Raw genomic sequence first — 72,089 nt, 5'->3', positions numbered from 1 at the left:
ACCCTCCGCCCGCAACTAATCAATTTCATATCCACTATAAAACATTTTGTTGTTATTCAAATACTTGAATACATCAAAATATGGACTAAAGCTGAAATAAACACAAAGATGGAACATTTATTTATTTAAAGTGATGTTTTAAGAGAAAAAGATGATGATATATACGGTTCCCTGAGAGAAATGCCGCAGAATTGGTAAGATACCTTAAATGTATGAACTATAAACTCGACAGCGATTCATGATTACATAATATTCGTGGATCACAGTCAATCCGAGAATAGGTTAAGTCAGCGACCTTCATAAGGTCTACTTCGAGTAGACGCGTCACACATGGCAAGAATACTATAGGAAGTGTGTCTCATTCTGTGGGCCTCGTGTTCCCCCAAATAATTATACCTTCAGATTTTTGACTACTCTCTGATAAGGTCAAAAATAATTCTCATAAAAACAATGGGTTTAGATTTCGTAAGGCACAAGTGTAAGACTGGTGCCCACTACTGAACGAAGTAGTCATTTTTTAACTTTGTAAATGGGAATATTTCTTCTTGCAAATGTTAATCAAGTTCGATTATGAAAAACGGGCCAACGCCCTGCGGCTTCTTCGACGAACTAAACAAGTTATAATTAATTTTTCGTTGAAATTGAGCTTTATAACCGTTTATTTTTGCAAGCCGAAGATTCGAACCCACACAACCACCACTATGTAACATGCCGTTGGTAGGGCGGCTCATCATACATATCGGTTGTGGAGTGGCTTCTCTGTCATCGAACTTTTCTTGTTTCAAATGCAATTTTTGTTTTTACAACAACAATGGGTATTTGCCCATTTTTTTTTCATAACAAACGCATAGCGCTGCTTTTGAAAGCCTTTACACTTGCAAAAATAAACGGTTATTAAGCTCGATTCCTACGAGAAATTAATTAAAAATTAACATTATAAAAAAATTATCTGCGCCCTAAATGGCAAACATTTTCAAATAAATAAAACCAGCTGAGCCAGACTGGGGTTTGAACCTACGTCCTTGAAAAACACATGAACAAGTAAGAAAGTATCACACAGTGCGCCTTAACTAATTTTAAATGAAGGGTGCTTACACCTGGGAAGTTTTTGTGGATTCCGAAACTACAATGTTCATATATGACAAAAAACGAAAAAAATCGCCGGAGGGATTTTCAAATAAATCGCGGTCAAAGTTCTAATTTTAAGGGCTTTATTATGTTTTCACGATTTTGCTCGGAAACCGCAATCCCTATGTAAATGAGATTAGAGCAAGTGTTGTAGCAGTGAAAATTCTCTACAAGATTGACCTTAATGTTATTTTCGTATGTTTTACCATTTTTGAGATATAGAAGTTCAAATTGGGACAGTGCAATGACTGTATCGTCTCCTTATAAAACAATGTTTTCGTTTTTTGATTTTTCTCATTTATGAACATTGTAGTTTCAGAATCCACAAAAACTTTTCAGGTATAAGCGCCTTTCATTTAAAATTAGTTAAGGCGTACCGTGATCAGTCAGCTGTGCTGACGGAGATATACCCTCAGCCACTGACCAAAAACAATAAAACCAAACACAATAATTATGCCGTATATAGGCAGCTAGAACAACCTACTAAAAAAGATTCAAAACGATGCGAGAGGTACCCGAGGTACCCGATGGAGTGGACCGATATAGTCAATATTATAACCTGATGCATGAGTGGATGAAATAATACGATGTGCAAAGTCTGTACCAATTTTAAATACCCTGTGAGAATTATCTTGCGGATTTGCCATTTTTGTTGGCGCCGCCAGGGTTTCATGGAGCTTTTAGGCTAATATCTAATTTTACCGTCGTAAAGGGAGCCGCAAGGACAACCTACTGAAAAAAATTCCAAAACGATCCGAGCGGTGCTCTTAAAATTCACTTTATCCGAATTTTGTGTGGTAGGTATGAGATATTTTAAGCGAATATTTTCGAACTTTTGTGGGGCAGGAAGGAGTGGACGTATAAGCACCACCTTCGAATTTCATCTAACATTCGAAGAAATATTATAATATCCAAAGTGTGGACGAACACAGTATTCTGTTCGAGCTCTCCGGCCATTGTATATGGTGCCAACATTCACGCTGTTTTCTCAAGATGTGTGGACTTGCCCCTGAAAAAAGTATTACTGTCGTAATTGAGGCAGCGAATGCAAGTTGCTTCAACAAAAATCAAAGCGATTTGATAGCAGGTCTTTAAATGAATTTATCCAAAATTTTGTGCGGGAGGTACCCGAAGGAGTGGACAAATATAGTCCATATTCGAACCTGATCTATCTATCTATGGACGAAATCGGTCATTCCCATCAAGATTATCGTGAGCACAATTTTTCCGAACATTTTTGAACTTTCATGGAGGAGGTATCTGAAAGAGTGGACCGATATGGCTTATCTTCGAACTGAAACTAAATTTGCACAAAGTATTACGAAGGCCACATTTTGTACCAAATCGGCAGATCCATTCGAGAGTTATCTTGCGCTCCAACACACAACACACAGTGTCATAGGGGTTTTTTGTACCTTTCAGAATATTTTCTTAGGAAGTATGGACTTTCGCCTGATGAAACTTATACCGTCGTCGTATGGGCGGCAGTGAATACAAGTTGCTACAACAAAAGCTAAAGCGCGTCGAGAGCAGGTCCTAAATTGAACTTTTCCGAAATTTTGTGTGGGAGGTACCCGAAGGAGTCGACCGATTGAGTCCATATTGGAACCACATCTAAGTCTGGTGGAAATTTTACGATGTGCGAAGTATGGACCAAATCGGTTCTTCCTTCAAGAGTTATCGTGCGCACAAATTTTTGCGAACTTTTGTGGGGGAGGTACCGGAAGGAGTGGACTGATATAACCCATCTTCGAACTTAAACCAAATATAGACAAAATATTACGAAAGCCAAATTTTGGACCGAATTGGTTGATCCGTTCGAGAGTTATCGTGCGGTTCAGCCAGACAGACGGACTGACATGGCTAAATCAACTCCAAATTGTCTGAAACACATTTCGTCCAAACACACTTGGGGTCTAAAATCATTATTTCGATGAGGCACATTTTGCCCGTATGAAATTGTATATATACCCTCGTTAGCATAAATACTGAGAGTATAAAAATATTATTTTTAGAAACATGTTCGCTGTATTCGTTGTCCCCATTACGACGGAACAAGTTTTTTTCAGGGGCAAGTCTATAGTTTCCGAGAAAATGACCCGAAAGCTGTAAAACCCCTACGACATCAGTACCTGGAGCGGACGGTAAGTTTCGAATGGATCAGCTGATTCGGTCCAAAGTGTAGCATTCGTAATATTTTGTCCAAACTTGGTTTAAGTTCGAAGGTGAGCCATATCGGTCCACTCCTTCGGGTACCTCCCCCACAAAAGTTTAAAAATGTCACTTAAATTGTAAAGATCTCCTAATATTTTATCAAATGTAGTTTAACTTCCAAAATGGTCCATATCGATCTTCTCTTTAGGGTACCATCACACTGGCTGAGGTTATATCTCTGTCGGCAAAGGCGACTGATACTTTTTTACTTGTTCAGGCTTAATTATTACAATTGTCATTCGATTTACTCGTACTTGGTTGCAAGTTTTATTTTTTGTTGCGGATCTAATAAATCACTACTCGTGAAAATCCATCTACTAAAACGCAAGATACGAGAAATTCAAAGGTAGGAAAATCACCTAAATTTTTTTTGAAAATATGGCGCATTTTATCGAGTATTCTGCGTGCCGTTTCCACTGCAATGAAAAAACTAGTGCAGCATCTTCTTTTATGGAGAAACAGACATTTAAAAACTTCACTGTTAAGGGAGCTATATTCATTTTATCCAAAAAATAGTGTGTGATGCTACATCCAAGGTTCTTGATTGATCGCCTTGAAATAGATGTATGTCGATGTAGATTTTCATGGTGACACTGAAACCGGATGCGGAACAAAATAGTATGCACTTTGTGCAAATAAGCGATGTTTTATAGGTTTTATAATGCTAAGATGCAGCCGATGCTACATCTTGGCATCCAAATTATATTTCGAACAATATATACAACTTAAAAGATATGGTCCTGCTGTACATGAAAATCACATGCCAATGATTTTGATAATTACGCGATTTACACATATTTTAAAAATGCATATACATTAAGACGGTTTATTTAAACCATTTATGAATCCTAATGTTTTATCTCAATAACCCGATAACTATCTTCAATGGGAGACCTTCTGTGTGAATGTAGATAAAGCAAAATCAGCACATTTTCTTAAGAGTTTAAAGAAAAATAAAAGAAGTACTCTATAGATTTTTCCAATATTTTCATATCTAGAATGCATGTAAAAACTATTTTTTTTTAAACCAAAATTTATTTTTTGTTACCCAAATTTGTGTTTATTTTGGCTTTAACATCCAAACTATTATCCCGATCATTATAACTTTGGTCTCATTTGATTCCCCGTGAACAGCGGAGAACGAACATGATTAAATCCCATAAAAAAAGCAAAAATCGCGTTAAATTAGGCTCTCTTCTCTTATTATCCATGGTTGGAATTGTGGTGTAGTGGTTAGCGTGACCGCCTTGTACTCAGAAGGTCTGCGGTTAGGCTGTGGCAAATGCTCTCATTCCCTGAATATTTCAGCCATGAAGAACTTCTCACAAGGGTATAGTAAGACACGCCGTTCGGACTCGGTGATAAAAAAGTAGGTCCCATATAATTGAGCCGATATGTTGTGGGGACATATGTGTCCTATTTTCTTGTACACAAGTTTGGCCGAGTAGAAACAGCAGCATATTTGTTGTCATCTGATTGGTTTTGACAATTCTGCTTGAGTTATTGCCATTTTTTGTATTGTATTGGAAAGCTATTAAAGTAGGTGTTCCAGTAAACAAAAAAAATACATGTGTATGTATAGAGAAAATGGTTCCTAGGCATAGACTTGATATAGAAAAAGACTTCAAAAAATACTTCATATCTACAAATTTGTAAAAATGGTTGTATAAATAGAAGTTATAAAAATCAGCCTTTGTCTTCTAGCCATTTACATTTAAAATATGTCTGATGACCTGGCTTAAACCACTAGCGAAACGATCGTAGTTGGGTGTGTGGTACTTCGCTAGAATTCATTTTTCAATACAAAATTCCTTGGGCCATGTTAGCTCGATTAATTCAATTAATTAATTAAAAACTTTCATAAATAATGACCTTCGTTCTAAAAAGACAATAATAAAAAAACAAGTAAGAAAAGCGTTAAGTTCGGTAGGGCCGATCTTTTTATACCCTCCACCACAAATTTCAGCCATTTCTGCGGATTAATGTGGCCACAACCTTCAAAATACCGAAAATCGGAAGGCATCGTTCTATGGGGGCTATATGATGGCGTGGACATATACCTACAAATAATGAAAGACAAAACCCCCAAATTATAGGATAAGTGGTCTCACCACGAACCCTACATTGATGAATTTATGGCAAAAAAAAAACTATAAATTTTTTTAGTTAAAATCGAAAATTTGACAGTTCACAATATTTTTTAAAAATGGAAAGTTTTTAATTACTTTTCGTTTAATTAGTTCCGTAATTAGTTCCTTAATGACCCCACAAAAACATATGCTTATCGGTTTATACGTTTTCGAGCTACAGTGGTCGCCGCAAACTGCTTTAGTAAAAACGGTGTGCAATATTTTTCAGAAAAAAAATCCGAAAGTAGCCCAAGATCTATCAGATGAAAACAAAATCTTCTGAAAAAAATTGATACATTTCTTGTAAAAATTTCATTAAAATTTTAATTTTTCATGCTCAATAAGTGGCCACAACCCCTTAAACGGCCAACAATCTTCGTTTAGAAAAAGTAGACGATTTTTTAAATTTAATTGACGATTTGATTTGTTTCGGCCGAAAACTGCCGGCAACAGTGTCTTTGACACCTGCTCCACTATATTCTGAAGCATTGCTAGTATTATACCATCAGGTCCCGGTCCATTGAAGTCTTGAAAGACTGGATAGTCTATCTATCAGCTGTTCACCTTCTAGGCAGGACATCATGATGATGTCTGCGCAACCGGGAAAGAGAACCTCTCTTAGTTCACAAAACGTCGCTTCCCCTAATACTACTTATGGATTTGGGACCTGAGATAGAATCCAAAGAACCCCGGCTGTTTCATTTCTCCCTCTATAGACTCACTAAAACAGATTCAAAACTTCCGCTTAGATTTTTTGATTTCACACTCCGGAGGTAGTCTTTGTGGTAATGGTTGCAATGTTATCCATATTTCCTCAGATAGTTGATAAAATATTTTTTCCACAAGTACATCTAGTTCCAAGATGGCAGTTGTTCGATAACTCGTTCGGGTACCTCTCTCACAAATGTTCTCTTAAATTTTTCGTGGGTAAGTATGTACATGCTTCCTGACATAATGAGCCGAAAGCTGCAACAAATGCTACCCTAAAATGGCTGACGATATACAATTTGTTGTATTTGTTTAAATTTTCAATATTTTATTTTGAAGTGATCATTGCATTTTCCTTGTCATTTACTAATAAATCATGGACCTGTCTTGGAACTATCCCATTAACCCTTTTCACACATTTTTATGATGACTTCAAACAAAACAATTACAATGTCATAAAAGATTTTTTTTTTTCAACATAAAAAGCATCCAAGAATTAATAATAAAAATCATCACTTCATCACATTATGGAAATAGTATGCGTGTGCTGGGATAATGTATGGGGAGAGAGAAGTCTCTTTCCACAAAATATCACTGTCACACCATAAAATAATTAGATGGGGGAATAATCATCATTTGTACTTACTTCCCTTTCAAACTACGCCATATCTAGCAGACATTAAAATTTACAAGATATACTCACATGCACAGAATATTCATTCCCTCGCATTGTGTGTTTGTTGTCATATGAAATGTGTGTCTTCTTCAACAAGCAATGTGCTCCTCCAAAACAATACTGCTCCATGGCATTCAATTGAAATAAAACACACTGTTTTGATTTCAATATTACAAAACATAGGAAAGAATTCGTTTGGATATGTTACAACAAAACCAAAAGTCTTATAGAATTAAGATAATGATATTGTTAATTATCATTATTGCTTGAGTATAACTTAGTTTGTAATCGATGTAAACATAATTGTGCAATTATGTGTAAAGATTATTGGCCCTATTGTTTGGATTGTTTAAATTATAAAAATCGATTACTGCAATTTATATCGACAATCTTGCCAATTCATCAACATTTCAATGTCTTAAAATCAATAAATATGGAGAGAGTTCAGAAGTCTATCCAAAGTCAGACAGTGGGCCTATTCGGAATTCTTCTTCTTAAAAAAGATTATTAAAAATGGAACATTGTATCCTCCCTGTACAAAAACCAATAACAGAAGTCGTGAAACTATATGTATAACGAACAGACTCTAATTTTAAAAATATAATTAAATAAAACTTTCGTAAATGACAAAAGAGCCAAAAGAGAGAAGCACCCTTTTCTTACCTTTTCCCACGCAATTTTTCTTGGATAAGACCTCACTTTTCTTTGGATAAGTCAATTTTTAAGCACCTTTTCCTTTGGATAAGTCTCCTTCCAAGAACCCTTTCCATTGGACAAGTCTATTTTCAAGCACCTTTTCCTTTGGATAAGTCTACCTCCAAGAACCCTTTCCATTGAAATGGCCTTAAGAAGCATCCTTTCCATTGGATAAGTCTACCTCCAAGAACCCTTTCCATTGAAATGGCCTTAAGAAGCATCCTTTCCATTGGAAAGTGTCTTAAGAAGCATCCTTTCCATTGGAAAGTGTCTTAAGAAGCACCATTTCCATTGCAAAGGGTTTTAAGAAGCACCCTTGTCATTGGAAAGGGTCTTAAGAAGCACCCTTTCCTTTGGAAAGGGTCTTAAGAAGCACCCTCTGCTTTGGAAAGGGTCTTAAGAAGCACACTTTCCTTTGGAAAGGGGGTTAAGAAGCACAATTTCCTTTGGAAAGGGTCTTAAGAAGTACTCTCCGCTTTGAAAAGGGTCTTAAAAAGCACCCTCTGCTTTGGAAAGGGTCTTAAGAAGCACCCTCTGCTTTGGAAAGGGTATTAAAAAGTACTCTCCACTTTGGAAAAGGGTCTTCAGGAGCACTCTCTGCTTTGGAAAGGGTCTTAAGAAGCACCTTCTGTTCTGAATGGGTCTTAAGAAGCACGCTCTGCTTTGGAAAGGGTCTTAGAAGCACCTTAAGAAGTACTCTCCGCTTTGGAAAGGGTCTTAGAAGCACTCTCTGCTTTGAAAAGGGTCTTAAGAAGCACCATCTGCTTTGGAATGGGTCTTAAGAAGTACCCTCTGCTTTGGAAAGGGTCTTAAGAAGCACCATCTGCTTTGGAAAGGGTCTTAAGATGTACTCTCTGCTTTGAGAAAGGTCTTATGAAGCACCTTCTGTTCTGAATGGGTCTTAAGAAGCACGCTCTGCTTTGTAAAGGGTCTTAAGAAGCACCTTCTGTTTGGAATGGGTCTTAAGAAGTACTCTCCGCTTTGGAAAGGGTCTTACAAGCACTCTCTGCTTTGGAAAGGGTCTTAAGAAGCACCATCTGCTTTGGAATGGGTCTTTAGAAGCACCATCTGCTTTGGAAAGGGTCTTAAGATGTACTCTTTGCTTTGAGAAGGGTCTTAAGACCAAAGGGTCTTAAGAAGCACCCTGTTCTTTGGAAAGGCTCTTAAGAAGCACCCTATGCTTTGGACGAAGCACCCTTTCAACTGGAAAGGGTCTTACGAAGCACCTTTTCAACTGGAAAGGGTCTTAAGAAGCACCTTTTCAACTGGAAAGGGTCTTAAGAAGCACCCTTTCAACTGGAAAGGGTCTTAAGAAGCACCCTTTCAACTGGAAAGGGTCTTAAGGAGCACCCTTTCAACTGGAAAGGGTCTTAAGAAGCACCCTTTCAACTGGAAAGGGACTTAAGAAGCACCCTTTCAACTGGAAAGGGTCTTAAGAAGCACCCTTTCAACTGGAAAGGGTCTTAAGAAGCACCCTTTCAACTAAAAAGGGTTTAAGGAAGCAACCTTTCAACTCGAAAGGGCCTTAAGAAGCACCCTTTCAACTGGAAAAGGTCTTGAGAAGCACCCTTTCAATTGGAAAGGGTCTTACAAAGCACCCTTTCAACTGGAAAGGGTCTTAAGAAGCACCCTTTCAACTGGAAAGGGTCTAAAGAAGCACCCTTTCCACTGGAAAGGGTCTTAAGAAGCACCCTCTCCACTGGAAAGGGTCTTAAGAAGCACCCTTTCCACTGGAAAGGGTCTTAAGAAGCACCCTTTCCACTGGAAAGGGTCTTAAGAAGCACCCTTTCCACTGGAAAGGGTCTTAAGAAGCACCCTTTCCACTGGAAAGGGTCTTAAGAAGCACCCTTTCCACTGGAAAGGGTCTTAAGAAGCACCCTTTCCACTGGAAAGGGTCTTAAGAAGCACCCTTTCCACTGGAAAGGGTCTTAAGAAGCACCCTTTCCACTGGAAAGGGTCTTAAGAAGCACCCTTTCCACTGGAAAGGGTCTTAAGAAGCACCCTTTCCACTGGAAAGGGTCTTAAGAAGCACCCTTTCCACTGGAAAGGGTCTTAAGAAGCACCCTTTCTTAGGAAGGTCCCTTTCCACTGGAAAGGGTCTTAAGAAGCACCCTATCCACTGGAAAGGGTCTTAAGATGCACCCTTTCCACTGAAAAGGGTCTTACGAAACACCCTTTCCACTGGTGTCTTAAGATGCACCCTTTCCACTGAAAAGGGTCTTAAGAAACACCCTTTCCACTGGTGTCTTAAGAAGCACCTTTTCCACTGGAAAGCGTCTTAAGAAGCACCCTCTGCTTTGGAAAGGGTCTTAAGCATCCTCTGGAAAGGGTCTTAAGAAGCACCCTTTCCACTGGAAAGGGTCTTAAGATGCACCCTTTCCACTGGTGTCTTAAGAAGCACCTTTTCCACTGAAAAACGTCTTAAGAAGCACCATTTCCCCTGGAAAGGGTCTTAAGAAGCACCCTTTCCACTGGAAAGGGTCTTAAGAAGTACCCTCTGCGTTGGAAAGGGTCTTAAGAAGCACCCTCTGCGTTGGAAAAGGTCTTATAGAGCACCCTTTCCTTTGGAACGTGTTTAAAAGAGGCACTCTCTGGTTTGTAAAGGGTCTTAAGAAGCCCCGTCTGCTTTACAAAGGGTCTTAAGAAGCTACTTTTCCTTTGGAACGGGTCTAAAAGTGGCACCCTCTGCTTTGGAATGGGTCTAAAACAGGTACCCTCTGTTTTGGAAAGAGTCTTACGAAGCATTTTCTGCTTTGGAAAGGGTCTTAAGAAGCACCCTCTTAAGAAGAACCGTATAAGTGGGTCCCCCTTTTGGAAAGGGTCTTAAGGGGCACCCTATCCGTCGATAATAATCGTGCCACATTACGATCTCTATGTCGTGGAGTTGTCTTATATTTATTCATTTTGAAATCTTCTCTGTGCCCACGAATATCTTGGCATGGTTGGCCGTACCGAAGGCCTTCGATTGGTAAAAAGCTACAATGACTATTTGGTCGCATGGCTTGTTTTTGCTTCCTCGGCCAAGAGGGGTTTTATACAGTGTAGCACACTCCTCTTTGTACGGTTCTGCCATGCTTCTTTCCGGAATTAGAGAGTGATTTAACCGTTGCCCATAGTTTATTTAATCCAGTTTTAATTTGCTACCAGCAATCTAGCCATTTTCTCCGCTCATGCTTAACTAATAGCCTGTGGACATCAGGAGTAAGTTCACAAATTTTTTGATATGTTGGGTTTGTAAGACGTTAATTTGCAATTCCCGTAGCATCTGTTGGGAAATTTTATATAATTTTGGGTATACATAACAGCAGGTATGTAGCGAGCGGTTGCAGAGGTGATGATGTCACAGAAAATTTGCTTAGGTACCCGAAGTTCCGAGAGAATAGACAGCTCTCAGAAGCGATGATTGGTAAATTCTCTGAACACTGACCGATCAGCTTTATATAGTTCACAGAAGTACGGTGGTCAAAAGTTATGAAGTTGGGTGGTCTTTTAAGGGAGACAATGATAGAGGGATGGTCTGAGCCAAGAGAAATGATGTGTTTCCAGGACACATCATTTATAAGACCGGGTGCCGCAAGGGTGATGTCTGGTGAGCTGTGACTATGTTCGCTTATCCTCGTAGGTGCATCTTCGTTCATCGTGCAATATATTGAGGTATCAATTTGATTGGCCATCGCTGTACCCCTCTGGTCATTGCCTAGGACGAATTTTACCATAGTAGCATTCTAATTAATTTAAAATTAACTTACCAAACACTGTGCTTTTTCCCATCCATCCCTTCCCCTCATGTAAGAACTTTTTTCTGAAATGACAGACAATCTGACGTTTGACCAGCTGTAGATGTGTGTTATTTCTTTTTCCTTCTTTGTTTCACTAAAGACATAATGCAGCCATGATGATGATGATCATCATCATCTCCCACCAACCATACCATACTGCTGCCAACTTTCAGATACTTTGAATGAAATTTATCTAGTTCAGTTCGAACATGGAGAACAGGAAAAGAAGATCCATTACTCTGTGTCATATTTGTTTAACCTCAAGATTTTCTGATTTGGAAAATGCCAAGGAAGCCATCCGTACACCACCAGACAGAGAACAGCCTGTAATTTGTTCCGCGGTAATTGGGAGCTGTGGTAAATAGCTTCTAGTTAATTCGTTCAATGGTTCAATCATATGGATGGAGTATTTAAATTATATGCCCCTATCAGCTGGATCATCATCGTCATCATCTGCTTGGGTTGGAGTGGGTGAGTGTTTCCCTAGTTCCTTTTGTTTTCAATGTTTTGTTAATTTGGTAAACTATAAATTACAAACATACATACATTTCTATGTGTTTTTTGAATCTACTCCATTTGAATGCTGGGGAGTGAAATTTGTCAGAGAGGGGGGTGCTGTTTGTTGTACTACCACTAATTGTTGTTTTTAATGTTTTGACAAAATGGAATTTGTAGCATTTCATCAGTACAAGTAAGAGGAGGCATAAATCAATTGTGTGCGTATACTTTTGATTGATTGATGGACGGATAGATGGATGTATAGATGTTTCGAGTTGGGTTGATTGTGCCTTCTTCCTACTTCATTCATTACCAATACAAGTTCACATTTTCCAAAAAGGTGTTGCTTTGTTTGTTTAAATGTTCAGTCATGTAATATGACAGACAAATTAGTGGTAATGTTGTAAATGGATCTACTCTACAACTACTTCCTCACTTCAGGCTGTCACTACAGGTTGTGAGGTGTATTAATATCCCAAATGTCAAATACGCTTCCTTCTGTTATTTGAAAGGTATGATCAATATGTTTAGTATCTTTGGCAGTGTGTCAAAGAATGTTTTGAAACCCAGAACATATACTTCTAGGAGTAATCTTATTTAATCTGTCCGGACTTCAGGGAAGCTCACTTGAGTTCTAACGGATGCGTAAACAGGTTGCAGATTGTGGAGTAATATTTAGCTCAGAATTAAATAAACAGCCGCGGAAATGTGACAAGGTCGGCAAGTGAACGTCCATGTGCCTATGATTCCTGGATCGACGGAGCCAGTCTTTGGCTGCCTTTAAACATCCAATACTACGGTCACCTATGGGAATGATGAAATGTATGGATTTAGGCGTTGGGTTAACAAAAACTCTACCCATAAAAAACGAAGGAATATACGAATCGGCCCACTCAATGTTTACGTTTAAGGACCATGATCTATGTATCAGCACCTAGAATGGCCAAAGTCAGTTAAAGAAGGTACAGTTTGCGTACTGGCAGAATTAATTGGAATGTGTAAGACCAATACCTTCTGGCTTACAGAATATGCGATGGAGGCGTGAGAGAAACATTCAAATATGACAACTGTTTCAGAGCTCCCATAAAACATGTTTGATTGTGGAGTTGTAGTTAAGGCCGACATATGAAACTCTACCGACTACATTTCTAAGGGAACAATTCGTGATCGATAATAGTCGATTGCAGTCTCCCCAACAACAACAAAAGCACCGCCACATGTTGTTGTCCAGCACCCCAGAAATGCATTACTCCTGCAATTCAATTGCCACAGTTTCCGTAACAAAGTCAGCGAAATCGTACGTTTTATGAGTCGGAGAAACATCATGGTCGCGTGATCGAGGAAGCATAGCCACCAACAACGTTTCAACGTTTTGCCAAAGGATCGTAAAAGTAGCGGAGGAGGAGGTCTTCCTATAAAGTATATATTCTTGATCAGGGTAAAATTCTGAGTCGATCTGTGCATGTCCGTCCGTCCGTCTGTGGTAATCACTCTAGCATCCACTAAAATGGAGATAGGACGCTGAAATTTTGAGAAAATTCGTCTTTTGTTCGCATGCAGGTCAAGTTCGATGATGGGCTATATTGGTCCACGTTTTGGTATAGCCCCCATATAACGGTAGCCCCCGATTTACGGTATTTTGACGTTTTTAGCTAAATTTTCAGACCGATTTAGGTATAAATTGACATTTAGGGTTCCTAAATGTCAATAAACATATATAACAAAAGTAGTGGACATAGGTACATGTTTTGGAAGAGCCCCCATATAACGTTACCGCCCGATTTCAGGTATTTTGACGTTTTAAGTCACATTTCTAGACCGTATTAGCTATAATTTGATATTTAGGGTTCTTAAGTGTCAGTAAACTTATATAACAAAACTTGTGGACATAGGTCCACGATTTTGGTATAGCCCCCATATAACGTTACCCCCCGATTTACGGTTTTTTGACGTTTTTAGCTACATTTTCAGACCGATGTTGCTATAATTTGACATTTAGGGTTCTTAAGTGTCAATAAACTTATATAACAAAACTAGTTGACATAGGTCCATGTTTTAGAATAGCCCCCCATTGACGTTACCGCCCGATTTCAGGTATTTTGACGTTTTAAGTCACATTTCTAGACCGAATTAGCTATAATTTGATATTTAGGGTTTTAGTGACCAAAAAACTTATATTCGAAAAAATTATGAACATAGGTACATGTTTTGGTATAGCCCCATATAACGGTACCTCCCGATTTTCGGTATTTAGAGATTTTTACCTACAAGTTTTAACCGAATTAGCTGTAATTTGAATATTTGACATTTGAAGTTCTTAGTGGTCAGCACACCTCTCCACAAAAATTGTCGGAAATTTTGGGAAAGGGCGTCTTTTGTTTGCAGGCAGGTCAAGTTCGATGATTTAGCTATAATTTGACATTTAGGGTTCTTATGTGTCAATAAACTTATATAACAAAAGTTGTGGACATAGGTCCAGGTTTTGGTACAGCCCCCATATAATGGTACCCCCGATTTACGGTTTTTTAACTACATTTTCAGGCCAATGTAGCTATAATTTGACATTTAGGGTTCTTAAGTGTCCATAAACTTATATAACAAAAGTTGTGGACATAGGTCCACGTTTTGGTATAGCCCCCATATAACGGTACCCCCCGATTTACGGTATTTTGATGTTTTTAGCTATATTTTCAGACCGATTAAGCTATCATTTGACACTTAGGGTTCTTAAGTGTCAATGAACTTATATAACAAAAGTTGTGGACATAGGTCCACGGTTTGGTATAGCCCCCATATAACGGTACCCCCCGATTTACGGTTTTTTGACGTTTTTCGCTACATTTTCAGACCGATGTTGCTATAATTTGACATTTAGGGTTCTTAAGTGTCAATAAACTTATATAACAAAACTAGTGGACAAAGGTCCATGTTTTGGAATAGCCCCCATATAACGTTACCGCCCGGTTTTCGGTACTTTGAGATTTTTACCTACAAGTTTTAACCGAATTAGCTGTAATTTGAATATTTGACATTTGAAATTCTTAGTGGTCACCACACCTCTCCACCAAAAATTGTCAAGAAAGGTCGATGTATTGATAAAGCCCCCATATAACGGGACCTCCAGATTTTCAGTAATTTGATGATTTTAGCTACAATATTAAACCGAACTAGCAGTAATTTGACATTTGAAGTTCTTAGTGGTCACACACCTCCCGATTTTCGTATCTTAGCTTTATTTTTTGGACAAACTTTCTGTAATTTGAAATTTAAAAGCCAACAAAAATTCTGCAACGAAAATTGTTTTATTTAAGTTCATATTTTCGTATAGCCCACATACCTCCGAACTAGCTGTTAATGACATTTGAAGTTCCCACGTTATGTACCGATTTTCGGTTTTTTTGAGGATTCTAGCTACAATTTTCAACCGAATTAGGAGTTATTTGACATTAAAGGCTCCCATCAAAAACTATCAACATAGGTCCATGTTTTATTATAACCCTTATATAACGGTACCTTCCAATTTCTAGCCCACCAAAATTTTTCAACATAAATAGGCAGCATAAAAAAGGGCCTCCCGAATGAAGCATTTTATGTACATTATCTGACATTTTAACGTACCCACTTAAAGTTGGGGACAGGAATGAAAACTAATTATTCCATTTTAGTTCAGAATATTTTATGGTGGAGGGTATGAAAAGTTCGGCCCGGCCGAACTTAACGCTTTTTTACTTGTTTAAAGTTCAAAAGTTTTGAGGAGGATGTACTTTAAGGAATGGATCGACATAGTCCAATTTGAAAGTGGATCTTGTTTTGGGATTTATTCTTTTTCATAGATTTTGTGCCCAGGAGTCATTTCAGTTGGTCAGCAGGTATACCGCGTACTATTTTAGTGACATTTTTTAACTTTTGGGGGTGGGGGAAGGTACTGAAAGGTGCGCACCGATAGTGCCAATCTTCAAACTTAAACTTAGTTCGGACTAAATACAACGAAGGCCAAATTTTAAACCGAATCGGCTGATCCGTTCGAGAGTTATCGTACGCATAGTGCCGTAGGGATTTTTATAGCTTTCGGGCTATTTTCTCAGGAAATATGGACTTGCCTCTAAAAAAACTTGCGCTGTCGTGATGGGGGCAGCGAATACAAATTGTTACAAAAAGCGATTCAAAAGCAGGACTTAAACTGCATTTTTCCGAAATTTTGTGTGGGAGGTAACTGAATGAGTTGACATATATAGCCCATATGCAAGCCTGATCTATGTCTCGTGGAAATATTACGATGCACAAAGGATGGACCAAATCCTCGAACATAAACTAAGTTCGGGCAAAATATTACGATGGCCAAATTTTAGATCGAATCGGGAGATCCGTTCGAGAGTTATCGTGCGCTCCAACCCCTACACTTCTGCCATAGGGGATTTTTACAACTTTCTGGCTATTTTCTCAGGAAGTATGGACTTGCTCCAGATAAAAATTGTACCTTCGTAATGTGGGCAGTGAATACAAGTTGCTAAAAATCAAAACGATCCGAGAGCAGGTCCTAAACTGAGCTTTTCCGAAAATTTGTGTGGGAGGCACCCGAATGAGTACGCCGATACAGTCCATATTGGAACCTCATCTATGTCTTGTAGAAATATCACGATGTGCAAAGTATGGACCAACTAGGTTACTCCCTTCAAGAGTTATCGAGCGCACAAATTTTAAGAACGTTTTCGAACTTTTGTGGTTGATGTACGTGAAGGAGTAGACCGATTTGGCCCTTCTTCGAACTTAAACTAAGTTTGGACAAAATATTAGGAAAGCCAAAGTTTGGACCAAATCGGCTCAACCGTTTGAGAGTTATCGTGCGCACCATATTTCGTCCAAACAAACTTGGGTCTAAAACCATTATTTCGATGAGGCACATTTTGCCCGTATGAAAGTGTTAGCATAAATGCTGAGGGTATAAAACCAATCTCGATGCTTCAAACGACACTTATAAGATCGCGACAGACGACGAATCTTGCTTTAAAGCCCGAAACAAAACAAAATCCAACGAATGTTGTTCATGGAAGAGACCTTCAAAGCAAATTGTCGCCTGTTTCTTCTGCAAAACAGACCGTGTGGCGACTATACAGCTTGAGAAAAAGTCTCTTGAGAATTTCGAAACACGAACAAGAGAAGACGAATCGTTTTGCATTATGACAATGCAAGCTCTCACACATCGATTCAAACCAGCGCCTGTTTGACAGAACAAACCGTGGAATTGATGGGTCATGCACCGTACAGCCCTGAGTGGGGATCCAGTGACTTCATTTGATTCCAGCACATCTGGAAACAAAGGCGTGGTTAACGATTTTCGTCGCCAGACGATGCTGTAAAAACATTCAGAAACCATGTTTTGGAGGTGTCTCAATCAAGACACTGTAAACAACAAAACACATCGTCGTATGTCAAACTGTCCTGATTACGCTTAGACTAAAATCTGTCAAACTTTCCATAAAAATGTTAAATGACGTGTGGTGACACTGAGTGTTGCCTAGGCCAGGAGGTTTTCTAGTGCCCCTCGTAACACAACATTATCAATGTGGTCACTTGTTTTATGATGTGGTGACTTCTATGTGCCCTTCTGCATGTCGGCATGCCTAAGCCTGGTTCTGGAAGCTAAATTTGCCTATAGTTGGGCCAAAAATATTCTCCCTTCCAAGTTTTTGCATAAAAATCGCCTAGGATGGCTTTAATGCCAAGAGCAGTGCATCGATCATACGTTTTCTCAAGTCGCTCGTAAAAATATCTTTAGTTTGTTCGTCCTTGTCTTCGGTCGGGCCTGGGCGTAAATAAGGCTAATGTACATGCATTTAACTTTTGTCCTAACTGTCGCTAGTCTTTCATCCACCAGCGACAAACTCTTTTAGTCTTCAAAAAATCGATGGCACTATCGATAGTATCGAATACTTTTTAAACATTTAATTATCGACTTAAAAAACCTGATTTAAAATCTATTGAAATGAATAGAACTTACGCGGCTTTTTGGGTCTGTGGATGTGAGAAAGTAAGTGCGTAGTCGCACATACAAATTTTTCGGAAAAGTAAATTGGACTTTTATTAAATAAATTGTTTTTCTCCTTAACATGTTTGTGAAGTACTTGTGCAAAATCAACAAAAGCATAGACAGTTCCGCCATTTTTATTTCCAAATTAACGATAATATCGATAGCTAGCAGTTTTTTGAAATGAAATACCAAAAAAAATGTCTAATTTTGGGAATATCGATTGTTTGCCAGCACTACTTGCTACTTTTAGGTATTGGTGGAATGGATTTGTACTCGTGAAGAACTTTCACAAGTTCGCGAACTGCACCATCTGAATTTAGAGTTCGCAGATCATGGTCCTTACAACGTTTCCGGGTGTGATTTGTTGTTCTTATACTTTGTGTTTTCATGGTAGTTGGTTTCTTTCTTCTTTCTCATCCGGGCCTTCGACCGGTATCAGCAGAGTTTTGACGTTCACAACATTTTAATGGATGATAGTACGGTATCTAGTTCTAGTCACATTTCCAAACGATAAACTCTCAACGTAGATCTTGTTGTCCTTCCAATCCCGATCCTGTTCGATGTGGCTTTTAAAAATCAATTATTACTTCATTTCATGGATTCCCATTGACTGCGGTAGGTCCAATCGTCGACTAATCTACTCTTAATAATGCGCTAAATCACTTTTATTGAGTATTGGGATGATACTAAATCAAGCGTGATAAAATTATCATTGGTAAATGCTTTATCTATCGTTCATATGAATCACATAACAACTACCACCTCGACAAAAGAGACAGCACTAAGAAATATTTGGAAAAAAATCTTGCAAAAGAATATCTGAGCTCCCTATTAGAATTCAATGATATTTCAAATCTTTGTTGAATTGTCTCAGCTCAATGTAAGTATCTTAAATGAGCTGAGAAACAATTGCAATAAAGAAGATACATTTCAGCCTTCACATAAAAATCACATTGCTTTGTAGAAGGAAGACTCAAAAACGATTTCAATGTAACAAAACCTAATATGTTGTTTATATTAGAGCTTTTTGCAGGGTTAACCTTCTTTATGAGGATTTGTTTGAAATATAAGTAATGGAATTGACATTTAAAACCCAGTCGGTTTGTTAAATCCGGTTATATATAAACGGGGTATAAGGCACAGTTTTGTATTGTTTCAAAATCGGTTGGTTGCACGTACACAAAAAAGAGCAAAACAAACAAAATCCATGGACAATCTACAAAACATTTGAAAAATAAAAAATCCTGCCACCAATGTTGCCAAACATACGGCAATTACAATGGGGTTTGGGTTGTGCGAATTTATCCATACATATTGTAAATATCCTGCGGCTGATAACTTAATCGTTTGCAGCGACAAAAAGGTTTGTGGGTAAGTGAGGGAATCTTTGGTTTTTTGTTTTCGAAACAGAAACAATTTTAAAAAATTTCACCAAGCCTACTGCTTTGAATGGTGGTGGTGGTTGACGGTTTTTGTTTTTGCTACTGTTGCAGTGTGTGGGATTTCCATCAATTGGTTGTTTTCATTGTTTTGGCACAAAATTCCACAATATTCTCCAATACAAAAGGATTTCTTTGCCTATCTCTCTCTAAACCCGCAAAACAAATTGCAATATACTCGGGGCTATTTTGATGCGATGTGAACAACGAACGAATGTATGTAATTTTGTTTTCCCATGAAATTGTGTTAAAAGGTGGATACATTATGCCGGGATCCGCACAGAGTTGCGAATTAAATTTGCTCGCCGCCCATGGTATAGAAAAATCAATTAAATCGTCAGTGTATTTCTTTTTGTTCTCTCTGGGGGTGTCCTGTCAATCATCGAAGATTGACCTTTTTTGGGTCTTTATATTCTCTGACAGATGAAGTGAGAATAAGAAATTATGCAATCAACACCTGTTCAATAAAATCGTGCAGATTTTCTTGTTGTCTGTCTCTGAAGGAAAAATTGTACAGGTTATTTTAAAAATCTGCGAAAAAATTTCATTTTGAACATTTTTCCTATAAGCCGAACTAATAAAATATTTCTATTCGTCTCTATTTCTTACACTTGTTTACACACGGTGCGCCTTAACTAAATTTAAATGAAAGCTGCTTCACCTGGGAAGTTTTTGCGGATTCTGAAATACAATGTTCATAGATGAGAAAAATCAAAAAACAAAAAACAAATCGCCGGAAGGATTTTCAAATAAATCGCCGTCAAAGTTCACATTTTCAGGGTTTTTTTAGGTTTTCACGATTTTGCTTGGAAACCACGAGCCGGATCGTAATGGTACTAGATAAAATGTTGTAGCAGTGAAAATTCTCTACAAGATTGACATTTATGACTTTTTCTTAGGATTTACAATTTCTGTGATATTGAAGTGGGTGACGTAGGGGATGGAAGATACCAAGCAACGATCCTGACCGGTTTTAACATGGCAAAGTCCAGGATTTATCTTGGTCCCTTTTTCATCTCAAGTGGATACTGACCTCCCCGTGGTGTCACCTGGGGAACTGCCTTTAACACACGTTAAAGGTAGTGAGCTAACATGTACCGCGCGTTCACCCATAAGAACGTTAAAAACTTGGGTTTGGGCGTCAGGTTAGTAACCTTCCCCTAGAAAAAACAGCCTACTATGAAAAAACGAAAGAAAAGATCAAACCCCTCTACAGTTGACGAACCCCGCAAACGTTTTAAGGACCATGATCTGCGAATCTGCACCTGGAATGTTCGCACTCTTTATAAAGAAGGTGTAGTCTTCGCATTGGCAGACGTACTTGAAAGTACAAGGCCGATATTATTGGAAATACGATGGATTGGGGAAGGCGTCACAACAACACCTAAAGGTGACGCACTGTATTATAGCTGCCATGACGTAAAGCATGAGTTTGGTTGCGGATTTGTAGTTAGTCGGAGACTAAAACATCTGGTATCCAGCTTCACTCCACTGAATGAAAGACTTGCTGCAATTCGAATAAAAGCTAAATTGTTCAACATTGTTGTGATAGATGGAAGACATTCATCCAAAGGTACGTACCCGTCTAAACGTTGCAAATAAAGCACGAACAGACACAACGCGGAAGTTGGAAATCGATAGGCTGCAAACACAATAGATAGCCACAGCATATTTCACTCAACTATCCCAATTGCTTAACGCGAGCACTCCTTGTCCCGATAACATAACAACACAATGGCAAAATATTGCCCACTCCATGCAAACAGCCGCAAAATCCATACTTGGATTCCAGAGACCTCCGCAAAGGAATTCATGGTATGACCAGGAGTGTCGTGCTGCTACCGAAGAGAAAAATGCGGCGTATAGAGCTACTTTGAAATCAGTAGCAACGCGTAGCGCATGAGAGATATATTGGGAGAAAAAGAGAGAAGAAAAACGTCTTTTCCGCAAGAAAAAGAAAGAGATGGAAAAGTGGGAGTGTGAAAAAAACGAGATGTACAGGAGCCAGAACGAAGTCCGAAAATTCTACCAAAGAGTGAAACATCAAACTGATGGCTTTGGTACAGGCACATCCTCCTGTAGAGACCAGCAAGGTAATCTGGTAACAGATACAGATAGCGTGCTCAGGATATGGAAAGAACATTTCTCCAATAGGCAGGTATCCAATAGTAGCAAAGATGATGATACCACAGATCCAATCCCAGAAGATGGTATAGAATGTATACCGCCCGGCCAAAATTATGTAAAAACAGCAATCAACCGGCTGAAGAATAATAAAGCCGCAGGAGCAGATGGCTTACCAGCCGAGCTGTTTAAAACCGGAGGCGACGCGCTGATAAGGTGTATGCATCAGCTAGTTAGCACCATCTGGCAGGAAGAACGCTTACCCGACAATTGGAACATGAGCATCCTATGTTCCGTCCACAAGAATGGATATATGACTGTATGCTCCAAGTATAGGGGCATAAGTCTTCTCCCTATTGCCTACAAGATAGTGTCAGGGATATTGTGCGAACGACTAAAGCCAATGGTCAACGAAATAATTGGACCATACCAATGTGGCTTTAGACCTGGCAAGTCCACCATTGACCAGATATTTACCCTGCGGCAAATCCTAGAGAAGACCCAAGAAATGCAGATCGACACATATCACCTTTTTGTCGATTATAAAGCAGCATTCGACAGTCCCCTCCGATCAAAGGTATTCCATGCAATGTCTGAATTTGGTATCCCCGCAAAGCTCATCCGCCTTTGTTAGATGACTTTAACTAATACTAGCTCCTCAGTTAAAATTGGAAAGAATCTCTCCGAAGAATTTCGTACCAAAAGAGGTTTCAGACAAGGAGACAGCCTTTCGTGTGACCTATTCAACATTTTGCTGGAAAAGGTTATACGAGATGCAAATGTCAAATGAAATGGCACAATTTACAGCAATAGCCACATGCTACTTGCTTATGCTGATGACATAGACATCATGGGACGATCAGTAAAGGAAGTAACTGATACCTTTAGGAAGGTCGAAGCAGAATCTGCGAAAGTGGGTCTGGCGATAAAACGGCGAAAAGACCAAATTGATGGTGTCGACGCGCAAAGCGTCCATAGAGCTCGTACCAACTGTGGAAGTTGGTACCTAAAATTTTGAGGTAGTTAAAGACTTCGTCTACCTCGGCACTTCCATAAACACAACAAACAACATCAGTTGTGAAATAAGAAAAAGAATTGTATTGGCCAACAAATGCTACTATGGTTTAAGTAAACAATTTAAAAACAAAGCCACATCCCGTCAAACAAAAATATGACTATACAAAACGCTGATACTACCCGTGCTAATGTATGGCTCCGAAGCATGGGTACTTGCGCAAGCGGATAAGGCAGTGCTTGGTGTGTTTGAGAGGAAAATTCTTCGAAAGATCTACGGGCCGATTTGCGTTGACGGTGAATATCGACGTCGTATGAACCACGAGCTGTATCTGCTATACAAAGACATGAATATAGTTAAACGTATCGAGACCCAGCAAAATTTGACGGAAGGGGTTCTTTGCGATGACGTGATTTCATGTCATCTTTTGCATTGGTTCAAAGGAAGTCGTGAAAGATCCGATCTTTTCATTAGGATTTGAACCAATGCAAAGGAAGTCGTGAAAGATCCGATCTTTTCATCAGCATTTGTACCCATTCCATCGATCCAATAGAGATGATGTTTGTGTTTTTATTTACACACCTGTTTATTTTCATTTTGGTATGTTCCAGTACTGCAAAAATCTACTAATTTTTACTATTTTTTCCGATAACATAAAGGAAAAATTTTTATCGTAGTAAAAATAAGTAGATTCTTGCAGTTTCTGGAACAGACCAAAGTTGTTAGAACTGTCGTCGTGATGTTGTCTTACATTTCCTGCATATCAAACAACTAAAAATTCTAAACAATTGGTATTATATAAAGCTCGAAATGTCTGCAATAAAAATGAAGTCCCAACCATCGAGCTAAAAATAGAATTGCACTGCACACATTGCTATTTTAAAAGTTCCCTTGTCTGTCTAAATCTGACATAGAATGAAATCAATTAAATCTCGCTTCTTGGAATTTGAAAAAAAAGTCCGAAACGAAAAGGAACAAGAATCTGAAAATAAAGAAGAAACGACTTTTGGAAAGAAACAATTAAAAATAAATTGATTAAGCATAAATGGTATTTTCCATAAAAAGTCTCTCCTCCCCGTTCGTTACATTTTGTTCTTAGAGATCCCTAAAGGAAGCCGGGTTGTAGATCCCTACATACATATTTTCGTCACTAAACAAAAGAGTATAAATTACCAAAATGTTGTTATAAAATACATAACAAAATTATAAAATAAAAGTAATTTACGAAATAAAAATACTTAAAGGAGTGCATTTGGAGTCCATGTCGAAATCTGAACTGGTGATGGGAAGATAATTGAAAAAACCTTTTGTAAGATGAAGGAATATCAGTTGCGGAGTACGGAGGAAGTAATCTTTTGCGTTGCAGCGGTGGTGATTACATTGCAATTTTGGATGTAAACTTTTTGCTGATAAAATAAATGTTGTTTTTTCATGAATTCGTTTGAATTAATAAAGAGTTTTGTTTTTCATGAAAACCCTATTTCAATACAGCATTTCCATTTTCCAAACAAGACATGGAAATTTCATGCCAAGGGGTTGGTGAAAATGACATGCCAAAGCATTGGTTAAAATGATATGTTAAAGCATGGGTGAAAATGACGTGTCAAAGCATTGGTGAAAATGACATGTCAAATCATTGGTGGAAATGACATGCCAAAGCATTGGTGGAAATGACATGTCAACGCATTGGTTAAAATGACATGCTTAGGATCCAGAAAAGAACGTCATCTTTTGGGGTCCACGCTCATATAAAATTCATCGATGAAGATGCTAAAAAGATGACATGCTAGATCACTTGCACCCATGATTGAATGTCATCTTTGGCATCGAACATTTTGCTGGGGATGCAACGATTGCGTTGGCTAGGCCATATCATAAGAATGAGCGATGATGAACCCGCTAAAAAGGCGTATGAATACATGCCAGATGGCGGTGCACGCAGAATCGGCAGGCCTAAGCTTCGATGGAGCATACAAGTGGATGAAGAAATGAAAAGGCACGGTATTCCAAAAAGTCAAGCGAAAACCAGGAGGAATGGATATCTTTTCATAGTTCGGTCTATGGAACAAATGTTCTGTACTGGGCCAACTATGTAAGTAAGTGATATTGAAGTTCAAATTGGGCCAATGGACTGACTGTATCGCCTCCTTATAAAAAAATATCATGCAATCCGTAGTGTGATTTCGTATTTAAAAGATTGAAAATAAAAGGAGTCATGCATTTTTGAAATAATTTATTGCAATTTCTATAGAAGAAGTGCGATTCTCCAACTATTTTTTTTTGCGTTACCAAAAAAATAACTAAAATTCAATTGCTTACAATTTAGATTTTTAACGATAGTTTTCATTATGTTAGCGATCAAAAAAGGTAGTCGTTAAGTTCTGCCTATAGCAAGAGTGCTGTCAACTTTTATTCAAACTTGTTATACCCTCCACCATAATACGGACGGTATAATTAAATTTGTCACTCCGTTTGTAACACATCAAAATATTCATCGTAGACCCTCTAATGTATATATATTCTTGATCAGGGTAAAATTCTAAGTCGATATAACCATGTCCGTCCGGCTGTTGAAATCAATATGCATCTTGCAATTTTTAAGATAGAGCTTTGTAATTTGGTATAGAAGTTTCTATTACTCCTAGGATGTTTGGTATTGCAAATGGCTGCAATTTGGTACTTAGTCTTCGTTGGGGGTATAAAACTTTCCCCTGCAATTTTGTTGTATGTTCACATAGCCCTCAAAGAACGGTACCTCCCGATTTCCGGTATTTTGAAGGTTGTGTCCTTAATATAGCTTCGAAATTGCTGAAATTTGATATTTAGTTCTCCTTTGAGGTATAAAACTTTCCATATGCAATTTGTCGTCGGTATAGGTCCACGTCTTCATATAGCCCACATAGAATGGTACTTCCCGGTTTTCGGTATTTTGAAGGTTATAGTCACAACAACCCACCGAAATGGCAGAGACTTGGAATTTAGTCTACGTTGGAAGTAAACCCTTTCGGACTGAATTTTGTCGGTATAGGTCCACGTTTCTATAAAGCTCCCATAGAACGGTACCTCCCGATTTTCGTAATTGTGAAAGATGTGACGTCAATATCCCACAAAAATTACTGAAATTTGTTATTTAGTCTTTCTTAGGGTTATAAAATGTTCCAGAAAAGAGTTATCAGTAAATGTCCACGTCTTCCTATAAAATTTGGTATTTAGTCTTCTTTGAGTCTAAAAACTTTACGCCAGAAATTTGTCGGTATAGGTCGACGTTTTGATATAGCCCGAACGGTACCTCCCGAATTTAGCCTAAACGAAAGGAAACTAATTGTTCAATTTTACTTAAATACCACTCGTGGTGGATAACACTGTGCAACATTTTTAAGGTAATCTTGTGCAAACAATTCGAGCTGAGGATTTTTTGAAAGTACAGACCCAAACGACAAGAAACCCTAGTTGGGTTTTGTTGTGTCAGATCCAGCTCGAATTGTATGGCCCCATGAAAACATGGTTAAATATTGAGTTTTTATATATATATCTTTATATCTATATCTATATATATCTATATCTCTGAAACCAATGCGAATCTTCTTCTGACCTCTGAAGCAAATTTGTAGATAAGGACAAGAATGAAATATTTGGAGAAATAATGAACTACATTTACTGCCTCAAATTTCATAATATATGCAATTTTTATACATTTCGCACCGTATCTCCAAAACCGTTAATTTTTTCTGAATATTTTCTTTTGGAATGTAATACACAACTCTTCAGAACATGTCATTGTTGTAAAATGCCTTTATGCCGTTGTTTTCAGTACATTGTTCAACGACGATTTAAGAAATCCGAATTGCGAGAATAAACTGTTGGTGTGAACTGTGTTTGAAATACGTGTTGTAAAAGATATGATACAAAGTACCGCTGAAACAACATGAAGTAAGCATTTTAGAGTTTCAGAATGTTCAAAAGAATTGTTGAGAACTTTATTTGGAAGATTTTTGCAAAATGTTACTTCGTTCAACTCCCAATAGTTTAACCGATACTGACCAGAATTTCAGAAATTATGTAAAATTTTCTATATTTTATAAATTTTGATGGCCTAGATGGAATTTTTCTTATGTGGTTTTTCAAAAGATAAATTCTACTAGTTTAAGGCTACAATATTGCTAAAGACAGCAAGGCTAAATTCCTATTCGATTCTGAGATAAAGGCCTGATAAATGCAAAATAGTGTAGATTTAGCCCGGTTTAGATGAGGCCATAAAATCCGAACTGGATCTGACAGGACAAAACCCTATTAGGGTTTTTGTAGTCTAAATATGTACTTTCAAAAGTGTTGCGTAGTGTAATATAATAAGTTCGGCCCCTCCGAACTTAAAGCCGTTCTTACGTGTTATTTATAATTTTGCGTTTTAATTTTACTGATTTTTGTCAGTAACTCAAAAAATGAGTTAGATAACACTGTGCAAAATTTTTGAGCCAATCGCGTGCAAACAACTTCTGTCCAGAATTTTATGAAAGTAGATGACCAATAGGCAAAAACCATATTTGGGTTTTGTTTTCTTAGATCGGGTTCGGTTTTTATGACCCCCTAAACATGGTTAAATATCGATTTTTTAAAACAAATCGGGGCTGTATCTCTGAAACCAATACGAAACTTGTTTTGACATCTGCAGCAAACTTGTAGATAAGAGCAAGAAGAAAATATTTGGAGGAATAGTGAACTCGAAAAACTGAATTTATTACCTCAAATTTTATAATATATCTAAAAATTCTATAATTTGTGTATATTTCGCAGCGTATCTCCCAAAATGTTAAATTATTCTTAATGTTGCCTTTTGGGAAAATATTCTCTGGAATGTAATACACAACTCTTCAGAACATTATATTGTTGTAAAATGCCTCTATCGCCTTGTTTATAGCAAACTTTTCAACAACAATTTGGTAAATATTTCAATAATTAATTGAAATCTCCAACATGAGAATAAACAGCCTGTATGAACATTGTTTTAAAAATGTTTTGTAAAAGGTATGTTATGAAATACCCCTTAAACAACGTGAAATTACAATTTTAGAGTTTCGGAATGTTCTGAAGAATTGATGGTCATATTATTTGGAACATTTTTAGAATGGCTACTGGTTTCAAATTCCAACGGAATTTCAGAATTTCAGAAATTATGTAAACTTTTCTATATTTTAACGAGTTTCATGCGCTAGATGCAGCTTTTCCTTGTTCATCTTTGGAGGCCCTACGATCAATCGTTACCTTGTGCTGGGTCCCGGGGCATTGCGACATCGAGGGAAATGAAAAGGCGGATGAACTGGCACGTCGAGGATCTGAGTCAAACGACATCGAAATCGATAACTCAATCAGGCCACCCCTGTGTCACTTCATGCGGATCCTAGAACAAACATACAGGGAGAAGGCTGGTCAGATTTGGAATAACGAACCTGGCTGCAAGGTATCAAAGGCAATCTGGCCCAACCTCTCCAAACGGAAGACCACTCCCCTACTCTCTATGAGAAAACCCGACCTAAAACTAATGATTGGAGTTATCACGGGACACTGCAGGATAAGATCAATGACCTGCAAATGGGATAGAGATGACCCCACGGACTACTGCAGATTATGCGAAGACGAAGAAGAAACAGAGACGATTGAGCACTTATTATGCCGTTGTCCAATGCTCAGGACCAGGAGAATTCAAACAATGGGTGAACATACGTTGTCATCTCTGACAACATTCTGCCAAGCCAAGCCGACAACACTGCTTCTTCTCGCCAAGGGTCTGAAGTGGCTTCAACAAGAAACAAACTACAGCATCTTAATACGGCAAACCTCCTTACTCGCTCTCTCTCTCTCTTTACAAATAATCTCTCAATCCGTAGCACTTACTTAATCATTCTCAACTTTCTTCTAACTTACTTAATTATTCCTTTTTCTTACTTCTAAACTCGATATGCTATTATTTCTTTTCTTTTCTCCTACCCTTACTATAGGATGAACACAATGGACCATAAGGTCTCCGAGTGGAGTGGCTGTCCAACACGACAGCTGCGCGTCCTTTAACCTAACCTAACCTAACCTTGTTCATCTGTTTGGCACATAAGTTCTACTACTTTAGGGCTACAATATTGCTGAAGGCTGCAAAGGAAAATTCTTATTAGCTTCGGAGAAAAAGGTCCGATCACTGGAAAAAAGGCTCATTTTAGGTCGGTTTAGATGAGGCCATAAAATCTACATATACCCGATCTAAGAACACAAAACCCAATTAAGTTTTTTATACCCTCAGCATTTATGCTAACGAGGGTATATACACTTTCATACGGGCAAAATGTGCCTCATCGAAATAATGGTTTTAGACTCCAAGTATGTTTGGACGAAATGTGTTTTAGACAATTTGAAGTCGATTGAGCAATGTCCGTCCGTCTGTCTGTCTGTCTGTCTGGCTGGCTGGAGCGCACGATAACTCTCGAGCGGATGAACCGATTCGGTTCAAATTTTGGCTTTCGTAATATTTTGCCCAAACTTAGTTTATCGGTCCACTCCTTCCGGTACCTCCCCCACAAAAGTTCGAAAATGTTCGGAAAATTTGTGCGCACGATAACTCTTGAAGGGAGTAACCGATTTGGTCCATACTTTGCCCATCGTGGAGCGTGTACCAGACTTAGATCAGGTTTTAATATGGACTCCATCGGTCCACTCCGTCGGGTACCTCCCACACAAAAATTTGGAAAAGTGCAGTTTAGGACCATCTCTCGAATCGCTTTGATTTTTGCTTTAGCAACTTGTATTCACTGCCCTCCATACGCCGGTATAAGTTTCATCAGGGGCAAGTCCATACTTCCTGAGAAAATAGCCTGAAAGTTGCAAAAAACCCCTATGACACCGTGTGAGGAGGTTGGAGGGCAAAATAACTCTCGAACAGGTCTGCCGATTCGGTCCAAAGTTTGGCCTTAGTAATATTTTGTCCAAACATAGTTTAAGTTCGAAGATAAGCCATATCGGTCTACTCCTTCAGGTACCTCCCCCACAAAAGTTCAAAAATGTTCGGAAAAATTGTGCGTACGATAACTCTTGAAGAGAGTGGCCGAATTGGACCATACTTTACACATCCTAATATATCTAACAGATATAGATCAGGTTCAAATATGGACTATATTTGTCCACTCCATCCGGTACCTCCCACACAAAATTTCGGATACATGTTCACTTTAAGTCCTTCTTTCGAATCGCTTTGATTTTTGTTGAAGCAACTTGCTTTCGCTGCCTCAATTGCGATGGTAAAAGTTGTTTCAGGGGCAAGTCCATACTTCTTTTCAAACATCCCTGAAGTTGTAAAAAACCCCTATGGTACCATATGTAGTGTCTGGAGATCCATTCATTTTAGAATCTCCTCCGCAAATCTTTTGATCTCTAATCCTAACCAACATTTTTGTCACTTCAAACGCCCAAAATTTTTAAAACTCCCTAAATACATGCGAAATAATTGTTTCAATATACACAGGCTGAGGGTATATCTCTGTCGGCAAAGCCGACTGATACTTTTTTACTTGTTGTAGTCTCAATATGTACTTTCAGAAAATGCCCATTAGAAGTTGTTTGCATTTCCAGTGTTGCACAGTGTAATCTAAAAAATACAAAAACTAACGCCTTACATTTTTTTTTAAAAATTTCTAGATAAAATATCATTAGAATACATTACACACTTCCAAGGGACTCTCTCACTAATCGGAGGCCTAATGAACTAATTCCTTTAGAGGAAAGGAACAGCAAACATCGATTTATAAGGGAACTAAGCTACTCAACACTAGGTTTAAAATACTGTTGCTTATCATAGTCAGCCATCGATGGTTGAAGGGTAGGAAAATCATACGACAGATTCAAATAGTTAATTCCATATTGAATGTATAACTGAGTCAACACTGGCTAGGCAAATAGACGAAATGTGAACCGAAAACTTTGAAAAACTTAATTTTTCTTATTTATACACCAATTGCTATTGCTCAGAATGAAAACGTTAATGAAATAAATAACCATCTAATGCTCAAGATAGGAAAAAATGTTAATGTCCGGATTATCGAGGTACGAAAAATATGAGATGTCCGGATTACCGAGTCTACAATATAAAAACTCCAGTTTCCGGATTACTGCGTTGTCCGGATTATCGAGACTATACCGTATAGCATTTTTTAAAAATATTACATTGGGTAGGTACCCCGGCCCTCTGGTATTTAATAAAATATGTAGCCTGTTTTCTTAGGCAATCCCTGTACATTTCCTGAAATTTTCGGGAAAATCGGTTCAGTAGTTTTTGCAAAAAAAAAAATTGAAAAATTTAAATTCAATTATTATTAATTGAAATTCCATAAAAACTTAAGTTGGGTTATGACGTCATTTGATTTTAATTCATAAAGATATGGCAAAGGGAAGTACCCCCGTCGGAGATACAACAACAATTGTCGTACAAATGAATTTCCCAACCGATATATTCGTAATTATTGCAAACATAGCTTTTTTAAAAATAGGATATAGGGGAAATACCCCGCCCCTTCCGAAATTCAACAAAATGTGAAGCCGGGGGCCATCCCAGTACATTCCCTGACAATTTCTGGAAATCGGTTTAGCAATTCTCGTAGAAAAGATTAAAATTGAAAAAAGTGGGCGGTCAAATTTTCTATGCATAAAAACCTAGGTTGAGTTATGAAGAACATTTCTGATGCAATAATCAACGAGCGACATTTGATTTTTATTTATTAAGATATAACATTTTTAAAGAAATATGCTATAGGGGAAGTACCCCGCCCCTTCAGAAATTCAACAAATATGTAGAATATTTTCACCGGTGGGCACCCTAAAAATTTCAGAAATAATCAGGTCAGTAGTGTTTGTAGAAAAGATAAAATTAAAAAAAATGGCCGTGGTCTTTGAATAAAGAACTAAGTTGGGTTATGATGAACATTTCAAAAAAGAATTATCCAAATCGGTCCAGCAGTTCTCAAGTGATGCCAGTACCAACGAACGACATTTGATTTTTTATTTATAAAGATATAATTTTATTATTGTAAGGTAATTCAGCTTAATCTTAGTTTTGTTGTGATTATATTATTGTAATTATTAAAAAAACTAATTTAATTTATTTTTTACAATATAAAATGAGATTACTTATTTACAAATACCTGCTTTCTAAAGTGGCGTCAGTAAATTGAAAACTAATAGTTTCACATTTAACTGGAGGTAATTTAACAAAATCATTTAAAAATTGCTTAGGAACATTTTCACAAAATTGAATCAATTTCTGTTGTAAATATTCAGGTTGCTTCTTAGAGAAGTACAAGGGGATGTAAAAGGACAGCCGAAATTATAATTGCTAGTGTTCTTAATTTTTTTCGGGTCTTTTACAACTCACTACAATTTATAGCGATTGAAGTCGAAAGCGCACCTGATCTCTTCCTATCACAGAACAATTGTCTGTTTGTTACAAATATGAACAATAAAATGGGACCTTCAATAATCAAGTAAATATAAAAGGCAGTCGTTATTGAAATATTTTTATAATATACAGGCCACAGCAGCAGCATAATCCAGGGTAGAACAATTAAATAGAAAATATACAACAATATTGGAAAACTGAAAAATAAATAGAAATAAAAATTTTTAAAATGTCATTAAAACTTCTTTTAATAATGTTTAATTTACCGTTTTTTGAGGAAAGGTTTTCTCTTGACAGCTATGAATATTGTTTGAGGACGAAATCGATAAACGAAATAGACGAACACAAATGCGGCAGCAATTAACATAATGACAATCGGTATTTGTGAAGTCAAAGTGTCCAGGGGAATTCGATCTAAACATGTGCATGACAGAATTATAATAAAAAATAGGGAAATAAAATAAACAAAAACTTTATACAGTCGAACTCCACTACAACAAATAACTTCCTATGATGAAATGTTTTATAAAGCACAAATAATAATTCGCATACAAAATAACATCTTTATAACGTAGTGTCTCTATTAAGTAGTCATAAAGAAGTTTGACTGTATTGTAAACCATTACCTTTGAGATACCATGACGATAAGCCGACAGCAATTGTCCCAATACACACATAACTGAAAGCGAGCAAAAATCTATTTTTGCCAAAAATATCTAAAGTTTTTGCTGCAACTTGCAGACCAATTTTGTAACCCATAAAGAGGAGGCACATGCGTGATGCAATATAGAAAATCCATACATATAAGACTGGAGGAAACGAAAATATAAAAACGTAATTAACACAAAAAGAAGTCCATGTATATCTTACCCATTTCTGTGCATCTAAAACGAAGTGCCATCATTGCTAATATATGGGCCACCATCCATGATATCAAATAACAAAGTAAAAGTTTCCAACATAACTTTTGTCGTAGATCCTTGTTCGAACCATTTAATATAGCCGCCAATATCGAACATAATGTTGAAAATCCAATAGCTATTGGAATTTGTAATAACGGAATTATTGACTGGAGAATATTTCAGAATATGCTACTATTTTCTTACCATAAATATATGAATTATAAATAAAATTATAACACTGATCTATCAGAGAACAATCCACCGTTGCAATGATATATTTCTTCAGTTGTTTGTGGTAGTAGGGTGTATAGCAATGTTCCAAATCATTCTAAAACAAAAAGAGTTGTAACAATATGAAATTAGATATAGAAGTCGTCGGTTAGAGATCATTTTTAAGTTTCATTTTTATGTTAACTGAATATTTCCATAAATTCCATAATGGGTGACGTAGGGGATGGAAGATACCAAGCAACGGTCCTGACCGGTTTTAACATGGCAAAGCCCAGGATTTATCTTGGTCCCTCTTTCATCCCAAGTGGACACTGACCTCCCCGTGGTGTCACCTGGGGAACTGCCTTTAACACCCGTTAAAGGTAGTGAGCTAACATGTGCCGCGCGTTCACCCATAAGAACGTTAAAAACTTGGGTTTGGGCGTCGGGTTAGTAACCCTCCCCTAGAAACAACAGCCTACTATGAAAAAACGAAAGAAAAGAAAAATAAACCCCTCTAAAGTTGACGAACCCCGCAAACGTTTTAAGGACCATGATCTGCGAATCTGCACCTAGATTGTTCTCACTCTTTATAGAGAAGGGCAGTCTTCGCATTGGCAGACGTACTTGAAAAGTACAAGACCGATATTACTGCCATACAGGAAGTACGATGGATTGGGAAAGGCGTCACAACAACACCTAAAGGTGAGGCACTGTATTATAGCTGCCATGACGTAAAGCATGACTTTGGTTGTGGATTCGTAGTTAGTCGGAGACTAAAACATCTGGTATCCAGCTTCACCCCAGTGAATGAAAGACTTGCTGCAATTCGAATAAAAGCTAAATTTTTCAACATCAGCTTTATTTGCGCTTATGCTCCCACTGAAGAAAAGGACGAACAGACCAAAGATATATTTTACGAGTGCTTAGAAGAAACATATGACCGTTGCCCTGCCCATGACATTAAAATCATTCTAGGCGATTTTAATGCCAAAATTGGGAAGGAGAATATCTTTGGCCCAACAGTCGGGAAATTCAGTCTCCACAGTGAAACATCTGACAATGGTATGAGGCTGATAGACTTTGCAGCTGCAAAAAACATGGTAGTTAGCAGTACCAGATTTAATCATCTCGATATTCATAAGGGCACCTGGCTGTCTCCAGATCAGAAAACAAGAAACCAACTTGATCATGTTGTGATAGATGGAAGACATTCATCGAGCATGTTGGATGTACGATCGTTCCGAGTGGCAAACATTGATTCGGACCACTACCTTGTTGCAGCAAAGTTACGCACCCGTTTAAACGTAGCAAACAAAGTACGAACAGACACAACACGAAAGTTAGACATCGGTAAGCTGCAATCACAACAGATAGCCACAGTATATTCCACTCAACTAGCCCAATTGCTTAACGCGAGCACTCCTTGTCCCGATAACATAACAACACAATGGCAAAATATTGCCCACTCCATGCAAACAGCCGCAAAATCCATACTTGGATTTCAGAGACCTCCACAAAGGAATTCATGGTATGACCAGGAGTGTCGTGCTGCTACCGAAGATAAAAATGCGGCATATAGAGCTACTTTACAATCCGTAGCAACGCGTAGCGCACGAGAGAGATACAGGGAGAAAAGGAGAGAGGAGAAACGTCTTTTCCGCAGGAAAAAGAGAGAGATGGAAAAGCGGGAGGGTGAAAAAATCGAGATGTACAGGAGCCAGAATGAAGTCCAAAAATTCTACCAAAGAGTCAAGCATTAAACTGATGGCTTTGGTACAGGCACATCCTCCTGTAGAGACCAGCAAGGTAATTTGGTAACTGATACAGATAGTGTACTCAGAATATGGAAAGAACATTTTTCAAATCTGTTGGTATCCAATAGCAGCGAAGACGACGAAGATACCACAGTCCCAATCCCAGAAGATGGTATTGAATGTGTACCGCCCAGCCAAGATGAGGTAAAGACAGCAATAAATCGGCTTAAGAATAATAAGGCAGCAGGGGCCGATGGCTTACCAGCCGAGCTGTTCAAAACAGGAGGCGACAAGCTGATAAGGTGTATTCATCAGCTAGTTAGCACTGTCTGGCAGGAAGAACGAGTACCCGACGATTGGAACCTGAGTATCCTGTGCCCCGTCCACAAGAAGGGAGATAAGACTGTATGCTCTAACTATAGGGGCATAAGTCTACTCCCTATTGCCTACAAGATCGTGTCAGGGATATTGTGCGAACGACTAAAGCCTATGGTCAACGAGATAATTGGACCATACCAATGCGGCTTTAGACCTGGCAAGTCCACCATTGACCAGATATTTACCCTGCGGCAAATCCTGGAGAAGACCCAAGAGATGCAGATCGACACCTACCTCCTTTTTGTCGATTATAAAGCAGCCTTCGACAGCCCGCTGCGTTCAAAGTATTCCAAGCCATGTCTGAATTTGGTATTCCCGCAAAGCTCATCCGGCTTTGTAAAATGACTTTAACTGACACGAGGTCCTCAGTTAAAATAGGAAAGAACCTCTCCGAAGAGTTTGGTTCCAAAAGAGGTTTCAGACAAAGAGACAGCCTTTCGTGTGACCTCTTCAACATCCTGCTAGAAAAGGTTATACGAGAGGCAAACGTCAAAAGAAGTGGCACAATCTACACCAATGGCCACATGTTACTTGCTTATGCTGATGATATAGACATCATGGGCCGATCAGTAAAAGAAGTAACTGATACCTTTATAAAGGTCGAAGGAGAATCTGCTAAAGTGGGTCCGGCGGGAAGACTATGTTGATGGTGTCGACGCCGATGCGTCCATAGAGATCGTGCCAACTGTTGACGTTGGTTCCTATAATTTTGAGGTAGTAAAAGACTTCGTCTACCTCGACACCTCCGTAAACACAACAAACGACATCAGATGTGAAATAAAAAGAAGAATTGTACTGGCCAACAGATGCTACTTTGGCTTAAGTAAGCAGTTTAAAAACCACATCTCGTCAAACAAAAATAACAGTCTACAAAACACTGATACTACCCGTGCTGATGTATGGCTCCGAAGCCTGGGTACTTGCGCAAGCAGACATGGCAGTGCTTGGTGTGTTTGAGAGAAAATTTCTTCGAAAGATCTATGGAACAATCTGCGCTGACGGTGAATATCGACATCGCATGAACCACGAGCTGTATCTGCTGTACAACGACATCAATATAGTTAAACGTATCAAGATGCAGCGATTGCGTTGGCTAGGCCATATCATAAGAATGAGCGATGATGAACCCGCTAAAAGGGCGTATGAAAACATGCCACATGGCGGTGCACGCAGAATTGGCAGGCCAAGGAATAGATGGCGCAAACAAGTGGATGATGAGATGAAAAGGCGCGGTATTCCAGAGTGCAAAGCAACAAAAAGAGAGGAATGGAGATCTCTTCTTAGTTCGGCCTATAGAACAAATGTTCTGTAATGGGCCAGCTAAGTAAGTAAGTGACCAAAATAAAACTGTCAAATCAACAAAGCCGACAACTTTTATCTAAAGTTTAATTTCGTAGCCGAATTCCCAAACAGAAATAGCCTATCAGGAACTTTTGCATATAATCACCAATGCTGTACACCTTGATCGGTTCACATTTCGGCTATATACTAGGGTGATTACTTTTTTACAACCTCATATCCCTGTATCATATTTTGATGAGCTTTTATTCCCAGCAAAATAAATTGGAAGTAGTGCAATGTGGACCGTTCATTCGTCACATTTTAACCCCATTTGGATGCAATCCAAAGAATCACATCCATTCGTTACATTTTAACAACATCCGGATGCAGTTCAACGAAGTCGTGAAAAAGGCACTCCCATTCCTCGCAATATAACAGCATCCGGATGCAGTCCAAACGGAGTCGTGAAAAAGGCACTCCATTCGCTACATTTTATTAGCAGTTGTTAGAGATCCCTACAAGTACATAAATCAGTTTGTACATCTCTACAGGCAGCGGCATACATTTTCCAAAAAGAGATATGCGTGTTAACATTTCCAAATATTTGTTAATATAAAATAAAAAATAGAAGGGTTTGCGTTTTTTTGTTTGGGATGACGACTTCTATTTTGTTTTTCAAAATAGTAAGGCTTCTCGATCAGAGTGTTTCTTTGCGCACGTATCTATTTGAGCTAGCAATTGACACTTGGGTATAAAAAGTTTCTTGTTGAAAAACAAGAAATAAGGGAACTGATGAAGATCTGTGGCGAGATCTGAAACTATAGTATTCCCTGCCTTACCCCTTGGTAAACACCGCCAATTTTTTCCCACTAATAAATTAAAGTGGGTGACGTAGGGGATGGAAGATACCAAGGAACGGTCCTGACCGGTTTTAACATGGCAAAGCCCAGGATTTATCTTGGTCCCTCTTTCATCCCAAGTGGACACTGACCTCCCCGTGGTGTCACCTGGGGAACTGCCTTTAACACCCGTTAAAGGTAGTGAGCTAACATGTGCCGCGCGTTCACCCATAAGAACGTTAAAAACTTGGGTTTGGGCGTCGGGTTAGTAACCCTCCCCTAGAAAAAACAGCCTACTATGAAAAAACGAAGGAAAAGAAAAACAAACCCCTCTAAAGTTGACGAACCCCGCAAACGTTTTAAGGACCATGATCTGCGAATCTGCACCTGGAATGTTCGCACTCTTTATAGAGAAGGTGCAGTCTTCGCATTGGCAGACGTACTTGAAAAGTACAAGACCGATATTACTGCCATACAGGAAATACGATGGATTGGGAAAGGCGTCACAACAACACCTAAAGGTGACGCACTGTATTATAGCTGCCATGACGTAAAGCATGTGTTTGGTTGTGGATTCGTAGTTAGTCGGAGACTAAAACACCTTGTATCCAGCTTCACTCCAGTGAATGAAAGACTTGCTGCAATTCGAATAAAAGCTAAATTCTTCAACATCAGCTTTATTTGCGTTCATGCTCCCACTGAAGAAAAGGACGAACAGACCAAAGATATATTTTACGAGTGCTTAGAAGAAACATATGACCGTTGCCCTGCCCATGACATTAAAATCATTCTAGGCGATTTTAATACCAAAGTTGGAAAGGAGAATATCTTTGGCCCAACAGTCGGGAAATTCAGTCTCCACAGTGAAACATCTGACAATGGTATGAGACTGATAGACTTTGCAGCTGCAAAAAACATGGTAGTTAGCAGTACCAGATTTAATCATCTCGATATTCATAAGGGCACCTGGCTGTCTCCAGATCAGAAAACAAGAAACCAAATTGATCATGTTGTGATAGATGGAAGACATTCATCGAGCGTGTTGGATGTACGATCGTTCCGAGGCGCAAACATTGATTCGGACCACTACCTTGTTGCAGCAAAGGTACGCACCCGCTTAAACGTAGCAAACAAAGTACGAGCAGACACAACACGAAAGTTAGACATCGGTAAGCTGCAATCACAACAGATAGCCACAGCATATTCCACTCAACTAGCCCAACTGCTTAATCAAAGCCCTCCTCATCCCGATAACATATCAGCGCAATGGCAAAGCATTGCCCACTCCATGCAAACAGCCGCAAAATCCATACTTGGATACCAGAGACCTCCACCAAGGAATCCATGGTATGATGAGGAGTGTCGTGCTGCCACCGAAGAGAAAAATGCGGCATATAAGGCTACTTTACAATCCGTAGCAACGCGTAGCGCACGAGAGAGATACAGGGAGAAAAGGAGAGAGGAGAAACGTCTTTTCCGCAGGAAAAAGAGAGAGATGGAAAAGCGGGAGTGTGAAAAAATCGAGATGTACAGGAGCCAGAATGAAGTCCGAAAATTCTACCAAAGAGTCAAGCATCAAACTGATGGCTTTGGTACAGGCACATCCTCCTGTAGAGACCAGCAAGGTAATTTGGTAACTGATACAGATAGTATACTCAGGATATGGAAAGAACATTTTTCAAATCTGTTGGTATCCAATAGCAGCGAAGAAGACGAAGATACCACAGTCCCAATCCCAGAAGATGGTATTGAATGTATACTGCCCAGCCAAGATGAGGTAAAGACAGCAATAAATCGGCTGAAGAATAATAAGGCAGCAGGGGCCGATGGCTTACCAGCCGAGCTGTTCAAAACCGGAGGCGACACGCTGATAAGGTGTATTCATCAGCTAGTTAGCACCATCTGGCAGGAAGAACGAGTACCCGACGATTGGAACCTGAGTATCCTGTGCCCCGTCCACAAGAAGGGAGATAAGACTGTATGCTCTAACTATAGGGGCATAAGTCTACTCCCTATTGCCTACAAGATCGTGTCAGGGATATTGTGCGAACGACTAAAGCCAATGGTCAACGAGATTATTGGACCATACCAATGCGGCTTTAGACCTGGCAAGTCCACCATTGACCAGATATTTACCCTGCGGCAAATCCTGGAGAAGACCCAAGAGATGCAGATCGACACCTACCACCTTTTTGTCGATTATAAAGCAGCCTTCGACAGTCCGCTGCGCTCAAAGGTATTCCAAGCCATGTCTGAATTTGGTATTCCCGCAAAGCTCATCCGGCTTTGTAAAATGACTTTAACTGACACGAGGTCCTCAGTTAAAATAGGAAAGAACCTCTCCGAAGAGTTTGGTACCAAAAGAGGTTTCAGACAAGGAGACAGCCTTTCGTGTGACCTCTTCAACATCCTGCTAGAAAAGGTTATACGAGAGGCAAACGTCAAAAGAAGTGGCACAATCTACACCAATAGTCACATGTTACTTGCTTATGCTGATGATATAGACATCATGGGTCGATCAGTAAAAGAAGTAACTGATACCTTTATAAAGGTCGAAGGAGAATCTGCTAAAGTGGGTCTGGCGGTAAACGGTGAGAAGACCAAGTTGATGGTGTCGACGCGCAATGCGTCCATTGAGCTCGGACCGACTGTGGAAGTTGGTTCCTATAATATTGAGGTAGTAAAAGACTTCGTCTACCTCGGCACCTCCGTCAACACAACAAACGACATCAGTTGTGAAATAAAAAGAAGAATTGTATTGGCCAACAGATGCTACTTTGGATTAAGTAAGCAGTTTAAAAACAAAGCCACATCTCGTCAAACAAAAATAACGCTCTACAAAACACTGATACTACCCGTGCTGATGTATGGCTCCGAAGCCTGGGTACTTGCGCAAGCAGACATGGCAGTGCTTGGTGTGTTTGAGAGAAAAATTCTTCGAAAGATCTACGGACCAATCTGCGTTGACGGTGAATATCGACGTCGCATGAACCACGAGCTGTATCTGCTATACAACGACATCAATATTGTTAAACGTATCGAGATGCAGCGATTGCGTTGGCTAGGCCATATCATAAGAATGAGCGATGATGAACCCGCTAAAAAGGCGTATGAATACATGCCACATGGCGGTGCACGCAGAATTGGCAGGCCAAGGAATAGATGGCGCAAACAAGTGGATGTTGAGATGAAAAGGCGCGGTATTCCAGAGAGCAAAGCAACAAATAGAGAGGAATGGAAATCTCTTCTTAGTTCGGCCTATAGAACAAATGTTCTGTAATGGGCCAGCTAAGTAAGTAAGTAATAAATTAAAGTTGTTTTAATAAAATATTAAAACAACGACTATGGGATTAAGCCTGACTATTTTGAAAAACAAAATAAAATAAAAAATATTTAATTTGCGAACATTTTTTCGGTAACTCAAGAGAAGAAAATTTCCCAATGGAGTGCTGTTGGAGTACATGTGGAAATCTTAACTGGTGATGGGAAGACAATATCAAACCCATTTAGCAGATGAAGCAAGAACAGTTCAGCTTGGATTAAATGGAAAGCGGAGGAAACACGCATGGTTGCGATTGAATTCAATGGAGAATTTTCATAATTTTGCAACACTGTCAGTTCGTTTTGAAAAACATTACTCTCTGTAATAGAGGGTAATAAATGAATTTGAGCCAATGGGGGAATACTCCACTCAGGCAATCAAATGAGATTGAATCATCAACAATAAACAAAACAAACAAAAAACAGCGGAGGCACGCGCAAATGGAACTTTGTTAAAAAACAAAATTCCAATAACAACCTCACAGGCAACTGTGGTGATGTTATTTTCAACTCACAGAATTCGACGAATTCTTAGTTGATACGTGCTGACATGTTGCAGAATATTTTGGTGTTTCTTTGGAAAAGCCGAAAAGTGAGTGTGATTCTCATTCATATGGGAATACTAGACACTTAAAGAGTTCGGTTTTTCTCTAAAAAGGCATCATTTCAAAAACTGAGAAGCCAATTGATAATTCCCTTCGCGGGGATGAAATCATGATATTGGTAGCGATCAGTAAAATTTTGCAACACTGTCAGTTCGTTTTGAAAAACATTACTTTCTGTAATAGAGGGTAATAAATGAAGTTGAGCCAATGGGGGAATACTCCACTCAAGCAATCAATTTGTGTTAATGTAATAAAGTTATCAATATTTTTGTTTTACACAAATAATAAATGCATTTTATTTGTTCTGGGATATTTTTTAATGGCTTGCACACATTCCACAGAATGCCTGTATCAAAACACGTGCTTTGGACTGCATCCTATTCTACCCCAAAGGGTCAGTTAAAATGCAGTGCAATGGAGTGCCTCTTTCCGCTCATGTAAAAAAATGTGTGAAAATGCATAATTTGATGCACTTCCAAATCACTTGTACATATGATTTAACTGCCTCTTTGGAGGCAACGTTTTTGCTGGTTTTAAGATTAAACAAATTTTAATTATATTTTTGGATTAATTCTCTTTCGAGTTGAGCTGTTTAGACCTAAGAGATACATTGAAAAATTAAGAGTCTACCGAAATCCCACGCATCCAACCATTATGCTGCGTTTCACGGGTGGTTAGGCCGATCTTCAGGCATATTATGATGCTGTTTTTGTGGCAGACGAAGGCAAAGTTTGGTAACTAGCATATATGTATATAACACTTCATTAGATAAATGTATATGCGAAATTATTATCCTCAAAACTTTTCATATAGTCCTGCTTGGTAATCCCATTTTCAATGTTCACAAATACTATGGTAAGTTTTATTCCTACGTCATTAGTAATTGCTCTTCTATATCAGAAGATTTTTTTGATCATCAATTATTGTCTACTAATGTTTTGACAAGTTGATGGAGTATTGTTTGATATACATATGGTGATTTCTGAGTGAAATCGGAAACTTATTTTAAAGGTTTGTCGGTATATGTCAACGCCTTCCTATAGCCCCCATAGAACTGTAAATCCCGATTTTTGATATTTTTGTGGTTGTGGCCTCAATATCCCACAGAAATGGCAGACATTTGGTTTTGAGTCTTCGTTGGAAGTATAAAACTTTCCACCTGAAATTCGTCGGTATATGTTCCCATCACGGATTTTTAATATGTTAAAAGTTTTAGCCGGGTACAAAAAAATTCCTTGGAAAAAATCAGACAGACTTAACGTCGTCCTTACTTGTCGATTTTGATATTGCTGTAATAAGCAATATCAACAAATTAGTTATGTGTTTCTCATTGAGGCTCATCGAACGCATAATATTTGGTTTTGTTTGCAAGTGAAGTTGTTCGAGTTTATGTAGTGCAACTAAAATTCTCAATCAGGGAGTTTCTTTGAACAGGTATCTATCTATTCGAGCAAACAATTGACACTTGGGTATATATATATTTTTTGTTAAAAAACAAAAAGACAAGAGAATCAGTGCCGAGATCCGAAACTGTAGTCTTCTCTGCTTTACTCTTTGGTAAACATCGCAATTTTTTTCCACTAATAAATTAAAGTTGTTTTAATAAAATATTAAAATAACGACTATTTTTTCAGGAAAATATTAATAATAGCCACACCAAAAATTTGGACTATAACTATACATGCTTGTCTTGCTTCAGATAAGTGCGAATGAAATTTTTATATTTTGATCATTTATGTCTGATTGCCTTGTTATTTTAATTATATTGAAGTTTATATATAGTAACATTGGGCGCCTTCGCCACGTTTTTGTTCAACATGTTCTCATATCGACACCGTTAAAATTTTTTCAAATATTATATTTGGTAAAAATAATAACATATCTTGACCATACGTTTTGACATATAAATGGTTATAATTTTATTTTTAAAATATTATTTTTGAGAATTTACAAAATGTCAAAAAAGTGGCGAAGCCTCTCCACCCATGGGGCAGCTTCGCCATCGATACGGAACATTTTCCAACGGACTCTAAAACTGCAATTTACCAACTTCTTCCTTAAATATTAACATTATGCGAAAAAGGAACATGCTTTCTATGGAATAATCAAAAATGATTCTACGGCCATGTTTATATTATAGCCTTTTGCAGGGGTAACCTTCTTAATGAGGATTTATTTGGAGAAATGTCAACTTTTTTTCCAAAGCGAATATCTGTACATCTACAATGGATATATCAAAAGCAAAACCTGCTAATGAAAGTAGAAAATATCACCTTTGTAACGACGTAAAGTAGGTTGTCGTAGGTGATCAAACAACGAAGATATCACAATAGTCGCAAATACAACCCAACTTTTCAATTTTGCGATTTTAATCATAATGACGAATATCACAGATTTGGATGGGGACTTTCCAAAAGCAAAGCCTGGGTATGAAAGTAGAAAATCCCATCTTTACAATGATACAAAGTAGGTTGGCGTAGGTGGCCAAGTAACGGAGATATAGCAATCGTCGGTAATGCATCCCATTTTCCGATTTTTTTGTAATCACGCTACAGGTCGGAATTTTGATCGGATCGTCACGAAATTCTGGGGGCTAATGGGCGAACCACATAGGAAAAAGCCTACTGAGTTCGATGATGGTCGGATATTATTAAGCGTCGGAATGGGCAAAAACCTATTTGGAGAAAAGGTCAACGTTGTATTTTAAAGTCAATATCTCTGTTTCTTTAAAATGTATATCAAGAGAAAAACATGGCACAGAAAGTAGAAAATATCATCTTTACAACGATGTAAAGTAGGTTGCCGTAGGTGGTCAAACAATAGAGATATCGCAATAGTCGGTAATTTTCTGATTTTTTTGTAATTACGCTACATGTCGCAATTTCGATCGGATCGTCACGGGAGTTGATGTGGGTCCCACAGACGAAGAAGCTTATTAAGTTTAGTGATGGTTGGGTAATGTTCAGGAGTCGGAATAAGCAAAAAGCTTATGTGGAGAAAAGTCAACGTTTTTTTCTTATGTGAATATCTCCGCTTCCGGTAGGAGTATTCCAATAGGAAAGGAAGAAGAAAAGTTCTCCTTTATATGGATGTAAAGTATGTTGGCGTAAGTGGGCAAACAACCGAGATATCGCAAAAGTCAGTAATATATCCAATTTTTCAAATTTTTTGTAATCACGCTACAGGTTGGAATTTTGATCGGATAGTCACGAAATTTTGGGGGTTGATGGTAGCTCCATAGAAGAAAAAGCCTATTGATTTTGGTGATAGTCGGATAATATTTAGGGGTCGGAATGGGGAAAAACGTATTTGGAGACAAATTCAAAGTTTTATTCTTTGTGAACACATCAGCTTCTAGTAGGGGTATTCCAACGGTAAAGCCTTTTAATGGAAGAATAAAATATTACCTTAACATTGGAGTAAAGTAGTTGGCGAAGGTGGCCAAACAATGGAGATACCACAATAGTGGGTAATACATCCAATTCTTCCATTTTTTTGCAATTGCGTTACAGGTCGCAATTTTGATCGGATGGTCACGAAATTTTGGTTGCTTATGGGGGTCCCAGAGAGAAAAAGGGAATATTATGTTTGGTGGTAGTCGGATTATATTCTCTAAAAGAAATGTTTACCAGTGAAAAGCTTATGCACAGGGGTAGTGGTGTATGGTAGCACATGGTCTGCCCCGTCCCGACTATAGCCTTTGCTCACTTGTTTTTTGATAAAATGTTTTTTTTTTTCATTTCATAGAATTTTTTCAAAACAAATTTCTTTCAAAGTGGTTTATGCGGAACATTTTTTTATAATAAAATGGAATGAACATTGTTTTAGGCATTAATAGGCAAAAGTTCATTCATTCTCACTACAGGAAATCATTTTTGTGAAAAAATTTCAAAAAGTCATAACCCTACTAAACACCAATCCGTAATCCAATGCATACATTTGCTCCATACCTGTTTTTTGTCTTTGCTCGATAAAGCGAAATCGCGTTTTTTTCAGAACTCTCTGACAATTAAGCTCTGGACCTCTAACAAATGGTACTAGATGGAGCCGATGTTGTATTTCATATAACTTTGTGAGAAGATGGAAAACATCTAGTAAACATTGATTCAACCTGGTATTTTAAAAAATTTCCAGGAATATCCCGGATTCCCGGGAATGTCGATTTTGTGATTTCCTGTTTCCCAAGAATGATAAAAAACAGGGAAAACCCATAATCCTAATAAATACCCAAAACGTCTCGACATATTGGGGGAAAGGATACCGCCGGTATTCGATTTGTTTATAGATTTTTCAATTCGCCCAGACGATTGATACTTCTTTACTTGTTTCAACTTTATTATTGCTTATTTTACCCACATTCTGAGCGGCATTCAAAAAATACAGTCCATTTCTAGCCAACTCACTCTTATTTGTACAATGGCTATATCTCTCTGTAGAAAACAAGTAAAAAGTATCAGTCATCTTTGCCGACCGAGATATACCCTTAGCCTGTGTATATTGAAACCATTTTTTCCCAAAAACGAATGTATTTAGGGGGTTTTAAAAATGTTGGATGTATGAACCGACAAAAATATTGATTAGGATTAAAGATCAAAAGTTTTGAGAAGGAGATACTTAAAGGAATGGATCGACATTGACCATTATGGAAGTGGATCTCCAGCCACTACATATGGAGCCATAAGGGGTTTTTGCACCCTTCTGGCTGATTGCTCAAGAAGTATGGACTTGCCCCTGAAAAAAAAATTACCATCGTAATTGAGGCAGCGAATGCAAGTTGCTTCAACAAAAATCAAAGTGATTCGATTGCAGGTCTTAAAGTGAACTTATCCGAAATTTTGTGTGGGAGGTACCGGATGAAGTGGACGAATATAGTCCACATTTGTACCTGATATATATCTGGTAGATATATTAGGATGTGTAATGTATGGACCAATTCGGCCACTCCCTTCAAGAACGGTAACTCTTGAACGAACAATTTTTCCGAATATTTTTGAACTTTTGTGGGGGAGGTACCTAAAGGAGTGGACCGATACGGCTTATCTTCAAACTTTAACTATGTTTGGACAAAATACTACTAAGGCCAAATTTTGGACCGAATCGGCAGATCCGTTCGAGAGTTATCTTGCGCTCCAACCACCTCACACGGTGTCATAGGGTTTTTTTGCAACTTTCAGGTGATTTTCTCAGGAAGTCTGGACTTGCCCCTGATGAAACTCGTACCGTCGTATGGAGGGCAGTGAATACAAGTTGCTAATACAAAAATCAAAGCGATGCGAGAGATGGCCCCAAACTGAACTTTTCCGAAATTTTGTGTGGGAGGTACCCGAAGGAGTGGACCGATTGAGTCCATATTGGAACCTCATCTAAGTCTTGTAGACATTTCACGATTTGCAAAGTATGGACCAAATCGGTTACTGCCTTCAAGAGTTATCGTACGTGCAAAATTTCCGAACATTTTCGAACTTTTGTGGGGGAGGTACCTGAAGGAGTGGAACGATATAACCCATCTTCGAACTTAAACTAAGTTTGGACAAAATATTACAAAGCCAAATTTTGTATCGAATCGGTTGATAAGTTCGAGAGTTATCGTGCGCTCCAGCCAGCCAGACAGACAGACGGACGGACGGGCATTGCTCAATCGACTCCAAATTGTCTGAAACACATTTCATCCAAACATACTTGGGGTCTAAAACCATTATTTTGATGAGGCACATTTTGCTCGTATGAAAGTGTATATGGCGAATAACAAAATTCCTTTACAATTCCATTTGAAAAAAATTAAAATTTTTTTTACGAGCACATCTACGATTTTTGGTACAGAGGTAAAGGAAAAAAATCCGGTTTCAAATCTGCTCGCGTTCACGAAATTGGCCAATGCGCGCAAAAGTTATAGCGGTTTTTATTCTCATATAAAGAAAAAATATTTAAAAATATCTTTTTTGTTGTTATGAGAAAATGTATGCATAAATCGTTAACAGCAGTCCATATCTATTCGTAGATGTTTAAATAGTTATTAAATTTATTATTATTTTCGCGGAAAGTCAACAAATAATAAAAAAATTTTTAAGTAAATCCAAATTATCCTGTCCCAGAATCCGTACAAACCCTCAAAAAATAAATTAAAGAATATATGCGGAATCTAGACAATGCGTAGAAAAATATGATACCAAATTTATAGAGATTGGGTACATAAATTGCATATTATAGCAACAACAAAAGAGAAAAACTTATTGTTGGAAAATATTGTTGCAAATATTTTTTTGGTTTGATTCTAAAAATTAGAACAAAATATTTGGGAGTTCTCCAACTATTTTGCTAAAATCCCATAGAATAATGAATGTATACAGTTAAAACTTCATCAAAACATATGGTTTACCATCGCGAGAGTTTAACTGATTACTGTGATAACTTATAAGGGTAGGAAATTAAGAGTAATATTGAAATTACAATCATTCAATTAATATTATAATTAAAAAGCCTGTTATTCGTGTGGAGTTATTTTTTTCCTTTTCTCTCCCATCGGACGCCTCCCCAGGTGGTGGATAGGGGAACGCTCATCAGATATGGCGGGTACCGCAAAAATAAAATATGCGGGGCGAACCAAAAGAAAAAAGAAAAAAAGGCAGCGTCTGATCAACAGTTGGCGGCGGCAAACAGCGTCTGAACTCCAGGAGGAGCGGCTGAATATGTAGAAGGAAAACTATAAACCCTCCAGATGGCAAGGGGAACCCGCTGAAGTACCTCTCTCCCTAAAAACTATACAATTATCAATTATGAATGATGAAATAAATACACGGCCCTTAGTCTCCGGCAACACAAGGGTGCTAAGAATCCCCGGAGGTAAAAAACAACATTTAAGAATTGCTACATGGAATGTAAGGAGTCTCTATGAAGCAGGAAAACTAGCCAACACTATTATGGAAATGAACAGATTAAACATCGATATACTCGGAATAAGTGAGACCTGGTGGCCACAAAGCGGCGAATTTAGCTCCCAAAACATGAAAATATACTTTTCTGGCAACTCCAGCGAAAATCACAGAAACGGTGTCGGGATTATAGTAAAAAGTAACATAGCGCAATGCGTAAAGGGTTCTATCTTCAAATCGGATCGGACTATGCTACTTAAAATTAAATGTAAACCAATTGACATGAACATAATCCAAGTATACGCACCTACTGCGGACAAAGGTAATCATGAAATTGAAGCTTTTTACGAGGAAATTGAAGACTTACTAAGAATGACAAAGAGGCACGAAATTACAATAATTCAAGGCGATTTTAACGCTAAAATAGGAGCAGAAAAGTGCCAAGGCGTAACAGGAAACTATGGCCTAGGCGAAAGAAATGACAGGGGTGATAGACTAATTCAGTTCTGTCAAGAACATAAAATGATGGTAACAAACACAATGTTCTGCCTTCCCCCAAGACGACTATACACATGGAAATCGCCACAGGATAGAAGGGACAATATTGTGAGAAACCAAATAGATTTTATATTAATTAATGCCAGATTCGGATCCTCGGTTAAGAAATGCTCAACATATCCAGGCGCTGATGTTCCTTCAGATCACAATCTTCTGATGATGCAGTTGCGCACAAAAATTGTTGCAAATAGAAAAAAGAATATCCGTCGTAAACTCAATGTGGCAAAACTTGAAAATACCACCTTGAAAGCAAATCTTCGAGATAATATAAATCGAGAACTAAGAAATATAAATACTGAAAACATTGACGACTTGTGGAACGCACTAAGGACAACGCTCAAACCCCTAGCAGATAATGCCCTCGGATACGGCAAAAAATCTACACTGAAGGAATGGATGACACAGGATATTCTCAACATGATGGAAGAGAGACGAAACCATAAAAACAAGAACTTTGAACTGTATTGGGAACTAAACAGGGAAATCCAAGTCGCTATACGCATGGCAAAAATCAATCATATAAATAAGCAATGTCAGGAGATTGAACGATTGAAAAGCCTTCACGACGACTTTAATCTCCATAAAAAGTTAAAAGAAATGGCTGGTGTATACCGCAAAACTCATTCAAAAGTACTATATAATGATAATAATGATCCTGTGTTTGATACAGAAGAAAAGAAGACTATTTGGAGAGATTATATAAAACAAATTTTTACAGATGAAAATCGAACAACTCTTGAACAACGGACTCAACAATCTCTTACAGGAAATCCCATCAGTCGAAGAGAAGTTGAAACAGCAATAAATACTCTGAGAGATAGGAAAGCTTGTGGCCCTGACGAGATTCCCTCGGAAATCCTTAAATTAATAGATGACGAAAACATCGCACTTTTAACAAAATTATTTAACCATGTATATGATACAGGTCGATACCCACAAGACTGGTTAAAATCTACATTTATTACCATTCCGAAAAAATGCAACGCAAAATATTGTAACGAACACAGACTTATAAGTCTCATGAGCCATGCCCTAAAAATTTTTCTACGGATAATTCACTCTAGAATATACTCAAAGTGCGAAAAAGCCATGGGAACATCTCAGTTTGGATTTAAGGAAGGTATGGGAACCCGAGAAGCACTTTTTTCTATACAAACATTGGTCCAGAAATGTAAAAACGCACAAAAAGACGTATTTCTATGCTTCATAGATTACGAAAAAGCTTTTGATACAGTGTTACACGATAAGTTGATTGACATCCTCATCTCCATTGGCCTAGACCAGAAAGAAGTGCATTGTATCAAAAGTCTATATTGGCATCAAAGTGCACAAATAGAAGTGGACGGGGAAATGACAGATAGAATTGACATATCTAAGGGAGTGAGACAAGGGTGCATATTGTCACCTTTGCTATTCAATATCTACTCAGAAAAAATTTTTCATGAATCCATAAACAAAATCCCAATCGGCATTCATATAAACGGAACATTTCTGAACAACATAAGATATGCTGATGATACAACCTTACTGGCGCATAGCATATCTGGACTCCAGAACCTTGTGAATAAACTCGCAATACACAGCGAAAAATACGGTCTGAAAATTAACATCCGCAAAACCAAATTCATGGTTATAAGCAAGAAGAATGAACACAATAATACAACATTAAAAATTCACAATACCTATGTTGACAGAGTTAAAAGTTTCAAATACCTGGGAGTTACAATAACTGAACAGTGGCAGTCCTCGCAAGAAATAAGATGCAGAATTGAACAGGCCAGAGAAGCATTTTCAAAATATAAGAGAGTACTTACGAGTCATGACATTAATCTTGAAACAAAGATTCGTTTTATCAAAACATATGTCTGGTCAGTGTTATTATATGCAACGGAAGTATGGACAATTAAAAGTGCTGATATAAGAAGACTGGAAGCTTTTGAGATATGGATTTATAGGAGAGTACTCAAAATTCCCTGGACAGCCCATATGACAAATACCGATGTACTAAGAAGGATGCACTGCGAAAGAGAACTTATCTCAGTAATAAAAAGACGAAAGACTGCATACCTGGGGCATATAATGCGAAATCAAAAATATAAATTGCTACAAAATATAATCCACATAAAGATAGAAGGAAGACCTGTTAGAGGAAGAAAGGAGACAACATGGATGGATAATATTACAGAATGGACGGGCATCCGAGATACTACAACCCTATTATCAAAGGCTAGAGATAGAAATGCGTTTGCAGACATACTAAGCAATCTTTAAACAAATATTGTATATATACGTATTTATTAAAACAAATCTATTTATAATTGTATTGGTCGCTAACATTCGGAAAACGAATTGGCAAATAAAGAAGATTCGCGAATTAGTTAAAGTCGGTTGATGCGCATCCGTTTTTGGATACAGCGAATCAATCTCTGTCAAAATTTATGCATATTTCGATGTTTCACTCTGGGGCCATTGTGTGCCACCAGTTGCATCATACACTGCAAAAAACCTTAAAGTTGGTAAAAGTCGCGCAATGTGCATACGATTTTGATGCGCATCCGGTTTCGTCAGCGCCTATCAAAAATACGTCCAAATATACCAATTTTAATTAGATTCTTCAAGAACCGCGGATGTGCCTCCACATTCTATTTTTGGTAAAAAACCCATATTACACGCGAATCTCTGTAATTTATGACACGCGTTTTCGCAAATATTATAATCGCGTATAAAGGATTCCATTTACGTAAAAAAATTTCAAGAAAATCGCGGTTTAGTACGCGGATTTGTCGAAATAATTTTTTGCTGCTTTTCCTATTTTCAGGGTATCTATATCCGCGGTTTTAGTGGATGGATTCGATCGCGGAAGGTCTCATTAGATCCGTCGCGTAAAAAAACTAATTTCACGCGGGGTACAAAGGAAATTGAATGGCACTTGTAAATTTTAAACGCAAAAAATAGGTTTTTTAAAAAAAATCACGCATCAAATATTGGCCTTTAGACTCCAATAACTAGGATGCTGTAAGGAGCACACTCATGAGATATGCATTAAACGACGTACAATCACGAGTTTTATAATCCTAATGTGAGTTTTGAATATTATCTTGTTGCGCGTCCGAATTATTAAAACAATTCAAAAAACCCCGAAATTCCGGCTTCAAAATGTCAGCATTAATTTTAGGTGGATGCAGTGGATATATCGAAAAATGATACACTAGTATCATATTGCCCATGAAGTATTCTTTGAGTCTTTCTTTGGGCATATATCTATAAAATGTAAGGTAAAGCCTAAAATCGGAAGGGAGCATAAAAAAACTTGTTGGCTTCAACCCATTTTTACCTATTTTTCTACATTGATGCCAACACAGCTTCCACGTAAATTAATTTTAATGGTCGACCTTATGGGATTCCTCCTAAAACACTTCAGTTTAAAGAATGTATATCATACTATATAGAATATGTTAACAGTTCGCGAATTCTGAAAGGGTGAAACTCGGATTCATCGATTGTAAAAAATTTTTGTTTTTCGCCATATACCCTCGTTAGCATAAATGCTGAGGGTATAAAAATTGAAGTAAGAATACAACTTCAAATATTTTCACCTTAATTTGTGATTCCTTAGTTTCAATATGTTTACTATCCAGTTTCATATATCAGCAAAAATGTCTAAAACCGTCTTTTCCATTTCAAAAAAATCAAAAAAAAATTTTGATACTACATCTATGATTTTTGGTACATAGATTAAGAAAAAAATCGTCATTCCAAATCTGTTTTCGTTACAAACTTTGATTGTTGCGCGCAAAAGATATGACCGTTTTAATTATGCTAATTAGAAAAAATTCTAAAAAAATCGCGGCTTAATATAGTATGCTGTTATATCCAATTGTCGTTAACTGAATTCGCACCCTTTGAGAATATGCAAAAAAAAATTCAAAAAGTTTCAATGGATTCGCGAAAAATTAAATTTATTAAATAATTTCACGTATTTACAAACATATTTTTGAAACAATAGCGCTTATACTTACAAAAAAATATATAAAAAAATTATAGCAGCATCCAGACATTGTGAGGAATAAAATGAAACCTAAGTCGTGAAGTTTGGAGCTATAGTATTCGTGTTATTTGCAAAAATACAATGAAAATGTGACGAAAAAAATAAAAATTATGTTATATAGGAAATGTTGAAGAAAAAATGATTGAGTTCTTCGTCATTTTCGTCCAAATTTCACGCAATAATGAAGATATTCCGTTGCAACAACTTTTTCACTTATAGTTTTCCTATTGGCGAATATTTTTAGAACATTATATTAAATCACAAGGAATTCCAATTGTGGCATAACATTAAAATAATGTTATATTGAATATTACAACATTTGAAACGCATATAAACCGCGTAATAGTGAAAATGACATGATGCGCATCCGATTTTCCAAAACAGCGAATCAATCCCTCTTATTTGATATACACTTTGTGAAATTCCATTTGACGACCACGATGTAGCATCAGTTGCATGTTAGGGTGCAAAAAACAGTAAAATGCCCATAATTTCCACGAAGTACATTCGCATTTTATGCGCATCCGATTTCAATGATCACCATTAAAAAATACATCATCCTATGTCATTTCAATGCGATCCATCAAGAACCGTGGATGTAGCATCGCACTCAGTTTTTAGAAAAAATCTATTATATCTCCGGATTCGCGAACGTTTTTTAATATCTGTTTTCGCACATTTTAAATATGCGTTTCGCTCTATTTATCTAAGTAGGAATCACACATCTAAAACGCGTCTAAATACACGATATTTTCAAAAATATTTTTTGCATATTTTCGAAATTTGAGGGGTATCATATCCGCCGATCTAGTAGATGGATTTAGACGCGCAAAGGCTTGTTAGATTCAGAACGTAAAAAAACTAAATTCACGCCGGTTTCCTCTGAAATCGAAAGGCATTTGTAAGTTTTGAATTCAAAAAACTGTTTTTTTAAAAAAAAATACGCACAAAAATTTCGACTTTAAGCTGAGATTGTTGTGAACCTTTGAAGGCTACGCGCCCTAGTTATACATCAAAAAATGCGTAATCGCGAGTACTACAATCTCATAATCAGTTTTTAAACGAGTACAGTTGCGCGTTCCGATTAGAGCAAAAATTCAAAAAACCCAATTTTTCAGTCTTCAAAATGTCAGCATCCGTTTGAGATTGATGCGGTGGTTATATTAAAAAATCATACATTAGAAACTTCATCTCTGAAGTGTATTCTTTAACTTCTTCTTTGAACATTATACTCTACATTGTATTGTAAAGCCACTAATTGAAAACTGACTTAAAAAAACTCGTTTCCTTCAACGATTTTTTTCTATTTTTTACATTAATATGACCACAGCTTCCGCTCAAATTATAATTTTAAGAAATCCATCGGTGAATCGTGCTAAAACAGTTTATTTTACCTAAATGCGTTCAAAAGTTATGGTATATTACAACAATTCGCGAGATACAATACCCCATACCTCAGTTTCAACAGAAGTAAATTTTCTACAAAAAGGCCGATATACATAAATTAGATATTGGGGGTTTACTAATGAAAATCGAATTCTGAATCACTGTGTGGCTTTGAATCCACTTGATTATTTAAAATTTATTAATTTCATATTTCGACACACACTAATGTTCACACATGAGAAACGAATATCACAAAAAAATTAATGTATGAATTCAAACATTTAAAGCCTGTTTATGTATGTGGATAAGAAAATGAATACGTAGGAAACACTAACAAACTTCGGTGTGTTTTTCAAATTTGTTGTTTCTTTTGAAGAAAAAGCAAAGGACATAATATTTCCAACATTAAAGTTTGAGTGTGTTTCACATTTTCGTTTTGAAATACATAAACAGGCTGTTAATTTTTGTAGTAATATGCACAATGATAAATTAACCGCACTTATCAAAGCATAGAAATAGAACTCATCGAATCCAAAATAGAAGCATTTATCCCATATATGGCAAAATATATTTTTTTTATTTTGAGGTTTGAGATTTTTTTTCTACGCGAAACCAGTTGCTGTGACTAACAAAGCAAGTCCAAGCGAATGCGAGCACATATTTGAAAGGTTTACAATTCCATTCAAAATAACATATTATTGTGTAAAACGAAACCAATAACACCTCAAGTCTTGTGCCCATCAAATATATTAACATATAATTGTAAATTACACAGTGCTACAAAATACATATTTTTAACGCTGGGCACGTAAAACTTACAAGTTTACAACTGTGATTTCACTTTAAGGTAAAATGTAACATTACAATCCAAATTAGATTTCGAACTTCCGCTAAGGCGCAGACTTACAAGTGTAATGTACATGCATAGGTATGTATGTGCATATGTACATACGTCAATCAGTCACACTTAGTAAGTGTTTCTGTCAGTCTTCAAAAATCCATATTCAGTGTATATGCAGATGTATTGAAAACGAAAATGAACTTTTTAGTCGCATAATTTAATATTGAATTAAATAATTTTTAACAATTGGCATAAGGCGGCACAGCTCAAAAGATATTTAAAATAACAGTAAACAAGTAAAAAACATTAATTTCGGACGGTTCGAAATTCAAAACCATCCTCCATAAAATATTCTGAACTAAAATGGAATAATTGGTTTCCTGTTAGGTGCAAAAATTGTTCGACCAAATTAGGTCAAAAAATGTCTTCAATCTGTTGGTACCTATATATGGGGGATATACCAAAACTAGGTCCATGTTCTGGTATATCCCGATTTTTGGGACATCTGAAAACCTCAAGTGTCAAATTACAGCTAGTTTGGTGAAAATGTAAATTTTCAACTAGTTCGGTAAAAAATGTACCTAAAATTCTCAAAATAACGAAAATCGGAGGTACCGTTATATGGGATCTATACCAAAGCATGCACCAAAATTGTCAACATAGTTTTGGTGGAGACTTTTCGTGACCGCTGAAAATCTCAATAGTCAAATTAAAGCAAGTTCGATTAAAAAATTATAGCAAAAAACCTCATCATACCGAAACTCGAGGGTACTGGTATATGGGGGCTATACCAAACCATGGGCCTATGTCAACGTTTTTTTGGTGAAGAAATTCCGTGACAACCGTAAACCCCAAGTGTCAAATTACAGGTAGTTTGGTTAAAAATTGAAGCTAAAAGCGGAGGTACCGTTATATGGGAGCTATTCCAAAACATGGACCTAAATTGGCGATTTTTGGTGGAGAAGTTTCGGGACCACTGAGAACTTCAAATGTCAAATTACAGCCAGTTTGGTCAAAAAATTTTGTTAAAATCCTCAAAATACCTTAAATAGTGAGATAATGTTATACGGAGGCTATACCGCAACGTGGACCTATTTTGCTCATTTTTAGTGGAGAAGTTTTTTGCTTATTGGGAACATCAAATGTCAAATTTCAGCTAATTCGGTCAGAAAATGTATCTAAAAGCCTTAAAATTTAGTTCTAATCCTCAAAAAACCTTAAATCGGGGGGGCTATACCATAACGTTATATGGGGGCTATACCATAACGTGGAATTATCTCCACCATTTTTGGTGCATACGTTTTTTGACCTCTTGAAACTCCAAATTCCAAACTAGAGCCAATTTGGGTGGAAAATTTAGCTAAAATCCTTAATAATACCTTAAATCGGGAGGTACCATTATATGGGGCTTTACCCAAACGTGGACCTATCTTGGCAATTTTTAGTGAAGAAGGTGTTTGGTCATTTATAGGTTCGCAATGTCAAATTTCAGCTAGCTCGCTCAAAAATGTAGCTATGATACTCAACATACCTTAAATCGGGTGGTACCGTTATATGGGGGCTATAGCAAAACTTTGACCCATATTGCCCATCTTCGAACTTGAGAAAAGACACTGGGGTACAAAACTTTAGCGTACAACAGATCAAGATTATATATACTTTATATGGTCGCAAATGATTAGTTCATGTGTTACAAAAAGAAAAACAAACATACTCGTAATATATCCTCCATAATATGGTGTCCCGTCTGATGGGCTCGTGGATCTAGATCAGCACCTAGGGCATAGAGATTTTGACAGAGTTTCTCGCTTATATTTTTGGACCTTTCTCTCTCCAAATATCATGAAGATTTCTGCTAGGTTATCCACTGGTGTCATGAGGAGGTACCCTGTTGAAGCCCTCAAGGCCACATTCTGGCAGGTGATATACCACCACGTTGACGCCACACAGCTTACCACATAAACATGCCAACGAACGTTACATTCAAAATCATCGTCAATATGTTCAGAGGGAACCTCATTTTAGCCGTTCAGGTGGTGAACAGTATGCCAGTAGATTTAACAGTGGATATTTTCATATTCTTCAGATGGATAAACTGCACTAAGTCAGCTACGTGCTTTAACCTATCACTTATGACATCGACGATAGAACCGATGCCATGAGCGCACAATTATCCGCATCTATTATGATCTCCATGCCATTTGGAGGGTGCGGAATTTTAGATGGTAGAAGTAAAACAGTTCACAACTTAGGTAACTCCCAGGTTCACTCTACTGGTCTTCGACTTGGATTATTGAGGCCACAACTTTCAAAATACCGAAAATCGGAAGGTACAGTTCTATGGGGTCTATATGAAGACATGGATCTATGCGGAGAAATCTTAGGAGTTAAGTTTTATACCCCCAACGAAGACTAAATACCAAATTTCCGCCATTTCGGTGGAATATTGAGACCACAACCTTCAAAATACCGAAAATCGGGAGGCATATGAAGGCGTAGACCTACACCGACAAATTTCAAGTTGAAAGTTTTAAACGCTCAACGAGGACTAAATACCAAATTTCAGCCATTTCGGTGTGATAATGAGGCTATAACCTTCAGAATTCTGAAAATCGGGAGGTACCGTTCTATGGGGTGTATATGAAGGCGCAGACCTAAGCGGACAAATTTCAGGTTGAATGTTTTATACCCCCAACGAAGACAAGTTTCTAAATTTCAGCCATTTTGGTGTATTATTGAGGCCACAACCTTCAAAATACCGAAAATCGGGAGGTACCGTTCTATGGGTGCTATATGAAGACGTGGACCTATTTAGACAAATTTCTAGTGGAAAGTTTTATACCGCAAACGAAGACAAGTTTCCAAATTTCAGCCATTTCGGTGAATTATAGAGGCCATAACCTTCAAAATACCGAAAATCGGGAGGTACGGTTCTGTGGGGGCTATATGAAGGCGTGGACCTATACCGACAAATTTCAGATCGAATGTTTTATACCCCCAACGAAGATAATGCACCAAATTTCAGCCATTTCGGTGGAATATTGAGGCCACAACCTTCAAAATACCGAAAATCGAGAAGTACCGTTCTATGGGGGCTATATGAAGACGTGGACCTATATAGACAATTTTCTAATGGAAAGTTTTATACAGCAAACGAAGACAAGTTTCCAAATTTCAGCCATTTCGGCGGATTATTGAGGCCACAACCTTCAAACTACCGAAAATCGGGAGGTACCGTTCTATGGGGGTATATGAAGACGTGGACCTATATAGACAAATTTCTAATGGAAAGTTTTATACAGCAAACGAAGACAAGTTTCCAAATTTCAGCCATTTCGGTGGACTATTCAGGCCACAACATTCAGAATACCGAAAATCGGGAGGTACGGTTCTATGGGGGCTATATGAAGGCGTGGACCTATACCGACAAATTTCAGGTTGAATGTTTTGTACCCCCAACGAAGATAATGCACCAAATTTCAGCCATTTCGGTGGATTATTGAGGCCACAACCTTCAAAATACCAAAAATCAGGAGGTACCGTTCTATGGGGGCTATATGAAGACGTGGACAAATTTCAGGTGTAAAGTTTTATACTCCCGAAAACTAAAATACCTAATTTCAGCCATTTATGTGTGATAATGAGGCCACAATCTTCGAAACACCGAAAATCGGGAGTTGCCGTTCTATGGGGACTATATGAAGACGTGGACCTATGAGGACAAATTTCAGGTGTAAAGTTTAATACCCCCAACGAAGACTTAATTCCTAATTTCAGCCATTTATGTGGGATAATGAGGCCACAACATTCAAATAAACCAAAAATCGGGAGTTACCGCTCTATAGGGGCTATATGAAGACGTGAACCTGAGCGGACAAATTTCAGGTGTAAAGTTTTTACTCTCAAAGAAAACTTAAATACCTAATTTCAGCCATTTATGTGGGATAATGACCCTAAAGCCTTCAAAATACCGAAAATTCGGAGGTACGGTTCTATGGGGGCTACATTAAGACGTGGGCCTATACCGACAAATATAAGGTGGACGGTTTTATGCCCCCTACAAAGACTAAATACATAATTTAAGCCATTTATGTGGGATATTGAGGTCAAAACCTCCAAAATACCGAAAATCGGGAAGTACCGTTCTATACGAGTTTTGTGAAGACGTGGAACTATACCGTACGGTTCAATTGGGGCTATATGAAGGCGTGGACCTTTACCGACAAATTTCAGGTTGAATGTTTTATATCCCCAACGAAGATAAAGCACCAAATTTCAGTCATTTAGGTGGGACAAATTTAAGGTAGACATTTTTATACCCCCAACGAACACTAGGTACCAAATGTCAGCCATTTCGGTGTGATAATGAGGCTAAAACCTTCAAAATACCGTAAATCGGGAGGTACCGATCTATGGGTGCTATATGAAGACGTGGAACTATGAGGACAAATTTCAGGTGTAAAGTCATATACCCTCAACGAAGACCTAATACCCAATTTCAGCCATTTAGGTGGGATATTGAAGCCACAACCTTCAAAATACCGAAAATCGGGAGGTACGGTTCTTGGGGGCTACATGAAGAAATGGACCTATACCGACAAATTTAAGGTGGACGGTTTAATACCCCCAACGAAGACTAAATACCAAATTTAAGCTATGTCGGTGTGATAATGAGGCTCAAACCTTCTAAATACCGTCATATGGGGCCTATATCAAAACGAGGACCGATGTAGCCCATTGTCAATACCGAACATCCTAGGAGGAATTGAAACTTCTATACAAAATTACAAAAAAAAGTGGGCTTGGTCAATGTTTCTTTCCGTAAAAAACTAAGTTGTGCTATGCATACATACATACATATGTTCCCACAACATCCCCGAAGGGACAAGGCAGACTGGGCTATGAAGAACATTAAAAAAAAAATACCCAAACCAAGCCATTCTAGTGCTGCCATTACCAACAAACCACATTTGATATTAAGTTTAAATAAAATCTTATATATAAGGGGATGTGATAAAAATAACTTTCCCCCCCAAACCATTTTGAAATTATTTTGAAGACGTATTTTTAATTATTTTGAGCGTGAATTTTTCTTTTGTCTAATCACCTTATATGTAAAATTTCATATAACCTTAAACAAAAAACTCATCAAAATATGTTACAGGGAAACGAGGTTGTATAAATGTCATAACCCTGGTATACACGAGCTCGTCTTCATTACAAAAAATATATTCGAACAGAACGTGATTGCCCTAATGTACAACGTAAACAAACTTCAATTTTTGTAGAATAGTGTATCAAATGTTTACATATTCAATATTGTTGTTGTATTTTCTTACTTACGCTGTATTCGAAAAATCGATAGAAAAATGGTTTGCCGCATGGTACCATCTCTACTTTGGAATTTAGATCACGTAAAATATTCACTTTTGTCTCATTGCCATCTGACCAAAAATTCGATACCTCCCAGCCGCTGGGGGTAAAATCATTGGAGAGCGATTGACACTGATGTATTGCCGCATTGTATAGTTCTGTGTTTGGGCAACATAAACGAATCGATAGCCGCTCTCCATTAGCTTGCGCTTCATCGATTTTACAAACTAGCATCAACGACATAAAGACTAACAACAATGCCACAGCCACAGTGGAACTCATTTTTTATCCAGCTTGTTAGTTGTTAATTAGTTTCGGGGTTTTAACACATTTTATTTAATCACTTGGAAACTGCGATGGGTTCGGATTCTCTACTTAGCGTCACTCCACACTCAGCCAACGTTTTGTTTACACTAAAAGTTTGGATTTTGATAAACTACAAAACAAATCTAAAATTCTGTAACGAAAAAAAAAAACGATAACCACTGTCAACCACAACCAAAAGCGGAGTGTTCATATTTGGAGTTTATGGGTTTGTGTGTTTGTTGGGGAGTGCGTCTCTGCTTGGGTATGTTTTATCTTTAAAATATAATAAAACTTAAGCGTTTTATTTTTACACTTTGCCACAAACGAATACAAATATTAGGGTGAGTCACAAAAACAAAACAAAAACAAAGAATATTCAAATTGAATAAATGCAAGAAGTAGGGAAAACGGGTAACGATGACATTGCAATAGGCATACATGTAAAGTGTCCGGATTAAAATTTTCCAATCTGTATATATAAAAGAGCAGTGAGGTGAGGTATTCACTGACTGACTGACTGACTGATTCATCACCGTCCAGACGAAACCGCTGAAGCTAGAAAGTTGAAATTTTGGGTGTAGGTTGCTGTTGGTGTGTAGGGGTGAGATAAGGCTGGGTTTTTTAGAAATTCGACCCAGAAGTGTACGAAAAGTACTAAAAGGTACTAAATATGGTACCCTTTGTATTAGGCAAACGGTACGAGCTAGAATTCCAAAATTTGGAATGAGTGTAACTGATGGAGATCTAGAAAATGTACCAAAGGGTTTTTGGAAATTCGAACTACAAGGGTACGAAAAGTACTAAATGGTTCTAAATTTAGTACAATTTGGATTTGTGTGAACGGATAGAGCTGGAATCCTACAATTTGAAATTAGGGTCAATTGTGGAGAGTAACAAAGAAAGATTTTTAGAAATTCGAACTATAAGTGCACGAAAAGTACTAAATGGTACTAAATTTAGTACAATTTGGATTTGGGTCAACGGATAGAGCTGGAGTCCTGAAATTTGGAATGAGAATCACTGATGAAGAGTAAAAATGAAAGGTTTTTGGAATTCGAACTATAAGTGTACGAAAAAAAAGGTACTAAATTTAGTACAATTTTGGTTTGAGTGAACGAATAGAGCTGGAATCCTGAAATTTGGAATGAAGGTCACTGATGGAGAGTAAAAAAGAAAGGTTTTTGGAAATTCGAATTAAAAGTATAGGAAAGGTACTAAATGGTACTAAATATAGTACAATGTGGATTTGGGTGAACGGATAGAGCTGGAATACAAAAATTTGGAATGAGGGTCACTGATGAAGAGTAACAATGAAAGGTTTTTGGAAATTTGAACTATAAGGGTACGAAAAGTACTAAATGGTACTAAATTTAGTACAATTTTGATTTGGGTGAACGGATTGAGCTGGAATCCTGAAATTTAAACATAGGGTCACTGATGGAGAGTAACAAAGAAAGGTTTTTAGAAATTCGAACTATAAGTGCACGAAAAGTACTAAATGGTACTAAATTTAGTACATTTTGGATTTGGCTGAGCGGATTGAGGTGGAATCCTGAAATTTGTAATAAGGGTCACTGATGGAGAGTAACAATGAAAGGTTTTTTGAATTAGAACTATAAGTGTACGAAAAGTAATAAATGGTACTAAATTTAGTACAATTTGGGTTTGGGTGAACGAATGGAGCTGGAATCCTGAAATTTGGAATTAAGGTCATTGAGGGAGAGTAAAAAAGAAAGGTTTTTGGAAATTCGAATTAAAAGTATAGGTAAAGTACTAAATGGTACTAAATATAGTACAATTTGGATTTGGGTGAACGGATAGAGCTGGAATACAAACATTTGGAATGAGGGTCACTGATGAAGAGTAACAAAGAAAGGTTTTTAGAAATTCGAACTATAAGTGCACGAAAAGTACTAAATTTAGTACAATTTGGGTGAACGGATTGAGCTAGAATCCTGAAATTTGTAATGAGGGTCACTGATGGAGAGTAACAAAGAAAGATTTTTAGAAATTCGAACTATAAGTGCACGAAAAGTACTAAATGGTACTAAATTTAGTACAATTTGGATTTGGGTGAACGGATAGAGCTGGTGTCCTGAAATTTGGAATGAGAATCACTGATGAAGAGTAAAAATGAAAGGTTTTTGGAATTCGAACTATAAGGGTGCGAAAAGTACTAAATGGTACTAAATTTAGTACAATTTTGATTTGGGTGAACGGATTGAGCTGGAATACAGACATTTGGAATGAGGGTCACTGATGAAGAGTAACAATGAAAGGTTTTTTGTAAATTCGAACTATAAGGGTACAAAAAGTACTAAATGGTACTAAATTTAGTGCAATTTGGATTTGGGTGAACGGATAGAGCTGGAATCCTGAAATTTGAACATAGGGTCACTGGTGGAGAGTAACAATGAAAGGTTTTTGGAATTAGAACTATAAGTGTACGAAAAATAATAAATGGTACTAAATTTAGTACAATTTGGGTTTGGGTGAACGAATAGAGCTGGAATCCTGAAATTTGGAATTAAGGTCATTGATGGAGAGTAAAAACGAAAGGTTTTTGGAAATTCGAATTAAAAGTATAGGAAAAGTACTAAATGGTACTAAATATAGTACAATTTGGATTTGGGTGAACGGATTGAGCTGGAATACAGACATTTGGAATGAGGGTCACTGATGAAGAGTAACAATGAAAGGTTTTTGTAAATTCGAACTATAAGGGTACAAAAAGTACTAAATGGTACTAAATGGTACTAAATTTAGTACAATTTGGATTTGGGTGAACGGATAGAGCTGGAATCCTGAAATTTAAACATAGGGTCACTGGTGTAGAGTAACAAAGAAAGGTTTTTGGAAATTCGAACTATAAGTGCACGAAAAGTTCTAAATGGTACTAAATTTAGTACAATTTTGATTTGGGTGAACGGATTGAGCTAGAATCCTGAAATTTGTAATGAGGGTCACTGATGGAGAGTAACAAAGAAAGATTTTTAGAAATTCGAACTATAAGTGCACGAAAAGTACTAAATGGTACTAAATTTAGTACAATTTGGATTTGGGTGAACGGATAGAGCTGGTGTCCTGAAATTTGGAATGAGAATCACTGATGAAGAGTAAAAATGAAAGGTTTTTGGAATTCGAACTATAAGTGTACGAAAAGTACTAAATGGTACTAAATTTAGTACAATTTAGATTTGGGTGAACGGATTGAGCTGGAATACAGACATTTGGAATGAGGGTCACTGATGAAGAGTAACAATGAAAGGTTTTTTGTAAATTCGAACTATAAGGGTACAAAAAGTACTAAATGGTACTAAATTTAGTGCAATTTGGATTTGGGTGAACGGATAGAGCTGGAATCCTGAAATTTGAACATAGGGTCACTGGTGGAGAGTAACAAAGAAAGGTTTTTGGAAATTCGAACTATAAGTGCACGAAAAGTTCTAAATGGTACTAAATTTAGTAGAATTTTGATTTGGGTGAACGGATTGAGCTAGAATCCTGAAATTTGTAATGAGGGTCACTGATGGAGAGTAACAAAGAACGGTTTTTAGAAATTCGAACTATAAGTGCACGAAAAGTACTAAATGGTACTAAATTTAGTACAATTTGGATTTGGCTGAACGGATTGAGCTGGAATCCTGAAATTTGTAATAAGGGTCACTGATGGAGAGTAACAATGAAAGGTTTTTGGAATTAGAACTATAAGTGTACGAAAAGTAATAAATGGTACTAAATTTAGTACAATTTGGGTTTGGGTGAACGAATAGAGCTGGAATCCTGAAATTTGGAATTAAGGTCATTGATGGAGAGTAAAAACGAAAGGTTTTTGGAAATTCGAATTAAAAGTATAGGAAAAGTACTAAATGGTACTAAATATAGTACAATTTGGATTTGGGTGAACGGATTGGGCTGGAATACAGACATTTGGAATGAGGGTCACTGATGAAGAGTAACAATGAAAGGTTTTTGGAAATTTGAACTATAAGGGTACGAAAAGTACTAAATGGTACTAAATTTAGTACAATTTTGATTTGGGTGAACGGATTGAGCTGGAATACAGACATTTGGAATGAGGGTCACTGATGAAGAGTAACAATGAAAGGTTTTTGTAAATGGTACTAAATTTAGTACAATTTGGATTTGGGTGAACGGATAGAGCTGGAATCCTGAAATTTAAACATAGGGTCACTGGTGGAGAGTAACAAAGAAAGGTTTTTGGAAATTCGAACTATAAGTGCACGAAAAGTTCTAAATGGTACTAAATTTAGTACAATTTTGATTTGGGTGAACGAATTGAGCTAGAATCCTGAAATTTGTAATGAGGGTCACTGATGGAGAGTAACAAAGAAAGATTTTTAGAAATTCGAACTATAAGTGCACGAAAAGTACTAAATGGTACTAAATTTAGTACAATTTGGATTTGGGTGAACGGATAGATCTGGAGTCTTGAAATTTGGAATGAGAATCACTGATAAAGAGTAAAAATGAAAGGTTTTTGGTATTCGAACTATGTGTACGAAAAATAAATGGTACTAAATTTAGTACAATTTTGGTTTGGGTGAACGAATAGAGCTGGAATCCTGAAATTTGGAATGAAGGTCACTGATGGAGAGTAACAATGAAAGGTTTTTGGAAATTTGAACTATAAGGGTACGAATAGTACTAAATGGTACTAAATTTAGTACAATTTTGATTTGGGTGAACGGATTGAGCTGGAATACAGACATTTGGAATGAGGGTCACTGATGAAGAGTAACAATGAAAGGTTTTTGTAAATTCGAACTATAAGTGCACGAAAAGTACTAAATGGTACTAAATTTAGTACAATTTGGATTTGGCTGAACGCATTGAGCTGGAATCCTGAAATTTGTAATAAGGGTCACTGATGGAGAGTAACAATGAAAGGTTTTTCGAATTAGAACTATAAGTGTACGAAAAGTAATAATAATAAATAATAATAAAAGTAATAAATTTAGTACAATTTTGATTTGGGAGAACGGATTTAGCTGGAATACAGACATTTGGAATGAGGGTCACTGATGAAGAGTAACAATGAAAGGTTTTTGTAAATTCGAACTATAAGGCTACATAAAGTTCTAAATGGTACTAAATTTAGTACAATTTGGAGTTGGGTGAACGGATAGAGCTGGAATCCTGAAACTTGAAAATAGGGTCACTGGTGGAGAGTAACAAAGAAAGGTTTTTGGAAATTCGAACTATAAGTGCACGAAAAGTTCTAAATGGTACTAAATTTGGTACAATTTTGATTTGGGTGAACGGATTGAGCTAGAATCCTGAAATTTGTAATGAGGGTCACTGATGGAGAGTAACAAAGAAAGATTTTTAGAAATTCGAACTATAAGTGCACGAAAAGTACTAAATGGTACTAAATTTAGTACAATTTGGATTTGGGTGAACGGATAGAGCTGGAGTCCTGAAATTTGGAATGAGAATCACTGATGAAGAGTAAAAATGAAAGGTTTTTGGAATTCGAACTATAAGTGTACGAAAAATAAATGGTACTAAATTTAGTACAATTTTGGTTTGGGTGAACGAATAGAGCTGGAATCCTAAAATTTGGAATGAAGGTCACTGATGGAGAGTAAAAAAGAAAGGTTTTTGGAAATTGGAATTAAACGTATACAAAAAGTACTAAATATAGTACAATTTGGATATGGGTTAACGAATAGGGCCAGAATCCTGAAATTTGAAATGGGGGTCACTGATGAAGAGTGAAAAAGATGTACCAAAGGTAGATAAGTCCTAAATGGTAGTGAGTTTAGTATGATTTGGATTTGGATTTGAAGAGCTGGAACCCTGAAATTTGGAATTATGATTACTGTTGGAATATAGAATTGAGATATGGAGGAAGCTTTGGACAATCGTGAAAATGTGCGCGAAGCAGTACTAAATGCTACGGAATTCGCTACAAATTGTATATCCAACAGATTACTGTTGGAGTGTAGGATTGAGGTAGTTTTGGAAATTCGTACTTATGGACAAGTGCTAAATGGAACTGCATTGGCTATAAATTGGATTTAGGTGAACGGATAGAGCTGAGATATGAAAGTACATTTTGGAAAATCGTGTACGAAAAGTGCTAAATGGTACAAAATTTGGTACCTTTTGGTATTTGCTATGTGGTATAGAATTTTGTACAATTTGTGATTTTGTAAAGGGTAGAACTGGAATTTTGAAATTCGGTATTAGATTAGCAATTGGTGTTTAGAGTGGAGGTAGGGAGGAGGTTTTGAAAATTCGTACTTATTTATACTACAGTACTAAATAGTACTATAATGGGTTTCAGGAGAACAGCTATAGCTGGAAAATTGAATTGGGGTTAGGATATATTTTTAAATAAGGAAGTAATTTTTGAAACGTTTACCGAAAAGTTGGGTAATATGTTGGTACCAAAACCATTTTGGCATTGTGTAAACAGTGAAGGTACTAAATTTGGTGTTGGGTGTAATTACAAAGCTGGGATTATATAATTTGGAAATACGCTATTTGTGCAAAAAATACAAAATGGAAAAATATTTGTTATGAAGATCGCTCTAAAATTTGACACAAAGTTCTGAGTTTCAAAATTGTAATGAATACTGTTCCATTGATTTGATGTTAACGCCAAAGCGTTCCTAAATAATGTACTGAAATTAAGTAGTCAAACGTGAAGTATCTTTTCAAAAATGTTTTTCGTTCTGACCGCTTTGGTATGTTAATTTGAAAACGTGGTCCAATGCGACAATTTTGTTAACTAGAAGTTATTTACCCCCTGATAATAAAAAGAGCCTAAATTTAAATGCCTCCAAAAAAATTTCGGTTATATACGGTTGTACATCAAGTACAATTTTTTGTAAAAAAGTTTTTCTAACCTTTCATGCCAAAAATTCCGAATTTCGCTTGGAAAATGTGCAGAAGATCTTCAAAATAAACGTTGATTGCAGTGGACATTTCTTAAATTAAATTTTTATATCCTCTGAGTATTCAAGGTCCACATTTAAAGAAAATTGGACAATATAGATTTGTTCTTCTTTTAAAATACACTAAGTCGAGAGGTACCGTTATATGGGGATATACGAAAACGTGGATTTTTATGGTCATTTTGAATGCCGAAAATTTAACGGACCTATTCGGGTTCTGGGCGAAACCGCTAAAGCTAGAACCTTGCATTGTAAATGTGCGTGATTGTTGTTGTGAAGGGGTGAGATTAAGTTTAGCGTTTGGAACGGTACGAAAAGTACTAAAAGGTACTAAATATGGTACAATTTATATTTGCCGAACCGGTAGAGCTAGAATTCTGAAATTTGGAATGAGAGTCACTGATAGAATGAAGGATAGATGTACCAAACGGTTTTAAGAAACTCGAACTATAAGTGTACGAAAAGTACTCAAATGTACTCAAACGAAAAGTACTCAAATGTATTAAATTTAGTACCATTCGGTATTATGTGAACGGATAGAGCTAAAAGTTTGAAATTTGGAATGAAAATCAAGGTTTAGAAGTAGGGTTGATATAAGGAGGTGGTTTTGGAAATGTGTACAAAAAGTACTAAATGGTACTAAATTTGGTACAGTTAGGATTTGGTTGAATAGATAAAGCAGACATTTGGAATTAGGGTTACTGTTGAAGTGTAGGATAGAGATATGCGAGGGGTTTTGGAAATTCGTACTTATGTTCACGAAAAGTACTAAACGGTACTAAATTTGGTGCAGTAGGGATTTGGGTGTTTGGATAGAGCTGGAAACCTGAAATTTGGAATTAGCGTTACTGTTGGAGTGTATGATTGAGGTAGTTTCGTTCTTATTGGTACGAAAAGTACTAAATGGTACTAAAGTTGAAACATTTTGGATTTGGGTGATGGAGCAGAGCTAGAATCCTAAAATTTGGAATTAAGATTACTGTTGAAGTGTAGGATTGAGGTAGTTTTGGAAATGCGTACTTATGTGTACGAAAAGTACAAAATGGTACTAAATTTGGTACAGTTGGGAATTGGGTGATTGGATAGAGTTGGAAACCTGAAATTTGGAATTTGGGTTACTGTTGAAGTGTAGGACTGATGTAGTTTTGGAAATTCATGATTATTGATACGAAAAGTACTAAATTGTACTAAATTTGGTACATTTTGGATTTGGGTGAAGGAGTAGAGCTAGAATCCTAAAATTTGGAATTAAGATTACTGTTGAAGTGTAGGATTGAGGTAGTTTTGGAAATGCGTACTTATGTGTACGAAAAGTACTAAATGGTACTAAATTTAATACAGTTGGGATTTGGGTAATTGGATAGAGCTGGAAACCTGAAATTTGGAATTAGGGTTACTGTTGTAGTGTAGGATTGAGAACTGGGGGTGGATTTGGAAATTCGTACTTATGTGTACGAAAAGTACAAAATGGTACTAAATTTGGTACATTTTGGATTTGGGTGAAGGATAGAGCTGGAAACCTGAAATTTGGAATTAGGGTTACTGTTGGAGTGTAAGATTGAGATATGGATTTAGTTTTGTAAATTCGTACTTATGTCTTCGAAAGGTACTAAATGGTACTAAATTTGGTACATTTGGAATTTGGGTGAACGAGTAGAGCTAGAAACCTAAAATTTGGAATTAAGATTACTGTTGAAGTGTAGGATTGAGGTAGTTTTGGAAATTCGTACTTATAGGTTCGGAAAGTTCTAAATTGGGTACAATTTAAATTTGGGTGATCGGATAGAGCTGGAATCCTGAAATGTGGAATGGAGATTAATGTTGAAGTGTAGGATTGAGGACTGGGGGCGGTTTTGGAAATTCGTACTTATGTGTACGAAAAGTACTAAATGGTACTAAATTTTGTACAATTTGGATTTGGGAGAACGAATAGAGCTGGAATCCTGAAATTCGGCACAATAGATAGATAGATAGATAGATAGATAGATAGATAGATAGATAGATAGATAGATAGATAGATAGATAGATAGATAGATAGATAGATAGATAGATAGATAGATAAATAGATAAATTGGGATAGAGGTAGAATCCTGAAATGTGGAATTAAGATTACTGCTGAAATGTAGGATAAAGGAAGTTTTTAGTAGGGAAAGTACTAAATTTGGTACAATTTGGATTTGAGCGAACGGATATAACTAGACTTCTGATATTTTGAAGTAAGATTAATGTTGGACTGAGGGAGTTGTGGAAATTCGTACTTATGGTTACGGATAATACTAAATTTGGAATAAAGATTACTGTTGGACTCTATGATTGAGGTGGTTTTGGAATTTCGTTCTAATAGGTACGAAAAGTATTAAATTTAGTACATTTTGGATTTGGATTTAATATTACGAGTATTGTCGAAGTCTATGATTCCGGCAGTTTAGGAAAATCGCACTTACGGGTACGAAAAGTACTAAATGGTACTAAGTTTGGTACAATTTGGATTTGCATGAACGGATTTCGGAATTACAATTGGAGTGTAGGATTGAGGAAATTTTTGAAGTTAGTACTTATGGGTACGAAAAGTACTAAATGGTATCAAATTTAGTACAATTTGGAATGTGATTACTGTTGGCCTGTAGGATTGAAGAAGTTTTGAAAGTTTGTACTTATGGGTACGAAAATTACTAAATGGTACTAAATTTGGTACAATTTGAATTTGGTTGAACGGATAGAGCTGGAATCCTGAAATTTGGAGTTAGGATTACTGTTAAGTTGAAGGTTTGTGGTAGTTTTGGAAAATCGTACTTATGTGTACGAAGAGTATTAAATGGTACTAAGTTTTGTACTAAGTTTGGGTGCCACCGTGGTGCAATGGTATGCACACCCGCCTTGCACACATAAGGTCGTGGGTTCGATTCCCCGGCCAGGCAACATCAAAACACTTTTCAACGGTGGCAAAATACCCCTCAGTAATGTTGGCGACATTTCCTGAGTATTTCAGCCATGTAAAACTTCTCTACAAAAGTGGTGTCTTAGACACGCCGTTCGGACTCGGCGATAAACTGTAGGTCCCATATCATTGAGCTAATATGAATCGGGGTGCACTCATTGATATGAGAGAAGTCTCCCTTGTCCCTATGGGATGTTGTGGAACAATTATATTATATATTTAAGTTTTGTACAATTTTGTATTGGACAAACGGATACAGGTGAAATCTTGAGATTTGGTATTAAGATTACTGTTATTATTTTGTATTAATGTCAGTGTAGGGTTGAGATATGTGGTTGTCGAAATACATACTATAAAAAAATAATAAGTAGTACACAAAATTAATAAGTAGTACACAATTTGTTGTTGGGTGTAGGGACCGAGCTGGAATGTTCATTTTTTGGAGTTAGGGTGAGTATTGGTGTGTAACGTTGGTATATGGACGTGTTTTAAGAAATGCGTACCATAAATTTACTAAAAGTACTAAAGCGGTGCAAAAGTTGTATCGGGTTTAGGAGCAGAGCTGAAATGAAAATGAAAATTCTGAAATATGTTTTTAGAGTCACTGTTGGTATGTGGGTTTATGATATGGAGATGGCTTTGAAAATGCATAAAGTACTAAATGGTGCAGAATTTGGTATAATTTGTTATTGTGTAAAGGGGTTAGCAGGAATTTTTGTAATTTTGTGAGGAGGTTTCGGAAATTCGTACTTATATACATATGTATTCATATGTAAAGTACTATAATTGGGTTTGAGGGAATTGAGAATCGCGGTTGGTATATATGGTTTATGGATATATCCAGGTGTACGAAAAGTACTAAATTTGGTAAATTTTTTCTATTAAAGAGTAATAGTCGTAATGAAGCTAACGCAGACTGAAAGGAGGCAGAGCAAATGTTTTGGTTCTTGATAAACCATGAATGAAGAGGTAAATTGACTGCAGAATTTTAAGATATGTGAAGGTGATTTTGGCTATTTAAGAAACGTGTAGTTTTAAGTAGATATTAGCCTTTTACAAGTAAGCGAACGTTTCTTTTTCTGCTTCAAAATATGTCGAGTTTAATAAAGGTACATTACAAACCAAGTGACACGGTTGCCAGCGTCTTAGCGTTCTAAGCCACCATCAACTTGTCAAAGATTCCGATGACAAATATTGATGATCAAAATCTTCTGATACAGAAGGACAAATACAAATAAAGGTGAGAAAAGCTGTTTTAGTATTTGTACTAAAGCATTGAAAATAGGATTACCAGCCAAGTCGGACTATATATGTACATATATATAATTCGAATATACAATTTTCGAATGACTTGTGGTATAAATGCTAGTTTCCAAGCTTAGCCTTCGTCTACCCACTAAAATAAAATTCTGATGTGCTGTTGATCGGTATAACCACCCGTGAAACGTAGCATAATGGTTGAATGTGGGGGGCTTTGGTGGATTCCTAATTTTTCAATGTACCTCTTAGATGAACCCTCGCAGTTGGTGCATAAACAATTTTGGCCCAAAAGCTGTACAAAAAGGGTGTCAGGAGTACTCCAAACGCTCGATAGAAATGTGTCAAAAAATTGCTTTTTTCAAAAAATCTTTTTGCTCATTTTTCGCAAATTTTCGTGATTTTTTAGGTTTTATCCTTTTCTGTCATGAGA

At 37.2% G+C, this 72,089-nt stretch overlaps 1 protein-coding gene across 1 annotated transcript; it reads right to left on the bottom strand.

Moving 5' to 3' along the window:
• Positions 1-31,455: 31,455 nt before the first annotated feature.
• Positions 31,456-60,644, bottom strand: LOC141402273 (uncharacterized). Its single transcript, XM_073983176.1, has 6 exons — positions 60,200-60,644; positions 32,968-33,091; positions 32,732-32,899; positions 32,488-32,670; positions 32,128-32,275; positions 31,456-32,058 (listed from the first exon to the last, which is right to left on the bottom strand). The coding sequence occupies exons 1-6, from the start codon at positions 60,509-60,511 to the stop codon at positions 31,827-31,829; spliced, it is 1,167 nt and encodes a 388-aa protein (XP_073839277.1). The 5' UTR covers positions 60,512-60,644; the 3' UTR covers positions 31,456-31,826.
• Positions 60,645-72,089: the final 11,445 nt, after the last annotated feature.

The sequence above is a fragment of the Musca autumnalis genome, unplaced genomic scaffold (genome assembly GCF_047663935.1).
Source record: "Musca autumnalis isolate F117 unplaced genomic scaffold, ASM4766393v1 scaffold_4, whole genome shotgun sequence".
Lineage (NCBI taxonomy): Eukaryota > Metazoa > Arthropoda > Insecta > Diptera > Muscidae > Musca > Musca autumnalis.
The sequence above is the reverse complement of the archived record's forward strand: the minus strand, read 5'-3'. Positions and strand labels throughout refer to the sequence as shown.

What these genes read in the sequence shown, in the direction of transcription:
- LOC141402273 (XM_073983176.1), bottom strand. Translation starts at nt 60,511, where the DNA reads ATGAGTTCCACTGTGGCTGTGGCATTGTTGTTAGTCTTTATGTCGTTG. An exon ending in TTTTAGATGCACAGAAATGG is followed by an intron (nt 32,671 to 32,731) that starts GTAAGATATACA and finishes CGTTTCCTCCAG; the next exon opens with TCTTATATGTATGGATTTTC. An exon ending in ATCGTCATGGTATCTCAAAG is followed by an intron (nt 32,276 to 32,487) that starts GTAATGGTTTAC and finishes GCACATGTTTAG; the next exon opens with ATCGAATTCCCCTGGACACT.